The sequence below is a fragment of the Impatiens glandulifera genome, chromosome 7 (assembly GCF_907164915.1).
Source record: "Impatiens glandulifera chromosome 7, dImpGla2.1, whole genome shotgun sequence".
Classification (NCBI taxonomy): Eukaryota; Viridiplantae; Streptophyta; class Magnoliopsida; order Ericales; family Balsaminaceae; genus Impatiens; species Impatiens glandulifera.
The window spans coordinates 14495697-14567785 of NC_061868.1; the positions used below are offsets into that span (position 1 = coordinate 14495697).

The window sequence follows — 72089 nt, forward strand, 5'->3', positions numbered from 1 at the left end:
ATTAACCCCCAAAATGATTTCCTCAACTCTAAATATACAAACTGACCCTTCCTCTTCAATGACAGAGATGTCGCACAACATCAAACCTCTAACTTCTTCTTGAACCAATCTAAATATATCTGGAGTGTAGAAGATTTGGTATTGCCTTTAAAAGGCAAATCCACTGACAGTTGGTATCAAAAAATTAAACAATTAGAAATCCAATTTCTTTTCTCTCTCGATATTTTTCAACAGAGCCCTATCATATTGCTCGACGAATTGTTTGAGGGATGTTTTGGACTGCACGTAGTCATCAAAAAAGGCGTTCATACTTTCACTCCGTTGAGATATTTACATCCCGACCCAAAATTGTCCTTTGACATAAACATGTATCCATTTAAATCTTTCCAAATACAAAGATTTCAACCAAAAATTATCTTCCAACTAATAATCTTCAATTAGTCTATTCCAATCCTCTTCGCATTATTGAATATTTATGGAATTGTATACTATGTTTTTCAGCCTCTTCTTTATTAGATGGTATTCAGTATGGCTTCCAAGTTTTATTGGAAGTTTCTTCATTATATGCCACAAACAAAATCGATGATGAGTTTTAGGAAATACCTTCTCAATTGCAATCGTCATGGATCGACATTGGTCTGTGATTATGGCATTTGGAGGTCTATCATGCATACATTCCAACCAAGTTTTAAACAACCAAGTGAAAGAATTTGAATCTTCACTTGACAATAACCCACATCCAAGCAAAATGGATTGACCATGATGATTAACACCAACAAACGGAGTGAAAGGCATGTCATAGCGATTTGTCAGATAGGTTGTATCGAAAGAGATAACATCATGAAAATCTTCAAAGGCAGCCCTGCACCTACCATCAGCCCAAAACACGTTTTTAATTTGGGATTCCTCGTCCAAATCAATAAGGTAGAAGAAGTTTGAGTTCCTGGTTTGCATTCTTAAGAATTAATTAGTGAGTGCTTCAGCATCCCCATTACCTAACCTCAACCTTCGTGCTTCTGTAATGTAATTTCTACATGTCCTCTCATCGAAAGACATGTTTTCATACCCTCCAGCTTCAACTACAAGTGATTGAAATGTTTTGGCCACAATTATTCCAGCTTCATCGTTTGTATCCAATCTTCTCTTTACATTTCCGTCAATTACTTTGTAGGATCTAACATGACGTATTCTCTTAGGGCTTAATGTATGGTTGTGCTCAAGAGAAATACTTGTTATCACATGTTCCCCTTCAATTCGAACAACAACATTAATCTTTGCTTTACAATCTGTCTTCGTTATTGGTCTAGGCTGATGAAACTTATTTTTGGCCTTCGATTCTTTCATAAAACTCTTAGCACAACCAACGTTGGAGTATTTCCTCTTACCACCAACATCTTTGCTCCCTAACTTGGTAATGCCGAATCCAGTTAAGTGGGCATATGATGTGTAGAATTCAAGAAGTTGTTCTTCGGAGAAAAATGTCATTCCAACACTAGAAATGTGACTGCAAAAATTAAGTGCAACCGTAAGAAAAAAAAGTCCCTAAACCACAAATTTCGGGTCCCGAAACCACACTATCGAGTCCTGAAACCACACTTTCGGGTCTCGAAACCACAGTTTCGGGTCTCGAAACAACATATTTTGGGTCCCGAAACACCTCCTTTTGGGACCCGAAACCACATATTTCAGGTCCCGAAACACAACAATTTTTGTCCCGAAATGGTTTCGGGACAAGGAGGGACCCTTTCTTGTCCCAAAATCACCCATTTTAGGTCTCGAAACACAACAGTTTTTGTCCCGAAATGGTTTCGGGACAAGGAGGGACCCTTTCTTATCCTAAAACCACCCATTTTGGGTCCCGAAACACAACAGTTTTTGTCCCAAAACACAGCATTTTTTTCACGATACCACCCATTTTTAGACAAGAAAGGGTCCTTTCGTGTCCTGAAACCACTCATTTCGGGACAAGGAAGGACTCTTTCTTGTCCGGAAATAACCCATTTCGGGACAAGGAAGGACTCTTTCTTGTCCCGAAACCACCCATTTCGGGACATTTTGACACATTAAAATGTACATTTTTTATACCTATTGGGCAATCGGGTACCTTTCGGGTTCAACAGGGGTGGATCTGTTCAGGTTAAGTTCTTCATCTACTGGGTTGTTCAAGTTCGGTGCTTCGGTTTCCTGAAAGTTCAAACAGTTCTGAAATAAATACATCTGTAAAATGTAAACCCTAGATCTGTAAAATATAAACCCTAGATCTGTAAAATCTAAACCCTAGATCTATAAAAAAAAAATAATAAAGATCCTTAAAGATCCTTAAAAAGGATACTATGGAGAAGTAAATGCAGCTGGAGAAAAGAAATAAATGCAGCCGGAGAATGAAATAAATACAGCCAGAGAAGACAAATAAATGATGCGTTTCAAAAAGAGAAAGAAATGCAGAAATGTGAATCCCTATTGGTGAAAGAGGATATGCAGAAACGTAGAAATAATTTTTTTCTTTTTTTTGGCTTTTTATCTCTCCTAGCTGGAAAGGTCACGTAGGATTCGTGACCTTACTTTCGCTAAACTCTCGTTGAGTTTATCAACTCTCGTCCCAAAATATTGAGAAATAGAGAAATGGAAGAGGTCTCTTTCCGATACTCACACGAGAAGAAATTTTAAAATAGGTTGTTAGATTAAATGTATTTTCCTTAATAATATTAATATTAGATTAAAGATTTTCTTCGTTAACTGGTGAACGAAATAAAAACTTTATTTATGTTTGAAAAATATCAATAATATTTTTCTTTTTTATGTGAAAATTTAAATTAATTATAAAAATAAAAAATTTGAAAGTCTTAGAAATATGAAATAAAAAAAGTAAAAGTCAAACATAAAAACTACTTTTGTAATTAAAAGTAGATTATTGAGAAATAATTAATTTTAAAATAAATGTGTTAAATTTCAATTTTAAATTATCATAAAAAACATATATTATTTTTAATTTATATATATATATTTTAATTACTTTATAATTATATATATTTTTAATATATATATATATATTAAAAATATATATATATATATATATATTTTTAATATATATATATATATATATATATATATATATATATATATATTGTAAGTCTAATGTCATTTAGGGGATGTTTGTTACATGATATTAATTATATATGTATAAATTATAAGAGATATAATTTGTATAGAGTTTTAAATGTATAAATTATTAATTTTTAGTTGAAAGAATAAAAGATGTATAAATTATATAATTTTATATTTGATTGTTAGTAAAAGTAAATAGTAAAAAGAATAAAAGACTATTTTATTCTTATATTTATATAAATTATATTAATATTTATCTTATCTTATTTTATTTTTTATTATTAATTATATTTAAATTAATAAAAAAAATTATTATGATATAAATATTTTAAAATAAATAATAATGCTATATAATTATATAATAAGAAGAAAGTAAATCTGTCCACGTCCACCTACTACCCTGAGATGAAAAAATAACTTGTAATAAAAATTTTGGTTAAAAATAAGAAGAATCATCCAAATATTTGAGGAAGAGAAATTTAATAAGTTTAAAATGGAAAATAAATTTAAAAAAATTTATACCTGGTCATACAACATTATACCTCGTTTAAGGTATAAACTGTACTTTATCCTTATTGTTTATAAAAAAATAGAAAAAAACTCATTTAAATGTATGTAATTGTACAATTAAGGTATGAACTAATAAAAGTTAATTTATACTATTAAAAATTGGTTTATCTAACCTCTGTTAATTTATACTATTAATTTATGGTTAATTATTTTTAAATTTTTTTAAATTTATTAATTAAATATTCATTTTTTCTCTCTCCTTTATTTTTATTATTTTGTTTCTTTTTATATCAACATAAATTATTTTAAAATTAGTTGGTCTATTTTTTTTTTTTTTTTTTTTGACTAATACTTGAATATTATAATGTATAAAGTAGTTTAATATTTTTATACTCTAATATATATATATATATTTTTCTCAAGTATTTTTATTAAATAATTAATTGTATAATCTATTTTTAAGAAATTTTATTTACGGTACAAACAATTCTTACACAAGTTGAACATAGATTCTATACATGTCATATTTATACAAATTAGAGTAAAATTCACATAGGATGATAAATAAATATATTTTTATATAAATTAGCTAATTAAATATTATAATAAATATTAAACTATTTTATACATTACAATTACAAGATTCAAATATTAGTCTAAAGAGACTAACTAATTTTAAAATAATCTATGTTGATATAGTAAGAAATAAAATAATAGAAAAAATAAAAATAAAATAATCAAATAACAAAAGAAAATATAGTTAAAGGATATAAATGACTTAATTAATTAATAAAAAAAATAAACAAAAGAAAAAGAATGGTAAAAGGAGATAAATGGATTAATTAATTAATAAAACAAATATTAAATTATTTTTAAAAATTAACCATGATTATTAATAAAGACTATATAAGCAAATTTTAACAGTACATACGTATACGTTTAAATGAGCTTTTATGAATTAAACAACAACTAAAATTATTGTTAACACTAATATCCTACCTCTACAATATTATACTTCTAACCAAACTAAGGCAAGTATATGAGTTGGATTATTATGAGTTTCTTTTTAAATTAAAGTCTGGGTCATAATATTAAATTAACTATAAAGATAAAAAAAATATGAAAATCTTGGAAATATGGAAAATAAAAAAATATATAATAAGTAAAAGTAATGAGTTAATTATTGTTAGGATCGGTGTCGACTATAGAGAGAGGAGTCTGAATATAGTTGACAACTTAACACTTTCAATTCGATTTTAATCCTGTTAGAGATTAAGAATTTGTTTCTATTTTTCGCAAATCTTCGCAAGTCCTTTGACAATTTCGCAAGCCCTTCGATTTGAAGCGGTAGATAAACGATTGAACGATGCGGAAAGTAAATAACACAAAGAGTTTTAGGGATGTTCGAAGATTAAACTCCTACGTCACCCTTTCTTATATTTCCAGAAGGATATTCACTAGAAGATTTTGATTTGTATAGACAATACACAAACCCAGTCAGACACACAAGACTTAACAACTGGCTGTTTATGATCTTCTAGATAACACTCTACTAAACAAACAAACCCTGTTCAACTTATAATACTGAAATTTCACACATAAAAAACATTAGATGAATTACAGAATGATCTTGGAGCGAGAGTAAACACAGCGCTTCAATTCTTAATTCGCAGTTCGTAAGTCCGAGAGTTAGGTCGAGAAGAGAGAGTTCATCGTTGTCCTTGGATCACCTTTAATAATGAAGTGCACCAACGGTCGAATCTTCTTTTGGACACTTGTTAGTTATCCGTTAAATGCACGCTAGGAGTACGAGATCATATATCAGAGTATATGCGTTTGATCGTGGCCTATTGGATCGTACTACATAATATTTAGAAGAACATGGTGTACGGGACAATACAGAACATTGGTTGGAGGAATATTTGAATACGTGGCAGACAAGCAATTATAGCGTGTTAAGTTGTCTTGGTAGACGGCTGATGATGAATACTACTGATTGCCAAACTGATGAGTTGAGTAGATAATTAGATGCTTCTCCAGACTGCTACTGAAGCAAAGTATCATACGCTTCTTTAAACGACTGTTGAAGCAAGACGTCTGCTCGCACATTTCTTCAGAACAAAAATAATAACCTATTTATTGAAGCTAAACATAAACACATCCAATTGAAGCCAAACCTATAACTGTAAACCAATTGTAGCCAAACCTAGTTGATGATTTATAAGCTGTTTATATTACTGTATCTAAACCAATTCCTAGATTGCTAAATATTTATTTATGGATTAGATATTGTTGATAATATAAGTCTAATATGATGTTGCAATTCAAATAGCTTATAAATGTGATTTGAAATATGATGCTTATAACTAATATGATGAAAGTTCAAGTCTAATATGATGAATATAGCTAATATGATGATATTAGGTGGTTTGTTTGTGTTGATAGTTCAAGTTTAATATGATGCTTATAGCTAATATGATTCTTTTAGGTGATTTGTTTGTGCTGACATTTTAGTTAGTATATAATTAGGTTATAGTTTAGGGGTTGTTTGAATATCTTATTTAACTTCTAAAACTGTAGTTTTTTCAACTTTGAGATTCAATGTTTGAGTTTTAATTGGTTTTTTTATTTCATATTGGTTGAACAAAGTATCTTGCAATATGAGTAGACAATCTCAAAGAAAGCGGAATCTAAGTGAATCTGAATATACAAAATCTGAACAGATATGAGTTGGTTAATAGAGTTGTAATTTGGTTAATAATGTTATTTATGTCTTTACAAAGTTTATTACTGGTTGTATGATGTACGTGAATATAAAATTGGCGATAGAAAAACAAAAAAGGACAAAGAGGTCCCAAAGACGAAAGCTTCATCTTCTAAATGTGCCAAAATAGTAACATTCCCCAAAGAAATTTATTTAGTAAGATTTCAAATGATTTAGTTTTATGTTCAATATATGAGTTTTTTAATGTTGTCTAATTAATAGGTTAGTGTTTTATAAAATGTATTTAGTAAGTTTCAAGTAATTAAGTTTATGTTCAATATATGAGTTCTTATAATGTTGTCAAGTGGTTTAGTTTTATGATCAATATATGAGTTGTATAATGTTGTCAAATGCTATTAGAGAATGCACCATAATGGATGGGATGAGTCTTGGGCTTCAAAAGTTGTAAGAAAATTAAAATTGTGTATTGTTCAATATATAAATTACTTAGTAAATCTAATTTCTCATTATGTTGAATTGATACAGGTTTGCAAAAATAGAGATGGATGGATTGAAGCTAGCATAATTAGGAACTATTTGGAAATGCCATTTTGTGTAAAATTTGACATATTTTTGTTAATATTTTTGGTCATATTTATGGAACATTCATAAGTAGTTGATGAATTTAATTTGTAAATCTGTTTTGCAAATTTGTAATAAATTTATGTCGGTGTACTAAGAATTAATACAAGAATCCTTTCAAATTGATGAATATAAGCTTGTTTTGGTTATTATTTATATACAGGAATCATTGAATTCAATTGAATTACAATATTTATTTTTTAAATAATGCGCTGAAAGTTTCAAAAATTATGCAAATTTAATACAAAATTGAAAAATATATTATTTAGAATTATGCATAAATCATGCATTACAAATAATACAAATGAAGTTGTATAAGTTATCGTTAATATTAATGCAAAATTGTGAATAAGATAATTACAAGAATAGTTACAGTTTTATCAATAATATAATTGTAGATGTGATAATGCGAAAGAAAGTTGCATATATGTATAATGCAAATTATAATGCTATAATATACGAAAATATAATTTAGGTAATATAAATATAATTTCAAATGAAATAATGTAAAATCGAATTGCACATATATTTGTAATTGATTATGCAAATTATAAATATAAATATTGTGAAGATTATTGCTGTAAAAAATGTAGTATATTATTGCAAAGAGTACTGCGTAACATAACTTTAAAAGCTAATGCAATTTTTGTTGAAGGTACGTTTTCATATAAATAGTGTAGATATTGTAATATTTGTTAAATATACTTTTAATAGAAATATGCAAATTTTATTATTTCATTTTCATATATGGGTTATATTGGTTATTGCGAAACATATTCCAGTTCATAATTTTATATGTTATTACAGTATATATTGAATATATATTTTTATTGTTAAATAGATTAATTTTATTGGAATTTTTATTGCAAAATATTAAATTTATTATTAAATATATATTGCAAATCTTATGAAAAATATATATTAACCATGGTTAGTTACAATTTTAGAAAAAATGAATTTTTTAAAATAAATATGGATTTAGTGAAAATTATGTTGAAAAGTTAGTGTAAATACTAATGCAAATTTGTAACCAGCGATTTGCAATATTTAGCAGTACTTGAAAATGTGGTTGCGAAATTTAAAAATAATGTTATGACAAATGCAAAAAACTATTTTTAATGCAAAGATAGTTGCGGGATACCTGTTGCAAATGAGCATTTTTTTTGGTAGTGTGAGTTTAACCCGCGGGAATTAGTTGCACTATATAGGAGAATATGAACTCATTATTCTCAAAAGATAAAAATAAAAATAATTAAACGATTTTATTTGAAGAAATTGCAAAATATAATTACTTGTAAGGTGGTTATTTCATTTTAATGTTGGCTATTCTGTACTAATTGAGACAAATGTTGGTTTTGGCTTTTTATTAAACATTGAATTAAAATATTATCTTTTTTTATAAATAAATTGGTAATAGATGGATTTCCAAAAATTCATTTGAACAAAAATAGTACCAAATTTAAATTAATAAAATTAAAAAATAAAATAATTAGTAAAATATATTGAAATATCACGTTAATAATTATTGTTTACCTTATTTTAATCTTCCTATAAATAAATATAAAAAACTAATTATTGTAAAAAACAAATAAAATAAAATATTTTCAAATGAGGTTTAAATTTTATTTTTTTTAGTTAAAAAAATTAATATAACATCCACTTTAATTTAAGGCTTTACCTTAAATTTCCTTCCTATACTAATCCTCTATTAAGTTAAATTTCATAATATTTTACAATTTAGATTTTAATTTACTACTTTAATATTTTAAAAAATGATTTTTTTATATAGATTCATGCATGGCACCGCAGAACAAAATTAATAATATATAAGTCAAGAAACAAAATCAAATCACCACCAAAAAAATATATAAAACAAAATATTTATAATAATATCAATAAAATAAAAGGTGAAAACTAAACAATCTAATGATACCATTTACAATTCATTTCAATATTTCTTTCATCTCTGGTATCTTCAATCGACCGAAAATTTATATCCATTTTTTCTTCAATTGACCGGCAAACGCAACCCATACTCATTTTTTACTCTATTTCTAAAAATAAAAATGTATATTTACGTATTTAATGTTCATTTCGGAAAAAAAAATTAATTTTTAAATAAGTCCTTCAAATATATAAACTCTTTAATTTAAATATTATAAAACTTGTTTATATAAATTATTTAAAACATTTCTTTTGGTGTTTTAATTTTTAATTTTAAGATAAAATTTTATAATATTTTTTAAATATATAATTAAATCATTAAATTATATTACACTTGAAATTTTATTTAATTTATTTATTTTTATTTTTTATTTTACTATATTTTATAACTTAAAATTTAATATAATATGGTTGTTTATTTAAATATATTATTAAATTATTTTGTTGAGTATGAATTATTGATATATAATTAATTTTATCTTAATTTTTATTAAAGAAATAAGAAAAAATTTGGATTAAATATGTAAAGTTGATAAATATATAAATAATATTAATAAGGTTAAAAAGTTAAGATAAGAAAGAAATATTCTAATAATATTTTTTTAGTTTGAAAATGAGTTTTTTGGTTAGAAATGAATTAGTATTAATGTAATGTTTACTGCATTTTAAGTTTAAGAATAAGTTTATAGGTTGGAAATTGTCTAGTTCATCCAATTCAAAGCTTTTTCATTATTCCAGATTTATTTTTCTTGGTTAACATATTTGATATTGACCATTTCCTCTCCATTTATTTTGAATACAAGTTTTTCAATGGTATTATCCCTAAATATTTTTAGAATCTAAATTAGCCACAAAATTCTAAAAGACCTTATTAAATTAGAACTTCATAATAAAACAGTGGTGGCAGTGGCATCATATTATTATTATACATATATAAAAACATGAACTTTTACACACACAACCATGAATGCCTTATCTTATTCATTCATAATTATTATTACATAGTTTTTGCTAGCGGCTAGCTAGCTCGCCACTCGGCTCAACCTTCAAGGCTTGGCTCCACCAACATCAGCTTGTACCGCCTCTCCTAGGTAAGAACAACACCTGTTACAACCACGGTAACCTCTGTAGCAACACCCGTACCGACATCCTCCACTGCGACCGCCGCCATTATATCCTCCTCCTCCGTGACCGCCGCCGCCATTATACCCGCCTCCTCCGCGACCGCCGCCGCCATTATACCCTCCGCGACCACCGCCGCCATTATACCCTCCGTTACCGCCACCGCCATTATACCCTCCGTTACCGCCGCCGCCATTATATCCTCCTCCGTACTGATCCTTGGCTGCACGTAGTTTCATTCAAATTTTATTACTTCACAGTTCACATATATACTAAAGCTTGTTTGATATTTGGTTATTTTTGTTTCTATTGATTTTTTATTATCTAAAACCTAATCATCACTTCATTTATATAATCACTCATTTTATGAGTTAAAATATTAAAATTATCTTTTATTAGTTAAAAAAAAAGGTATAAAAAATATTATAAGGTATTTTAGTATATTAATCCCCAAACAAACAAACAAACAAACAAAAATGCTTTTTTTTCAATTTTCAATAAATTCTCTTTTTGTTTCTTTTGGATAAAAACTAGTAAATAAAAACTACTTAAATCTTCAAAGAGTTTTAAGAGAGTTTTAGATTCTCTTTTTTATTATATATCCAACCATAATTAAACAACTTTTAATCACATTTTTCATCAATAAAATCATTAATTAATCAAACTACTCAAATATCATATATTTAAAAATAAATAAATTTATCATTATTTATTAGTAATCTTGAAGGTTTTTTATAAAAAAAAAAATATATCTCTTTAAAATTACCTTTTAAATATTTTTTAAATAAACAAGATGTATTTAAAGAAATGGAATATGAACAAGTTACAAATATTGAATGGTTTTGTTTTAGGTCAAAATTAAGAAGCTTACTTTCAGCCAAATCCTTGGCGGCCGAATGAGAAACAAAGGCGAGGAGGAAGATGGCCAAAAGTCCGATCAAAACAACTGCTTTGGAATTCATTTTCTAGTGTTATTATTGAACTCACTCACTTAATATTTGAAGGTGTGAGATAAGGTGGTTCATGGTAGTGTCTATTTATAGTCTGGATTATTGAAAATTTACTATTTTTTTTTATATATAAAAAATTATATATGGGCTCAATGAATTATTTATTTGTCACGTTGTACAGTTGGGAAGACATTTAATTTCGGAAAGACATTAGTACATGTTAGTATCAGTCCATTATTGTATTGTATTTATTGGTTTCTTACAAGGACTGATATTTCATAGATTAATGATATTTTACATAAAAAAAACTATATAGTATTTATTATATTGTATTGGGGAAAATCATTATTTAAACTCTAGGCAGGTGAGATGCAGGCTGCAGCTCTTCGTGAAACATCCTTTCCACTATACCAATTAAAATTATTTTAATTTTTTATATTATATATGTAATATTTTAATTTAATTATTAAATTAAATGAGATAAAATAATAATTTTTAATGAGATTAATCATTTATATTTGTATATATATTATTATAAATACTCAAAATCTACTCCCAATTTATAATATTAAAATAATTATTTTTAAAATTAAAATAATTAACTTTATAGTAAAAAACTTAATTAAAACAATTAATTATGATTAATTATTTTAGTAATTAATTAAGGGTTAAGGCCAAAACAAAAAATGAAATTATTTGGGATAAATGTTTTACCCATTTTATCTCAAAATAATTTTAAAAATAAAGGGACAAAAATAAATAATTTAGAATGAATTGTTATATCCATTTCATTTAAAACAATTATTTATTTAATCATAAAAATATTAAAAAATAAAATAAATTGGTAAAATATTTGACATATTTATTTTATTATTTTATGTATTTAAAAAGATTAAAATTAAAGTCCAAAGAGTGAAAGAAAAATCATCTTCAAACAAACCCTTAAGATTTTAAAATAAAAATAAATTAGTGATCTAGTGTGACCGAAAATTGGAGAATTTGCTGCAGTATGGACCACATCCATTGGATGGTTGCTAGAATCGCATCCAACGCATTAGAGCGCTCCACGTAGCAGGTTGTAACCGAAGGAGCACGCGCCTCTCTCGCAGCGGAACAACTAACTTGACGTTAGTCTCGTTAGCCAAAACGCTAACGGAACTCCCATACGCTAACAGATCGCTAACAGAACGACAAACGCGCACAAAATGGCATCGTTTTGGCCTCCTATCGTCTTCCTCATCGCGACACCACGAGGATAAGGATTAAGATTTGTGATGATCTTGTCTTTTTGGAACTCCCTCATTAGTCCATCATTTCGGCTTATTTAAAGCCTGAAATGATCACCCTATGATGGTGATCATTTCTCCTTGTCAAAATAGGGATAATTCATCCCTATTCCGGCGACTTAAGCCAAAAAAGTCAAAAGCCATTAATGGTGTTTGGCCGTTTCAAGCCTCTAAAAGCCTCCACCGATTCAGGGCAGCTATAAATAGACCCTTTGAGTCGTTCCCAAAGCAGAGAATCTAATCTCCATCTCAAATCATGATGTACAGATATTTCGCCATTGAAGCTCAAAGCTTCTTGATTTTTCGAAAATCTGTCTAAAGCTTCAAAGCTTGGATCTGAACATCCATAAGGCTTCCATAAGGAGCAAAGAGTCTTCTTCAATCCTTGGTAAGGTTCCAATCACCATCTAATTCATATTTACAGTTCATATTTAAAATTTTATATTTCAAATCGCATAAGCTTGTATGCTTGCAGTTTATGATATTTTATGGTTGAAAATTCATCTCTAAATGATTTAGAAACTATCTGAATTTGATAGAACCGATCAATCGATCTAAACAACAAAAACCCAAATATGAATTTTCAAAAAAAGAAAAAACAGGTTTGATGTTCTTTGGTTAATTCTATTGAATCACAGCCCATAAAGCTTTCCAACATGATTATTTGATATTGGCCAACTGTTTGAATAATGTTTAATGAAAATCAAAAATTTTAAAATAATTAAAAAATTTAAGTTCTTGAATTGGTTTAAACAAGCAACCAGTGTTCTTATTTGGTACCAGTAAAGTATATGTACTTTAAGGAAGCTATTAAATAGCTCCTTACACTTCAAAGCAACTTTAAATTCAAAAACATTATTTTTTATCACAAACTGTTTTGAACAAATTGATTATCATCCAGGTCAATCAATGCCTTAAGATAATTATCGACATGTTTCTAGGAGCTTTATGAAGATACCCAAGCTCTTGGATAAAAAAAATTGGAGCTAAAAAATGAATTTAAAAACCTGCACATTTGTGTTCTTGAGGACCGAGATTTGTTAGCCTAGGACCGAGAATTTCAATAGGAGCGAAAGGTCTGAATGATGTTCTTGATCTAGGATCAAGACTTCTGACCAATGTTCTTGAGCATTACAAAGAAATTCGACCGAGGATTCTCACCTAGGACCGAGATGTCAAACCTTAGGACCATGAATCCCAAACCCTAAGACAAAGAGATACGACCTTGGGACCGAGAATCCCAACTCTAGGACCAGAATCCCAAACCCTAAGACTTAGAGATTCCGAACATAGGACTGATGGACTTAGACTAGAGTTAGCTTATGACCGAGAGGTTCATACACCTCGATCGATGGACTTAGCCCTAGGCTAGCCCAAAACCGATAGGTTTGTACACCTAAACTGGTAAGATCAGCCAATGACCGAGAGTCCTTAGCACCCAGAACAAGGGATTTCGGCACTCAAACCGAAGATCCCAAGCCTCACCGAGAGGCTCCTCTACTCGGACTGAGGGTCTTTTGACCTCGACCAATAAAACGAACCCTAGGCTTAGGATTCCGGTCCTAAAGCCTTTTTGATTACACTTTTCAAAATCCAGTTTTTTTTTTAAATTTTGGAACTCCAAATCATTTTCTAAAAATCCCGAAAAAATAAAAAATGTTTTTAAAATAATTTTGGAATATTTCCACAAAAATATTTCAACAAAGGCTTATTTGATGTTTATTTCTAAACCTTAATGCCTTTAAAAATGACTGATTTCTTCAGGTATTTCCTCCTTAAGCGATCATCAGAAACATGTACCATCATTTATGTTAGGATCGTTGACAACAATAAAAGGGGGGCTGAATATTGTTGTTCAATTTTTCACTTTAAATGCGAATTCAATCCTTTTAGAGATTGAAAATTTGTTTCTATTCTTTGACAAATCTTTGCGAGCTCTTGAACGGTTTCAAGTGCGGAAAGTGCTTGCTAGATTTGAAGTGGCAGATGTACGAAGTCAATGATGCAAAGAAATGACAACACAAAATTTTATGGATGTTCAGAGATAAAACTCCTATGTCGCCCCTTCTTCTGTTTGTAGAAAGAATCCACTGAAGACTTTGATTTGTATAACCTCTACAAAAATCCACTTAGATCACAGGTCTTAACACTTGCATGTTCTGAACTTCTAGTTATCACACTCTCTGTTGAACAGACAACGTTGTGTCCAACTTACAGTACTAAAATTACTATTATGTAATACAAAAGATTATCTATCGACGTATATCGTAACGTGTATGCATAAGATCTAAAGAGAGAGCAATCAAAAGATCAAGAAATCAAAGCATCAACAGATCAAGAGATTCGTCGTTGTACTCTAATGCCTTTTATATTTGATGCATGACAAAGGTCGAATCTATTCCATAGATACGTGGAAGCTTTTCGTTTGTCGTACACCCAACGTACGAGGTAGTGCGCATAAGAATAATATTCGTTGGAACGTGGCGTACGGGATGGTAGTGGACTAATCGAATATTCGGTAGAACGTGGTGTACGAGATAGTAGTGTGCGGGTCAGTGGAATAATCATGTACGTGGCAGTTTAACATTTTGGCGTATTAAGCTGCTGTAGAAGTCATCTGATAGCGAACACAGTTGTTGGTGCAACACTGTTGTTGGCTACTCGGCTGTTGGCGCTACTCAGTTATTGCCGCAACACTACTGCGCTGAAAGAGCAAGATTGTTGTCAGTGCTTCTTCATATTACTGTTAGCACTTCTTCAGACTACTATTAGCGCTTCTTCAGACTGCTATCGGAGCAAGGCTACTGTCAGCGCTTCTTTAACTCTATTAATGGAGTAAGGATGTTGTCAGCGCTTCTTCAACTCTACAATTGACAAGGTTGTTGACAGTGCCTCTTCAACTCTACACTTGGTAAGGCTACTACCAGTGCCTCTTCAACTCTACTATTGGAGCAAGGCTATTTCCAGCGCTTCTTCAACTCTGTTGTTGGCAAGGCTGCTGACAACGCCTCTTTAACTCTACTCTTGGAAATGCTGCTACCAGCGCCTCTTCAACTCTGATGTTGGCAAGGCTGATGCCAGCACCTCTTCAACTCTATTGTTGGCAAGGTTGCTTCCAGCGCCTCTTCAACTCTAATGTTGTAGCAAAGCTTCTATCAATGCCTCTTCAACTTTGTTTTTGGCAAGGCTGCTGCCAGCGCCTCTTCAGCTCTACTGACGTCAACTCTAATGCCAACGCCTCTTCAGCTCTATCTGCGCATTAAAAAATTTGCAGAAATTAGTTTTATTTATTTATCAATGCATCATCAAAACTATGTCGTATTGATTTTAATTATCTTAATTTCATTTTAATCAATTGAACTTAATTAATAATTTCCCCTTTAATCTTAATTTAATAATTTTCCCTCTTTTTCTTTCTTTAACTTAATCTAACAATTCCCCCTTTTTTGATAATATTAAAACTAAGTTATAAGAGCAGAGAACTAATGATAAATTATATATATATATGAACATAAGAAGGCAACATATTAAAAAAATTCCCCCATTTTAGATTTTCCTCCTTTGTAGCTCGAGCCTTTAGCCGACTTCCTCTGCTACCTTCCTTTTCCAGGCTTTCCCCTACCTGCTCTACCTCCTATGCGGCTTTCCCCTACCTGCTCTACCTCCTATGCGGCTTTCCCCCTTTTTAACATCAACATCCTCTTTATGATTATTTGTTGCATGCTTAAGGAAGTATGTTACTTTGGCAATTTGCATACCGATAATATTAATATTCGCAGAGAGATCCCTATTATAACCGCCAATAGAGTTGTGTATAATTGTTTTCAGCCTGGTCATTGATTCCTTGATTATTGTGACCTTAATAGAACTCCTTGAGAGACGGCTAAGGATTTTGTCCTATACCGATGTTGTTGAGGCCGATGTTTTCGAGGTAGATGCTATCTGCTCCTTGATGAATTCCATTTCATCAGCGATAGGTACAATACTCTATTGTAGGGGAACAATGGTGTCCTAGATGAGGCTACGAAAATCCACCGTTCCTAATGATGATTCTTCTGGAGAATGACAACTGTTCAAGTTTGGAAATGATTGGTAGAATCTGAAAAGGAGTAACCTGCTGAGAGCTTTCCTGAATGGCAGCTAGTTTTGGATCATTAGAAGAAGGGGAAGATTGAAGAGAAGGCAACTTAATCAGCGCTTGAGATAAGTAGTCGACCTCCTGAATCTCTACACATATGTCTTTGATAATCCCAGTTACTTCAACTGAGTGACAAGATGCAGCCGGAAGGAGTTGTTGTTCTGTTGGAAGGGATTGCTGCTCGGTTGGAGAAGAGTGTTTCTCGGCAGCTAGACTGATTTGTTGCTCAGAGTTTGAGGAGATCCACTATACATCAACCTGAGAGAGCTATGGATGACAAAATGGTTGTGTTGGAGAAAGCTCCTTGGAATATTGAAGGTGGTCTTTTAGTCCTTAATGAGTGGCAAGACTTAGAGACCCTTTTATAAATTACCTTTGATTCCTCTCCTTTCTGAGTGTAGAGGAGGAATGATGTTCATCGGCTTAGGAGAACTGATTCTCAGCATCTGAAGAGGGCTGCTGCAGCAGCTTGAGAGAACTAATGATCATCAACTTCGCTAATATGCTGATGATGATCATCAACTTGGCTAATATGCTGCTCATCATCAAGGAAGATCTGCTGCTCTGCAACAAAGGAGATCTACTGTTCAACATAAGGGAATATCATCTTTTCAACATAGAAAAGTTGTTGTTCAACATTAAGATAGTTAGACACTTCCATAGAACCGGAGGCCATAAAACTTCTGTTAGGTGCAAAGACTGGAGCCCTTTGATGCTCAGCATCCCTAGAAGATTCAGTACCATGTATGAAACTAAATGAGTTTAGGATCTGTTGAAGATTGTCATTGACTCTAGCATCCATCCATGCAGTTTTCTCAAGAGGATCGTAATTTGTCTGTCTTTGACGAAGAATTGGGTTCAGGGCACCTCCTCTAGCGTTGGCAATAACTAATTCTCTCCTCTTAAGAGCTTCTTGAATGTTTTTAGTGCAGCACAAATTCAGGACTGATTTCTCTAGACATATTAGCGCTTTGAACTTCAGATTAATATCTGCACTTGGAAGGAATTTAGAGAACCTCCGGTGGAGTCTTTTATTGCTCTAGTTGTCAAAAAGTCTTATCTTCTCCTTTGATGTCTCCTCAACCTCCTCTATAATCAGATCTATGGTTTGTTTCATTAGGGAGGGAGCTTCGGGTTCAAAGACCGCATGATCTTTTCCTTTTCCTACAACTTCGGAAGGTTGTGCAACAATAGGGACATGTTCCCTAAATATAATACATCTAGCAGTAGGAACCCTTTTTGCGATGGCCACTGGAGAGACGACTGATAAAGGCTAACAACTGTCTTGACAGCTGGTGTTTTAGCAACATTTCTAGCAGACACAACAATTGGTTCTTCAATAAAGCCTTCAGTAGGTGCTTCGGCCAGAACAATTTTAGAGGTTACCTTAGGAGTTTCCTCCGGTCTAGCTTTCTTAGCCTTTGAGAAAGTCTCAGCTGTCTCTTTGATTGAATCAAAGTTTTGACTGTTTGAGCTTGCAGCCGACTCCTCAACTATCAACTTTCTTCTCTTCCATGAAGTTGGATGTCGAGAGAGGGTTGTACGCTTGGAAAGGGTAATCGACCATCTGCATTTAAATATTGTTGTGTCAATATTTTAAATAACGCACAAACCTTACGCATGCTTAGGACCGGAAGAATAATCGGTTAAAACTCAAACGTTATATAACCGAATTTCAAAAGTTAACTTTATAAGTAGAGACCGATTTTAAAACGGATACGGAGGATAAAACGTTTTTAAATAATTATACTCAAACATATATAACTTAGTTTTTTTTATAATAATTATTTAAATATTTACTAAATAAATGCTAATTAAATCATATAAATAATAATAATTTAGAATCAAATATTATAAGAATAATTATATTTATATTTTTTATTTTTCATATTTTATTAAAATATATAATAATTTTTAAATTATTAAGAATTTATTTCGATAATTTTATATAATTTTGGTTTATTTGTGATAATATTTTTCTGATTTATTGTAATAAAACATCACTAAAATAGTTCAAAATGATAAAATAATTTCTAAAATAACAAATGTGACTTCCTATTTAGAACTAATATTTCAAAATGCACAAAGGTTGGTAATTAGGCAAATGTTAAGTTTTGATGTACAAAAACTGATAACCTCAAATTTTTATTCAAATAACTTAACTAATCTCATTTTAAATATATTAATTAATATTATAATTAACAATAAATTTTATAGAATTATCAAATAAATTTTTAATTTTTTTATATTGTTGTTGAATTTAACTATTGTATAATTAATTTAAAAAATGTTATAGATGAATTATTTAATATATAAAGTTGAATATCAAAACAATTATACTATATATTTGAAATATTAATTGAGTATAAACTATGGTTAAACTTAATAGTGTCAATTTAAATTTATTAAAAAAATTGAATCAAACAAATTTATTTAATTATTATTTATTGGAATATATTATATTTTAATTGGACAGTCATTACACCTTTCCAAGATGTAAGTAGACTTGCTGCGTTGCAATCCAGGTTGCAATCCAGGGTTCGAACATGCTGTATAAGATTATGTCTTATAATTAATCGATATAACCTAATTTTTTATAATTATTAATGCTATAATAATATATTTATAATCGTAAGGATGAATAAACTAATTTTTTTTATAATTATTAATGCTATAATAATATATATTTATAATCGAAAAGAGAAATGATAGGGATCTATATCTATATATATAAATAAATAGTGATGCTTCATTTTAAAGTGTTCAAATTCTAGGGTCGAAAACTATGGTTAATTTGGATATATATGAGAGTAAATGGATACTTGATTCGAATTTTGGGTTGACTCACCCATAAATTTTAAACAGTTAAAAATAAATTTAAAAAAATTATATGAATGTTTTGAATTTGCAACATAACAAAACAAGTACAACTCTTTGATTAATTTATATTTTAAATTCAACACTAAATTTGATGAATGTGAGACATTTTAACAATATAAGTTTAACTTTTTAAGTTGATTTGTTGAAGTGAGAGTAAAAGAGAGATCAACTAAGATTGGTAAGTGATTTGTCGAGAATTAAATAAACATATGAAAAAGTGTGAATCACATAATTAAGGTCAGCGAGTGGTTTGCCGAGAGGATAAAGAGACATATAAAAAAGTGTGAGTCACAAGATAAAGATTAATTGGAGGTTAGTGAATGAGTTTGACGAGAGATAAGAGACATGTCATCAATTGAGGTCGACTAAGATTAATGTCAGATAGAGTGAAGTTCTTTAACCTTCCTCAAGAGATGAGTTAAAGTTTGTCCATGAGATAAAAAATGCATATGAAAAAGTGTGAGTCACAAGATGAGGATTGAGGGTGTTATGTGAGTGCCGAGGTGATAAATATATGTTAACATTAAATTTAAGATTAAATTTAATTTTTATAAATAAAAACCAATTTTAAATTAATTAGATTTGCCTCATATTAATTTTATCTAAAATATTTATAAATAAATAATATTTTGTATATATTTATCCGTACGAATGTATATAATTCATTCTTGTTATTAATAATATGAAAGAAAGTTTTAAAAACTGATATGTTAGTGCTTTGTGGATTAAAATTTAAAATTTTTATTAAAGCAATCACATAACATTTATTTCAACTTTTTTTTCATATTATTATATTCTTTATTATTTTTAAACTAATACTTAATTATATAAATTATATTTTATATTAAATTAACTAAATATTTATATTAAAATTTGTAATTATTCAAAATATTATTGTGTAATTAAGTTAATATTAAATTAAATTTTATTAATAACATGAAAACATGTTTATTAATAAAAATAATATTATTTTTTTTTGCTCAAGTTTATTTTCCAAGTAATGTGTCAAAATATTAAGACTGTTCTTTAAAAAACTATAAATTCTTGAGCAAGTGTGTGAATTTTGTTTTTATATTTACGCACTCAATCAACACTCAAAAGTTCTTGCTCCGATTAGGTTAGAGTTGTCCATTAACTCAACAATCTTATTCCGCTTATAAAACTTAAAAGGTGAATAACAATTCAATTCATCATTAACTATACCAAGATAAGATAAGATAAGTGATTTAATTCGTGTATATATAACTAAACGATATTGTTTTTATTATTTAGTTTAATATTTGTTAACAACATGCTCCAGCTGATTTTTATAAGTTACATTTTTTTTTATTAAATTTATTTTTTCAGTGTCACCATCAAATTATTACCTCCAAATGTTAAGAATTTGATAAAATAATATTAACAAGACAATAATATTCTCAATTATATTTAAAAAATAAAAAAAAACGATTTACAATTTATTTTAATATATATATATATATATATATATATATATATATATATATATATATATATATATATATATATATATATATATATATATATATATATATATATTTTGTTAGATAAAATTAGACCGGTTCACATAACCTAACTTAAACCTTTCATGCAGGAACAAGGAACCGGACCGGTCAAACAAATTAAACCGCCTAAGAAGATTAGCCGGTCAAGCTACTATACCGACCAGAACAGTTGGAACATGACCGCATAAAGAAAGGATCGGCCAAAGCTTAAAACCGGAAACATCAGACAGCCGATCAGCCACAAGGCAGAGAAATAACCGGAAGATGTCCGGTTATACCACTTAACACCGGAAGCCATCCGGTTAAGTCGAATGACCGACCAGTACAAGAAGACAATTCGGGTATCTGTTGAGAATGATACCAAAGGAACAGACTGAATACTTCCATATCCATACAAGTCTGAGGAAAGTCTGCAGGCTGCAGAAGACAGTCTTACAGGATCTTTCCACTTAAGGATAACTCAGAAAGGAAATCTTCCAAGTACAGACAACTGTCTAACAGACAGTGTCCACATTGAGTAAAAGACAAACCCAGCAGGTTTGTCTTACATACCGGAAGAACAGACTGCCAAGTCTGTGAGTTTGACCGACAGGTCTGAGACCGCCAGGTCTGAAGAGATGACCGTAGGGTCTGAATCACTGAATCACTGAATCACTGAACCTCTGCTCAGCCAATCAGATTCAAGGAAGTGAAATATGACCGTTGGCATATTTCACCTATAAAAGGGGCAGTTGAAGAAGAGTAAATGTGGGACAAGAGAGACAACAAGAAATTCTAAGAGCATTTATTTTACAAGTGATAAGACTGCGTTGTTCTAGAAAGCCTAAGTGCTAAAGCTAAAGTGTGTGTTTTACAATTTCGGTGTAAATTGTAAGAGTGTTATCGAGCCGAAAATAAGTCTCGATCGGATTGTACTTGTATTCCTTAGTGAATATCCTTCTCGCGATTTCGAGAGGAAGGGGTGACGTAGGAGCTTTATCTCCGAACATCCATAAAATCTGTCTTGTTATTTAATGTCTGCCGGTTTCATTATCTAACCGATCCGTACCGATCCAACCTACCTAATCCTATCTAAGCCGAATCTCCAGATTACCGAAACCGACCCATCAAACTTCAAACGCTCATCATCTGAAACCGATTCTGCCTATCATACAAGTGTGCTGCTTCAACCTGAAAGCAAACCTCTTCCGCGCTTGAACCTAGTTCAAGGGTTTGTGACAGGTTGTGTAGTATTGAAACCCCGGTGTTAATCTCTAACCGGATTAACCACCACCCTTCGAGTGAGAACCGCTAACCGGTCCAACCCTAGTCCTCTAGCGGCTACCTAGATCCTAACAATTGGTATCAGAGCAGTTAGTTTCAATACTCAAGCAAGCATGTCTTTCGATAGGCCTCCAATGCTAGAAGGTGATGACTTTGCCAACTGGAAGGCACGAATGCATTTACACTTAATCACCTTGGACGATGAGATGGAGTCCATTCTGGCCGAAGGACCGATAATTATTAATAAGGATAGAAAGGAATGGACGGCCGAAGATAGAAGGAGAAACAACCTGGATAACCATGCAAGAAACCGGATCTCCAACAGTGTGGACAGAAACACATATTGCAAGATCAGAGATTGCAAAACCGGAAAGGAGACATGGGACACGGTTATCCAAATCTTTGAGGGAAATCAGAGAACAAAGGAGAACAAGATAATGGTAGTCACCCAGAAGTTTGAAAGCATGAAGATGAAACTAGGAGAGACAATGAAGGAATACAGTGACCGGTTCACTGGTGTGCTAGATGAGCTAGCAACTCTTGGTAAGAGATATGACAACAAAGAGGTTATCATGAAAGCATTGAGATCTCTTCCAAGTGCGTGGGACATAAAGACAATGGTAATGAGGGAGTCAAACTGCCTAAACAAGATGAACCTGCATGATGTATTCGAAGATCTAAAGGCATATGAGTTTGAAATGAGGTCTAGAACTGAAGAAGAAGTCTCGGCCTCAACCTCAACCAGAGCATTGATCATACCCATAGAACCGGTCGCTCCTGCACCAGCACCGATCAGAACAGCCGAACAGTTTACTGAGGATGCCATGGCTATGCTTGCACAGAAGTTTGGAATGTTCATGAAAAGGAGCCAACCAACAAACTACAACTATGGCGATAAATCCAATGTAAGATGTTATAATTGTAATTGTTTAGGTCATTTTAAGTGGGAATGCAGGAAACCAAGGAGGGATACCTGGAAACCGGATAATCAAGATAACCGAAATAGTTATCAAGAAACCGGTGAAGGAAGTGAGGTACCGAAAGCACTGATAGCCGATGATGGAGGAAGTCTATGGGCTCACAGTGACAGTGATGATGAACTCACATGCCTCATGGCAAATGAGGAACATGTATTTGACTCTCCTTGTGATGAATTCACTAAAGATGAACTATACAATGCATTGAATGGCATGGTATAAGAATATAGGAACCTACTAGCCATGTTGCCTAAGCACCTAAACATTAGAACCGATCCTATAATACCCATTCCGACAGAACCAGAGGTACCCATTATAACCGAACCTCCGGTCGTAAAACCTGATGATACCCCTATTTTAGAAACCGAGTTAGATACTAAGACCGAACAATCTAGTGAACCGGCTAGAGAACTGACCGAAGAAGAAAATGCCCGACTCCAATATAAGATGGCTGCATATAAGAGATCTAGTGATATAGTAAAGAACATGTGTAGTCATTACAGACATCCCCGTTGCAAGTTTGGCCTAGGATACACAGAGGATAGCTCCAAAGACCAAAAACCTGTAGAGAAAGTAATGTTACAAGGAGTCACCTTCCTCTTATAAGATTCATTAAATGTTCCATGACCGCTGAAGAGGAACTGACCGCATACTATAGGGAAGAAAAGCTAAAATACGACTATGTTGGTCCAACCGATTCTGAGAAGTGGCTTGACCCTGTGAAAAGAAAAGCTGAAATTCTCAAATATATGAAAGCCAATCCTGAACCGCATAGGTCAAACCGAAGATCACCAAACCGAAGATCACCCCCATTTAAGACCTTTATAGAAAAACCGAGATACACAAGACCGAGTGACAAAAGGACGGTTAAATCCCTAGCAAAGAAGACTGTCCGGTTTGTCAAGGTTTGGATACCCAAGGGACTAATCGCATGTGGATAGCGGCTGCTCCAGGAACATGACCGGAAACAACAACTTGCTAACCGATATCAGAATAGAAACCGATGCCTTAATCACTTTCGGTGATAATTCAAAAGGTAGAACTGTGGGCAAGGGTAAGATTGTCCATGGTAACTTAACTATTGATAACGTACTTTTAGTTGAAAACCTACGTTTTAACCTGCTTAGCATTATCCAAATGTGTGATGCTGGATATACGGTAGAATTCCTTAAACATGCATGCTTAGTTAAGAATTCTCAAGGTATTGTACTTTTAACCGGAAATAGGTTAGGTAATATCTACAAGGTAGATTGGAAAACTAAGGTAGAATATCCTATATGCATGATAGCTAAGACTGACCAAACCTGGCTGTGGCATAAGAGACTAAATCATCTGAACATGAAAACCTTGAACTATATTCGCGGTAAAAAGCTAGTAGAAGGTATTCCTGACATAGTGTTTAATAAGGATAAGGTTTGCTCAGCATGTCAAATGGGTAAACAAACTAGGTCATCTTTTAAAAGTAATGGAAATATCCAATCTAGCCGATGCTTAGACCTTCTTCATATGGACTTATTTGGACCGATTCAGGTCGTTAGCCTAGGAGGTATGCTCTATACCATGGTAGTTATTGATGATTATTCTAGATTTACATGGGTAATATTTCTACCATCTAAACGTGAAACCACATCAAACCTGATTACACTTCTTAAACGCTTGCAAAATGAAAAATCAACTCGCATCAATATCATTCGAAGTGATCGAGGTACCGAATTTACTAATAGTACATTAACCGCATATCTTGATGAATCCGGCATTAGACACGAGTTGTCTAGTGCTAGGAGTCCTCAACAAAATGGCCTGGCCGAGAGAAGAAACCGGACTCTCAAGGAAGCCGCAAGGTCCATGATAGCCGATTCCGGCATTGCTCAAACATTTTGGGCTGAGGCTATCAACACTGCATGTTATACACAAAACCGGTCTTTAATCAACAAGTTTCATAAAAAAACACCGTATGAGGTTTACTTTAACAGAGTTCCCAAACTTAAGTACCTCAGGATTTTCGGTTGTAAATGCTATATACATATAAATGGCAAAAACCAACTCTCTGTTTTTGATGCAAAAACCGATACCGGGATCATGCTAGGTTACTCAGTAGTAAGTAAAGCATATAGAGTGTATAACAATAGAACTTCAACCATGGAGGAAACACTTCACGTTGTTTTCGATGAATCGGTTGACAATAATACTGCATCAAGCTTTGATATACACAACAGATTGGAAAACAACAATATCCATTCTGACAGTGAAGATGAGACTCCGGTCTTCAGGCGGTTTGTCCATGACCAAATGGGTATCATTGAAACCCTGCCGGATCAAGCTGTCACACGACAGGAAGCTAACACTTCCGTTCAATTCGAGGAAGTCGGTCGGTCTGACAATTTTGTTCAGCCTACCGACATGTCTAGCCTTGAACAAATAAACGGTAACTTGGTAGACATCCCTGAACTGAACCTCAGAAGAAACAGTAAGCATCCTCCTGAGTAAATTATAGGTGACCCTTCAGAACCCGTTCGAACTAGGCGTCAACTTCTGGAGGAATATTTTAATTCCGCTTTCATATCCCAGATTGAGCCGAAAAGAATAGATGAAGCATTATCAGATCCGGACTGGATCTTGGGAATGCAAGAAGAGCTAAACCAGTTCGAGAGTAGTAAAGTCTGGTACCTAGTTCCTAGACCGAAAGAACAACCGGTCATAGGAACAAGATGGGTATTCAGAAACAAACTCAATGAGGACGGTTTGGTCACGAGGAACAAATCCAGATTAGTGGCTGAAGGCTACAAACAGGAAGAAGGCATTGATTTTGAAGAATCATTTACTCCTATAGCTAGGATTGAAGCCATTAGGATTTTTCTAGCCTTTGCTGCTTTTAAAAATTTTAAGGTCTACCAAATGGATGTTAAAAGTGCATTTTTAAATGGTGAATTACGTGAAGAAGTGTATGTTGAACAGCCACCCGGCTTCAAAAGTGCTGAGTTTCCAAACCATGTATACCGGTTAAACAAGGCTTTATACGGTCTAAAGCAGGCTCCTAGAGCATGGTATGATACTCTAACCGCGTTTTTATTAGCACATGACTTCACCATAGATTCGATTGATAAAACGCTGTTTAAATTTGAAAAGAAGGAACATATCCTACTTGTTCAAATCTATGTAGATGACATCATTTTCGGTTCAACCGATCCTAAACTATGTGATAAATTCTCAAAAATGATGACTAATAAGTTTGAAATGAGTATGATGGGAGAATTGAGTTTCTTCCTAGGTCTCCAGGTCAAACAACTCAAAGAAGGAACCTTTATAAGCCAACCCAAGTACACCAAGGAGCTTCTAAAGAAGTTCGGGATGGACACTTGCTCCTCGGCGGCTACTCCAATGAGCTCATCGATCAAATTAGACAAGGATGATGAGGGCCAATCGGTAGACCAGATCGCTTACCGGGGCATCATCAGCTCTCTCCAATACTTGACAGCGAGTAGACCGGACATTCTGTTTGCGGTCGGTGTGTGTGGAAGATTCCAAGCAAATCCAAAGCAATCCCATTACACAGCCGCAAAGAGAATATTGAAGTACCTAAAAGGCACACCTGATGTCGGTCTGTGGTATCCAAAGGATTCGTCCTTTAACCTAACGAGTTATTCGGATGCAGACTATGTAGGGTGTAAGTTTGACAGGAAAAGCACAAGCGGTACGTGTCAATTCCTAGGTGACCGACTGGTGTCATGGCACAGCAAGAAACAGACATCGGTGGCCACATCAACCGCGGAGGCTGAATACTTGGCGGCCGGAAGTTGTTGTTCACAACTCCTCTGGATCCAACAACAGCTGAAGGACTTCGGTGTCATAGCCGAAGAGTCCCCGATCTTCTGTGATAATACAAGTGCCATTGCAATCACTTACAACCCGGTTCTTCACTCCAGAACCAAGCATATTGATATAAGGCACCACTTCATCCAGGAACATGTCACGCTGAAGCATATCCGGCTGGAATACGTACCGACTGATCAACAAGTAGCCGATATCTTCACCAAGCCTCTACAGGAAGCTAAGTTCTCTCAATTTAGACTCACTCTCGGCTTAACCGACATTAGCCAGATCCTTCCTAAGGATGCTTAAAGGGAAACCGGTTCAGACAGATAAAACCGGTAGTTTCTCCTAAACTGTTGAACTTCAAATTTTCAGGGTGTCTGTGGAAGAACCGCCCAGTTTATCAGATAGAGTAAACCGACCGGTTACTTGGTGCATGTACCAAATAACCGCATCGGGATGAACAACTGATAACTGACCGGTTCAGAAGCAGGTTATCTTAGATTATTTGGATTTCAAACAGAAGTGGAATAATTATCAGTGTTTAAAGATACCTGTTCTGAAGCATTGCCCTTTCAGAGTAAACTGGTCGCGCCTAAAAAGACGTGAAGATCTGATGATATCTTTCACAGTCCAGGCCTATGACCAACACCCTAGATTGAAAACCTGCCTATTTCATGCAAAACCTCTTATCCTACAGTTAATAGATATCACCTCTTGTTATACCTGGACAATAGGATAGCCCCCCAACTAATATTTAAGTGAGGCAATCACTAACCAAAATACTCACAAAACAAAAGCTCACTCTCTCACTAAGGAAAAAATGTCTCAGTTTCCCAACATACTTCAGGTTGATTTTCAATCGTGCTCAAGCACCGAGCACTACGATATATATAGAATGATAAAATCTTTGGAAGATACTGGTCTCCAGTACTTCCTTGACGACAAACACACCGTTTACCCTGAGTCAATCCTAGAGTTTTTCTACAACGCCAGGGTGTTCAGGGGTACCCCCCATTTCGATACTCATATCCAATCCAAGGTGGGGGGTATCATCTTCGACTTCACCGAGAAGGACTTTGCTCGGTGCTTTAGTCTGCCAAAGCAAGGGCTGACAGACATCGCGGCACCGGCCAACATAAAGGCCGAGGTGTCTCTCACTCTTGCCCGGTCTGATGAGCCGGTTGACGATCACGGTACTAAGTCACACCTGAGGGCTGAATATCAGCTCCTCAACGATGTGATAGGTAGGAGCATCTTCGGAAGGGATGTCACCAATACCTACTGTGCCGCGACCTTCAATATGATGGCGGCTATTGTTACCGGTACACCGGTGAACTGGTCTAGGGTGCTATTTGACGTCCTCATCTGGATGGTCGGCATCCGGTTAGTCGGCCTCATCCCCCAATTAAGCTGCCTTCTTGTGGAGCTTGGTGTTCCGACCTGTCCAGGCGAAGGTCTGAACCAGGCACAAGTGCTCACAAAAGAGATAACCGACTCATTTTATGATCGGTTTGAGAGGGCCTGGAGGAGGAGGAACCGCCGGTACAATCCTAACGGTGAGGTCACTTCCCGCGCACCCTGAGTCACTCCTTCTTGCACCCGTTTTGCTGTATGCACCTGGTGTATTTTTATCCAACCAACTAATGATCAATTCGGCTTGTCTTATGTTTACTTCGGTTTCACTTAAGTCCCCTTCCGTCTTACTCTTGTAATTTTTCAACTTTATCTAATGCTACTTTCAGTTTTATTCGGTCACTTGGTGCATTACTTCTCGATAAAACAAGAACCTCTTATCTAACATTATAACTCATAAACTAACAAAACATTCAATGTCCAACTAACCTAGTTACTTTTCAACAAACATTTACCTCGAGACAAACATTTACCTCGAGATCCACAAATAGTCAAAAAGCACACTCTGCCCAATGACCTTGGAAATATAAAGATTCTCTTCTCTAAAGAAGACAAACCTGCCATTCAATGCAAACATTTTCCCTCCAAAACCGGCTCTATAAAAAGAGAGTTTCCCTAATCAACTCAACACACTTCAAATCTTAAACTCTCTCTCTATCTACTATCAACATTTAGAATCATGCCTAGCAGAACTCTAGGAAATTTTATAAGTATCGATTTCGATTCATGTATGGGAGAGTGGGACGGAAATCATGCGAAGCGGATCATGTTTGAATCCCTTCTTGATACCGGCCTTCGAACCTTCCTCGAAGAATCCGGTCCAATACTGATTGAGGATGTCAAGGCATTCTTCCGAAGCGCCTGCATCAGGGGCGATTACATTGTCTCAATGGTAAGAGACCACACCTTCTGGCTTGATGAAGCCGAATTTGCCTCCCTTCTCAACCTGCCCACAGAAGGGTTTTCTGACTTCCCAACTCTGGAGGGAACTGATGCATTCTATTATGCACTACTCTTCTCTGGAACCCTTGATCTAGTGGAAAATTATGGGTTAAAAACCCGCCTCGGTCGTAACGCTCAACTCCTTCTTGAGATTGTGACTCGGTCAATTCTCTATCAGTCCCCAAATCAGCGGTACTCAAAGAATACCTACAACATGATGACCCATATCTTCAGCAAAACGACCATCAATTGGTCAGCGGTCATCTTTCAAAACCTGAAGAACATGGTGCTGACCAAGAAAGGTCTCGGCTATGCACCTCACATAAGTAAGCTGATTCTCAAGTACCGGCCAGAATTTGGACCGGGTACACCGGCATCCACTTCAAACATCCTTGACGCGGATGCGGTGGAAGAGAAGTTCTCCAAAATGGTTTTTACATAAGTTGTACCTTTTTCATCTTATGTATGTTTGTTTTCGCACCAATCTATCTTTCACTTTCCTTTCTGCAATGTTTCCTGAATGCAATTTCATTTCAGTTTAAATGACCGAGTCATCTTGAATACTCATCTAAGTGACCGATCAACACTGTCAAAATAACCGCGCTCTTATCCGGTCTCAAAAGAGCACCGCTTAAACTCAAAAGAGTGCAAATTTCGGCTTACTCAAAATAACCGGTTATCTTTAGAAAACCGCAGCATCATTCGGTCTCAAAAGAAGATTGCGTCATCAATGGCGAAAGCAAAAGTTTTGGAGGGAAATTTCCCGCCCGAAACTCCCGCCTCATGGTTTCCCGCCCACGGATTGGCGCCCATAGGTTTCCCGCCTTTGGTTTCCCGCCCATGGTTTGCCGCCATTTCAGCTTGGAGGGAAAACTCCCGCCCAATGTTGATGGGACGGCTAGGTTTCCAAACCGCAGCTATAAAAGGGGCTCTCGGCCACTTTATTTCATTCTCACGCGAAATTTCTTTCTCTCTCTAAATTCTCAAACTCTCTCAAGCGGTTATCTGCACTTATTCTCCTCAAACTCTCTTAACTTTCTAAGATGGGGCGCGACTCGGTCTTGTTCAAACACTTATCTCAAGTGGATTTCGAGGAAATCTGACAGAGAGGCTCACCTGCGGCAGTAGACGTCATTAACCGGGTAGCCAACGCCGGTCTGGAGTATTTTCTCGGCGGTCCTCATGTCGTATATAAAGATGCGGTTGAAGAATTTTTCAATACCGCAACTATCTCTGACGATAAGATCACCGCAACTGTATGCGGTACTGAATTAGAGCTAACTGAGGAGTCGGTGGCGGAGAGCCTGCGCCTTCCAACAGCCGGCCAAGATGCAACGGCGGACATAGAGATCAAAACGTTCGAAGCAGCATGTCAAATACTCTCGGCGACTAAGGAGCCGATAAAAGTTTCCGGTAGCAAATCAACGTTGAAACCGGAGTATATACCGATTTGTGATATTTTCACAAAGGCGGTTCAAGCAAGAGGGGGGAACTACAACAGTCTAACCAAGGACAAAATCAGGATGTTAGTCGGCCTGATAGAAGGGACAAAGGTTAACTGGGAAAAGGAAGTGTTCCACAATTTGATGGATATGGTGAAACCGGACTCAAACCGGTCATGGGGATACGCTGTTTCCCTCGGTAAAATATTCCTTCACCATAACCTCAAAATCGGTCCAGGAGTCACCATCCCATCAAGGAGCCTCATCAGAGCCAAACAATTCCTAGAAAGGAAGAAACCGGCCCCCGGCTCCACAGGTAGCCGAAAGAAGACATCCGGAAAGAAATCGGCCCCAGCAAAGGAAAAGGCCGAGAGCAAAGGGAAAGAGAAAATAGTCTTCTCGGAACCGCCACAGCCAACGGAGGAGGCAGAGTCGGTCTCCACTTCTGAAAGAACCGAATCAGAAAGGACCAATGACGAAAGATCGGACAATGAAGAAGAGCATTCAGGCCATAGTCCCGATAACAACAGTACGGGTGCAAATCCTGAGACCACCGAGGGTGGTGAAGAAGGTGGTGAAGAGGGTGATGAAGAAGGTGGTGAAAAAGGCGGTGAACAAAGCGGTGAAGAAGAGGAGGAGGAGGACGAACTGGCAAAGGCCGACAAGATAGCGCTCAAAACTCTAAGAGTCATTGAACAACGTGCTGGTAAGATTGACGAGATATACCGGGAATGACACGAGCACCGGTTCGGCAAACGATATAGGCACATCCTACCGGGCTACACCGACGAGGAATGCTTCCAAAGACTGAAGGAAGTGGAGGACGTGGTCATGGATCTCACAAACTCTGATACCATTGAAGAGGCCCTACACCGAACCTACCTCTTAAGACCGCGAGCACAACTAAGGAAGCTAACCATACGGATCCGAAAGATTACGGCAAGGTTCGAAGAGGTAGCATCGGAGGACACCTTAACACCGTTGGTGTTGGAAAGGCTTGAAAAAGAAAGAGGAGAACTCATCCAAGAAATCGACCGGCTGGAGGCGAAGTACGGACAAAGGGAAATACCGCACTATACAGCTCCACGGATCGATAGGAGTCCAGCTCACAGTCCAACACCTCCAAGAGCGAATTCGGCAACAGATGAATCTGATGAAAGGACGGACCCTCCTCTAACCGGGCAATCTCCACTTAAACAACCGGAAGTATCCGAACCGGGTGTCACAAAAGAATGGGTTGAGAGCCGTATTCAAGAATTTGAAGACTCGGCGGTTACCTCATTGGAGGAGAAATTCAACAGAACTGTCAGCTCGGCACTCCGGTTCGCCAACACTACAAGGCAACTTCTAATAAGAACAAGGGAACGGTTCTCAGAAATCGATGATGATCAACAGGAAGAAGCGGTTCTGCGCAGCAAACACCTTAAGCGAACCGTAATTTTAGAGGATACAACCTCCGAGTTAAAAGAGAACTTTGCCCGGCTTAAAAGAGAGACCGATGAACGACTGACAGAGGTTGCCAAGGATCTGGTCGGCACGACACTTGATAGGGTCTCCGATCTTGAGAAGAAGAATGAGGGTCTCGAGGCCGAGCTCAAGGCGCTTAACGCACAAGTTGCCGAACTACTCAATGCTAAGATAAATGCGGATGTCGCGGCTGTAGAGGCTGATGCCCGAGCGGCTAAGAAGATCCAGGATGCGCTGGACAATGAAGCAAGAAAAGAGAAGGGGCCACCGCAACATCCCGAAGAGGAGGAAGCCGAGCGAATTCGAAGGGCAGAAGCCAAGTTTCCAGGATTTGCAAAGAAGGCAGCCGCACAAGCTGCGAAGGATGCTGCACGGTTAGAAAGGGAAAGTCAGAGGCTAGAAAGCTTTGCGGCCGATAACAAAAAGAAAAAGGCGGCCTCTTCCGTTTCGGTTCCGGCAAAACGGAAAAGAGAATCCTCGAAGAAAGCTCAGGTGGCCGACCTGCTGAATGTGGTAACTGACACGGCTATTGAGAGTATACCGGACCCGGCTACCCACAGCGAAGATGAAATTGAAGAGCACCTGCAGCCCCGGTCTACAAGACCGCGAGTCTCCGGATCGGCCAGTCGACCGCAACCAGCGAAGAAAAAGTGGAACATATATGACTTCTCGGACTCGGAATAGGGGCTCCCTTTTCTCTTGCCTATGCTTATCTATATGTTATTATCTAATTTCGGTTATCCTTCGTATATATATATAAAGTTATTTTTGAAACCGACCATCTTTTGCATCTCTACTTGGTTTTGATAATTTTAAATAAAATAATCAAAAAGGGAGAAATTGATAAGATAAAAGATAAAACTTTTCCAAAATTTTTCTCAAAATTTTTCCAAATTTTTCGAAAAATTCTCCCAAGTCAGTTTCAAAAATCCGGTCAAAATAAAGAACCGGCCTACATTTGCAAACTTACATGGTTTTGATAATTTTAAATAAAATAATCAAAAAGGGAGAAATTGTTAGATAAAATTAGACCGGTTCACATAACCTAACTTAAACCTTTCATGCAGGAACAAGGAACCGGACCGGTCAAACAAATTAAACCGCCTAAGAAGACTAGCCGGTCAAGCTACTATACCGACCAGAACAGTTGGAACATGACCGCATAAAGAAAGGATCGGCCAAAGCTTAAAATCGGAAACATTAGACAGCCGATCAGCCACAAGGCAGAGAAATAACCGGAAGATGCCCGGTTATACCACTTAACACTAGAAGCCATCCGGTTAAGTCGAATGACCGACCAGTACAAGAAGACAATTCAGGTATCTGTTGAGAATGATACCAAAGGAACAGACTGAATACTTCCATATCCATACAAGTCTGAGGAAAGTCTGCAGGCTGCAGAAGACAGTCTTACATGATCTTTCCACTTAAGGATAACTCAGAAAGGAAATCTTCCAAGTACAGACAACTGTCTAACAGACAGTGTCCACATTGAGTAAAAGACAAACCCAACAGGTTTGTCTTACATACCGGAAGAACAGACTGCCAAGTCTGTGAGTTTGACCGACAGGTCTGAGACCGGCAGGTCTGAAGAGATGACCGCAGGGTCTGAATCACTGAATCACTGAATCACTGAACCTCTGCTTAGCCAATCAGATTCAAGGAAGTGAAATATGACCGTTGGCATATTTCACCTATAAAAGGGGCAGTTGAAGAAGAGTAAATGTGGGACAAGAGAGACAACAAGAAATTCTAAGAGCATTTATTTTACAAGTGATAAGACTGCGTTGTTCTAGAAAGCCTAAGTGCTAAAGCTAAAGTGTGTGTTTTACAATTTCGGTGTAAATTGTAAGAGTGTTATCGAGCCGAAAATAAGTCTCGATCGGATTGTACTTGTATTCCTTAGTGAATATCCTTCTCGCGGTTTCGAGAGGAAGGGGTGACGTAGGAGCTTTATCTCCGAACATCCATAAAATTTGTCTTGTTATTTACTGTCTGTCGGTTTCATTATCTAACCGATCCGTACCGATCCAACCTACCTAATCCTATCTAAGCCGAATCTCCAGATTACCGAAACCGACCCATCAAACTTCAAACGCTCATCATCTGAAACCGATTTTGCCTATCATACAAGTGTGCTGCTTCAACCTGAAAGCAAACATCTTCCGCGCTTGAACCTAGTTCAAGGGTTTGTGACAGGTTGTGTAGTATTGAAACCCCGGTGTTAATCTCTAACCGGATTAACCACCACCCTTCGAGTGAGAACCGCTAACCATTCATAATCATAAATGTTAATACATTTTTTTAGATTGAAATCATGGTTGATTGAAAGTTTAGTGAAATATTATAATATATATATATTTTATTTAAATATATTATTTGTTTATATTTTTTTTATTTAAATTCAATTATGGGTTATAATATATAATAAATATTTACTTGGTATCGACCTGTTAAAATATTTGTTTTTCCTCTTGATTATAATTGGCGGACCTAATTAATTAATTTGATATATTTTTAATTTGGTTTAACTGTAATAATGTACGTAAATGTTATATATATTATAATTATCTAGGTTAATCATATATTTCAAACAAATTTTGGTTAGGATCTATATTCGTTAAACTAAACTTTTGAGATCATGATATAAATTAATATTAGTGAATATATTTTAAAAAAAAAAACACTGACCGACATTAAATTAAAGAAAAAGACACGTACGTCCGAACTACTTTGATTAAGAAGACGATATTTTTGAGTGAGATGGAAGAATCTAAGCCACGGATTAAAAAGACAAACTTAATTAAATGAAATGGGGTCCAAACTCCAAATAGTATGAAATGCTTTAAATAGCTTTACCGTCCACTTATTTTGGATAAGTGGTATTGGTCAAAATATCAGTACGCAATTTATCAACCTTTCTGGAATTTGTAGGAATCATCTCAATTAATGTCATATTTCTAATCAATTGAAACGTGGGCGGTTTTTCTTCTTTAAATCTGACAGATATAATGGATCATTACAAACTAAATTAAAAAAATAAAAATAAATAAACCAATTAAAACTACATGAAGTAGATAGAAAATAATGAAGTATCAGATTAATTGGTTAAAATTAGGAATAATACAATATACATGTATTTGTCCTGTTTTATTTTGACAATTTTGTGAATTTTGTACAAGGTTATCCTTACAATATATATGCTCAAAAATAATATATTTTTTTTTGCATACAAAATTATTTTAAATAAACTAATTTATTATATAATATTTAATAAAGTAATCATTTATTTATCGGTAAAATATTTATTTTAATAATATAAATATACAACGTGATGTCTATCAAACACACTCGATCAATAAGAACCTACACATAGGGTAACTTAAATTTATCTTGAACTCGTAAAAAGTGTGAGATGAGGAATAAAAATGACGGTTTCAATCAAATGTTTTTTTTTTTTTGAGAAACTTTGAATTTTTAAAGTTGTAACTTGATTACTACATTAAAAATCGAGAAACATAAAGTGTAGTGTTTTCTAAAAAATAAAAGTGAAATAGCTGATTTCTTTTACTAGATAACACGAAAAGGCATCGACTTTATGTACATAATAAAAAAATAATAATGTATTTATATTTTATATTTTGCTTAATTATTTTATATATTAAGATACATATATTATAAATAATAAATAATAATATATTTAAATGTATGTTATTTTTTATAATAATTTTATATAAATATATAAAAATATTATAAATATATGGAATAGATGAGAGAGAATGAATAAAATGATTAGAGAGAGATTAAATTGATGAGAAAGAATGAATAAAATGATTAGAAATGAATAAAATAGATGAGAGAGAATGAATAAAAAAATATTTAAAATTGATGAGAGAGAAAAATGCTGAGATTATAATCTTAAACGCGAGAGGTAGAGAAAAATTTAAGTTTAAACGCAAAAGTGTGTTTGATTCTAATTTTTTGCGTGAATTTATTACGCAAAGTTACTGTAGCAGATTATTACGCAGATGCCAATAATCTGCTTATTAACGCCGAATCAAATGTGCCCGTAATAGAACAAACTCAAAGTACCTATAAATTCAAAAACATAATGTTAGAAATAAAAAAAAAAAAAAGATTTCAAGTTACTTTCTCTATTTACTTCAGGTTTTAGACAATTTTTAATAACATTCAAATAAAATTTTGAGCGTCTTAAATTTTGATTTGGAAAAATGACCAAATTAAAGAATTTATAGATAAACAAGTTAACTAAATTCATGTTAAAAAATCAAAGGGGCAATATTCAAATTGGTATGAATTTTACAAGAACTAATCACCAAATACATAACTTTACCGTGTGAGTCATATATATATCATACTTCAAGGCCTAATCAATTAAAGAAATATGAAGCAAACACATGTATATAAATGTGTTATACATGTATAAAAAATGTTTATAATGAAACATCTGCTAAACTATGATAGAATGAATCAAGAAAATTATGATTTAAAAAACTTATTTGTGTTTCCTCCATATGATTTGCTTAGAGTCACCGTTGAAAAAAAAAATGTATCAACACAATGTTATAAATATCTGAGTCATCTAGCTAGGTCATGTGAAATGTTTAGAGTAATTAGTGTTAAAAGGAATTCTAAGTTGGCTTCCCAAGAAGGTTTACAAAATTCCTAAATCAGGTTTTATCAAAGACACGTTTGCTTGTGGTCTTCGATAGACACCACTAAGTTTTGAATTTGGAAAATGTTGATGGAAACAAATTTGTATATAAGAACGTGATATAACTCATATACAAAATCTAGACCAACCGATAAAAACATTCTTGACAATGCGAGGCATGAACGACCCAAATGTTTCATCACAACAAAGTCTATAGAAAACTGCAAGATTTACAAGAAGATGTAGATTAAAATTTCATTTGACTTTGAGTATCATCTTTGATTTTATCCAAAATTGTTATACCAAATTTGAATAATATAAAATTATATTTGTATTTCATAATTCAATTTTAACTTTTTCAAATGTAGTTGGGATAATATAGATACAATGCTTCATTTACATTCAACTATGTTTTAAATATCTGCATATATATATATATATATATATATATATATATATATATATATATATATATATATATATATATATATATATATATATATATATATATTATTTTGTTTAAAATTGCTTCTTTTAAATTTATTTTTATTTGAATGGTTCATTGTTCATTTATTTTTGTTTGAAATACTTAAATTTATCCAAATAATAAAAAATGAATAACCTAGTTTTAAATATGAACATTTTTTATTCTAGAGTCAAAATTTTAACCTCTTAAAATTGATTTAAAATTATAGATCGCCTAAAGTTTCAATTAGAGTGTGTTTCTTAGATTTGGATTTTAGTTTATTTTGATAAATAATTTTTTTTGTCTTTAAATTAAATTACATTCATTTTCACTTCAAGTTCATTCTTCAAAGGGATATCCACCATTATGGTGTAAGTCCTATCTCGCCAGCTGATTCATAAATATTACGGGTTTTATATTACGATATCATATTTTATATTTCGTAATGTTTATCATAATATTTTAACTATATGACTATCTTACATCATTTTCTCTTTCAACATTAATATTTTTATTGCTTAGAAATAATTTTGGGTGCAAAACACAAACACACAATATTTAAATATAGAAAAGACAAATGAGTAACAATCACGACGTCGTCGTCTTAATATATAACATTATTGTCTAGAAATAGAACATAACCGTTGTTTTATCATTTGAAAATAGAGTGAAAAATTCATCTCAAAACGAATGTAAAAGTATGACCCGTAGTAGGATTTAGAAAATTAAAAAAAATGAATATATCACGTATAAAAGGAATTTGTGCAAATTTTCAATACATATTAACGATTTTATAATATTTTAAATAGTTTTATATATTTATGATATAAATTCAAACAAAATTAATATATAAGAAGTAATTTTAGAAAAATATAAAAGAGTAATTTCAAAAAAAATAAATATATAATGAGTAATTTAAAACAATATTATCTATAAGAAGATATTTCAAATTTAATTAAATATAAAGGGAGCATTATATCTATTATCCCTAAAATATTTTTACTTATGATATTCTATTGGATCAAATTGAATATATATATTTTTAATTTATTATCTAAAACACTAAATTAATTAATAAATAAAATTTTAATTTATATGTCCTAAAGTGAAGAAAATTTAAATAAAAAAATTAATATGACTAGGATTGCTCAAAGGTTATTTCGACAAGGTCCACTCGAGGTTCATTAGAAAAGACATTAGCATCTGAACATGCAAGATCATAATGGATATGGCGTGGTCCCTTAAAAAAATAGCGAAGCTCAAAGACAACGCGGGCAAGATGATCAACATTCAAATTAGAAACGGTAATGACACTTTGTTCTGGCATGACCCCTGGTTCGAAAACAGACTTATCCTTCATAACAGTGTCTTCTCCATCACTCAAATCAGGCGAGAATGTCAATTGGCCACAGTTCAACAAGTCAAAAGCGGCGATTGGAACAACCTTCTGAGGACTATTCTAGAAGGTGCGAGAATCTTTGACACACTTTCATCCTATCATCTGAATAACCATGCAGATTTTCGTGTTTGGAGTGTCGAGAACAATGGTAGGTTCGACTCGGGGTCTACTTGGAATTGTGTTCTTGATCATGGGGACGTTGTCCTATGATCCCACTTAGTGTGGTCTACCAAAGTGATCCTTAGACACCAATTCATTTTATGGCTCGCCTTCCGTGAGAGACTCAACACCCGTGATCAGATTAAAAAGTACATGAGCATCCGGGATCCTTATTACCTCCTTTGCTTGGAAAATGAGGAGTCCATTGAACACCTTCTTGGGAATTGTCATTTTGCCTCCTTTCTTTGGCGCAAATTCTCCGCATCAATGAGCCTCCTCAGCTTCCCAAACGAATGGACCGACATTAAGGACCTCGTCATCATAAAGACGAAGGGAAATAACTTCAGCTCCAATACCTTTAAGTGTTTTTTCGCCAACATTGTTTATCACATTTGGATGGAGAGGAACGCTAGAGCTTTCTCAGAAGTCCGCAACAATGCGGATACAGTCTGGAAGATGGTAACTCCCTCATCCAAATATGGAGGTGTATTCCCACAGGAGAAAAGAATTGGTTAATTAGTAAAAACTGGAACATCGCTTATAAGAAAGTCACCCTAACTATTGATTTCATTGTACTTTAATTCTCAATTCTCATTTGTCATTTTTTATCTCCTTTTTTTATACGACATTCAGTTTGTTTTTACATTGATTTCCATTGAACTCATGTAACTCCTTTGTCATTTTGTGGCTTTTATTAAAAAAATAAAATTAGATCAACCAAATATGCATTTTGATTTTTTTATCAATAATGTATAAGTCTGTACACGTTATTCATCAAATACTTTAGAATTATAAAATACTTAATTTTTTAAAATTTTAACTATTAGTTTAGATAAATAAACATTTTTCTTTAATTATTTAATCGACTCTAATGAAAAATGATTAGTCTGTTTAATTGTAATTGAATCCTGAGAAGCATCAAAGATGGATTAATTTCCAAAATATATATTTGTTATATCAACAAACAATAGATTAAATTATTTATATAGTACTTAAATTTAGTTAAATTAGTTTTTATTTTCAGTATCTTAAACTATTTTAACGAGAATCTTGATAAGTTCAAATTTTAGGATTTAATTTTTTTTTGTTAGGTTAGAAAGTAACTTAAAAATAGAGTAGAATACGTTTTAATTAAACCAATATATATATAATGATGCTTAATTTTTAAAGTGTCAGAATTGTTGGATAATTTGGATATATATATGTGAGAGTAAATAAATATTTGAGTTGGATTGTGGGTTGACTCGTCCATAAACTTAAAACTGTTAAAAATAAAATTAAAAATAATATATGTATGTTTCAAACTTGCAACTTAACAAAAACAAGTATAACCTTTTAACCAATTAGGCTAATAACACTTTATATTTTAAATTCAACACCAAATTAGATGAACGCGAGACATTTTAACAATATAAGCTCAACTTTTTAACTAACTAATATATATATATATATATTAACTAATATATATATATATATATATATATATATATATATATATATATATATATATATATAATGATGCTTAATTTTTAAAGTCAATAGCTATGATTAATTTGAATATATATGTGAGAGTAAATGAATACTTAGGTCGGATTGTGGGTTGACCCGCTCATAATTTTAAAACGGTTAAAAATAAAATTAAAAATACTATACGTATGTTTTGAACTTAAAACTTAAAAAAAACAAGTACAACATTTAACCAAGTGTGATTGAGATTTGGTTTGTCGAGGGATAATAGGTCGGTATCAATTGAAAGATGTTAAAAAATATGAATCAAATATTTGATTGATCAAAGTGTGAGATCACGATGTTAAATATTAAAAAATCTGAATCAAATATTTGATTGACCAAATTGAAAGTGGAAGGTCACGAAATTAGATATTCATTCAAAAAAATATGTGATGAGATTTATGAGAAAAAATAAGTTGTTTTACCGAATTGAATAAAATGTGGAATGAAAGCGTTTTATTTTTTATTTTAATATATTATTCGTGATTTTTTAAAAATTTTAAACATTAAATATATATTATTATTATTTTTTTATAAAATTTATTTTATTTATATTTTTATCCGTGTGTATTGCAAAGGGATTTTCCTAGTTTCATTAATGAAATAAAAAACGTGAGTAAATAAAATTAAATGAAATTCACACTCAATTCAAAAGTGAATTAACCGTGAATTTTAATCTAAATTATAATTAAATGTTAATTATTTAATTAATATTTAATGACTTATTAAAAAATTTAAAAAATTATTATTATAAATATTACCTAACATTTAATAATGTCTAAACATTGCATTTAAAAAAAAAAAGCATTTCAAACAAATAATATCATATTAATGTTAATAGTTATTCACTAAATGATAAATGAATGGACAATATTTATTGCTAATATGAATGGACAATATTTATTGCTAATGTAAATAGATATTTTGATGATTTTATTTGATGTTTTTATCTTAGCAATATATACTTATTTTCTTTATTATTATTATTTTTTTTTTTTTAATAAATCATATATCTTTATCATATCATTTCACATTATTTATTTCTCTAAAATATTAAAAGATATTTTTCTCCACATTTATTTTGAATCCAATGATTAATTTATGTATTTTTTTGTTAAGTTCTTTGTATAGCGATTGTAGCAATTTCAGTACAAAATTATTACTAAATTTGTTATATTTTATGAGACAACCATGTGTGATAAACTATGGAAAAAAAGGAAGAAGGTAAAATTGTTTTAAGAAAAAATGTGTGTAACACTTGCTTTAGATCAACTCATTATTTAGTGATTTCATTTTTCTTTGTACATTTATTTTATTTTATTTCTTTATAACATTGTATTTTTATATATTTTATGAAAATAAAGACAAAATACTTAATAAAATTTAAAAAATGTTTTAATGTGTTAAGTTATTTAGTAGCTTGTGCTATAAAAATACATTTGTATATGATTTTCAGAAATGAGTTGCGACGTTGGAAGATAGATAATGACTTATTTCAACAAATTGAAATTATCTATTTGAAGAAAATTAACTAATAAAGATAAGTATTGATTATTATACATATAGAGGTTAATTATTAAAAATATTTTTCTTAAGTTGTCCAAAGTTTAATTTTAGAAGTTAATATGTTCATATATAAATTTTTTCAAGAAAAAATATGTGGTGTTTGGTACGTGGTATTACAATGTATAACCATAATTTTTAAAATACGTGGTTCGACCGAGAAATAGTTGAGTGGACGGTCCGATTTTTAACTTTAATATGGTAATCTTTTGAACCAGTCAAAATTCGGTCAAATAGAATGGTTCTATCGGAAAACCGTACCAGAAATTTCCTATTCGAATGGTCATTGTTCTAGTAAGCTAATTTCCCTCAGCTAGGACTAGATCTGTTCTCTCTAATTCGCGTTCTCTCTAGTTCGACGACCTACTAAACACTTGATATATGTATTTGTTAGGTTCTTTGTTTTTCATTTCTTCTTCAAATATTGGATCAAACAATTGCTTATTGAACGAGTGAAATTTGGAAAGGTTTAATGCAGCTTTCCGTAGTCTAAATATTTTAAGATCTAGAAATTATGTTGTTGTTGTTCTTCTCGCCAGTTTCCTTAATTTCTATATCGATATCAGTCATTTCATGATTCTTTTTTCCGGTTGAAAATGAATCTCATTTATCAATTTATCAGTTCATCTCCCACCAAAAAATACCAGATTGAACTGAACTTGCTTCACAAAAATCTCTTAATGATTCTCCACCCAAAAATAAAAAAAAATTTCATATAGAGTTTAGTTAACAATGTATGATGCACATTTTATGCCCGAGAACTTTACACAACTGTAAATAAACCTTGAGAATACTTCAGAAATATTTGATAAAGTATGATGTGACAAGATGTTTGCCAATTTTTTCTTCAGAAGAGTTGAGCATTAATGAAGCTGCAAAGACTTAATTAATTGAGCTTGTCTGTTTCCTACTGATTTATGGAAACCATGGCCATAATTTTTTTACTTTGATTTGATGTACAATTTATTTTCAAATTTTATTTCAGAAATAAACAAATTATTCTTACAGTGAATATATAAATGTGAAATTTCATCAATATTGTTATCATTAATGTTTTATATATATAAATATATACATATATATATATATATATATATATATATATATATATATATATATATATATATATATATATATATATATTTGATTTCTGAATATTGGCTTTTGGAAAGTGTTTATGTACGTGTTATGAACAAATTTAACTCTTTATTTTATATGATGAGTGTTTAATTTGTTATCTATGCAAAGTTTTAACATCATCATCAAAAAAGGAGAAATTGTTAGGTCAAATTATTTTGACTAATTGTCAAAATAGATTGACTAATGGAATTTTAATGATTTTTGATGGGTTAAAACATAATCTAAGTCGTCTAATTGTTTTTGGTGCAGGTGTATCGAAAACAGGTTATATTAAACTAAGTCTGAATGAGGTTCATTAGAATGAATGATTATTAGATTCATTGAGTTAGACGTGCAGTCTAACATATACGTATTTATACGTGCAGTCTAACATATACGTAGTTAGACGTGTAGTTTAACAGACGTAGTTAGACGTGCAATCTAACACAGACTTAGTAAGACGTGCAGTCTAACAGACGTAGTTAGACGTGCAGTCTAACGGATACGTAGTTAGACGTGCAGTCTAACATACGTAGTTAGACGTGTAGTCTAACGGATACGTAGTTAGACGTGTAGTCTAACGGATACGTAGTTAGACGTGTAGTCTAACGGATACGTAGTTAGACTTGTAGTCTAACAGATACGTAGTTAGACGTGTAGTCTAACAGTCATATTTAGACGTGCAGTCTAACAAATATGTAGTTAAACATGCAGTCTAACAAACGTAGTTAGACGTGCAGTCTAACACAAACGTTGTTAAACGTGCAGTCTAACAGACGTAGTTAGACGTGCAGTCTAACAGACGTAGTTAGACGTGTAGTCTAACACAGACGTTGTTAGACGTGCAGTCTAACATAGACGTTGTTAGACGTGCAGTCTACCGGATACGTAGTTAGACGTGCAGTCTAACAGACGTAGTTAGACGTGCAGTCTAACACATACGTAGTTAGACGTGCAGTCTAACACAGACGTAGTTAGACGTGCAGTCTAACGGATACGTAGTTAGACGTGCAGTCTAACAGATGAGAGTTAAACGTGTAGTCTAACTCCTTCAGATTAGTGTGAAGGGATGTATAGTTAGACGTGCAGTCTAACTAATGAAAGTTAGACATGTAGTCTAACTCCTTCAGATTAGTCTGAAAGGATGTGTTATTAGACGTGTCGTCTAATCCCATTAGACCAGGTGGTCTAATGGATCCTGCTATTAGACGGGGGCGTCTAATTTCATTAGACGATGTCGTCTAAGTGAAATACGTATAATGCCATGTTTGAAGCTAACACACGTCTACCCACGATCAACTAGTTGTACGCTACTCCTGCTCCACTTTCCAGTGAAGATCAGTACGACAGCTAGTCGCAACCGATTGATTAATGTCACGTAAGCAAATATTCTTCCCACTACTTGTTTTTGCAAGAATATCTTTGAAGAATATTTGGCGCACTACCAGATTGATACGGCCACGATCCTGGTGCTCAGAGTTTGCTGTGTACTATGGAGGCGTTCCAATGGAAGCTCGCCACTTGTCATTATAGAAGATTCGACTGTTGGTACCTGCTCCTTATTTTAAGATCTTCAAGGACAACGGAAGAAAAACACACAACGATAGCCGGAAGATAATTTGCTGAATATTGAGAATCATACGCGAATATTCAAACTGTTATTTTGAGAGAACTGTTTTCTTGTTTTACTGTGTGTTTATCAAGAGAGAGTTAGAATCAAAGCATTGTTTTAGCTGAGTGATATTTTTCATCATATTGTAAGTTGAACAGAGTCTGTTCTGTTCAACAGTGAACTAATCGTGCAACTGTATTTGATTCAAAGTAACTTATAGTGAATCCTTCCGGTGGTTGGAAGAATAGATGATGTAGGAGAGTTTGTTCCAAACATCCATAAACAAACTGCTATGCCTTTTTCATTCTGTCATCTTCTCATTCTTGATTCTTAGCTTCAAACATAAGCAAACGTTTCCGCACTTGAATCGTTCAAGAGTTTGCAAGGGTTTATGTAGAATAGAAAGTGATTTAAATCCCTAACAGGATTTCTATCAAATCGTTTGTCCGAAGTCGTCATAAATAGCCAGACCCCGTCTCTATTGGTATTGTCGATCCTATCACCTTCCTTATCACTCCTCGTTAAATATGTTTTAAAGATTAAATTTAAACCCACTGGTCATTTTTGTTAGAAAATGTCTAAGTTTTACTAGTTAATCCTAGTCTTTTAGCAATAAATCGAATGTGAGACATTTATCAAGCTCTTGTCATTGAGCTATCCAGATTGGTAGAATAAATAATTAACTATATACACATTAATCCAGCAATTCAGTAGTAGCTAGTAATGAGGATTTGTATTCTTCTTAGAGAAGTATTAAAGATCAAAGCTGTGGCTATGGAAATGGAGAATTGGGTGGTTTTGTTTTCTACTAAAGCTGTGTGATCTGCATTCTTTGGCAACACTTGATGAAAGAGATGGAGGCCCACACACTAACACACCAATATCCACACATCCCCAACTATCTGAAACTGATTTAAATATTCCTGCACATCTCAACAACAAGCAAATGTAAGAAAAGAGACCCATTAAATTTAAGCTTTGTTTATTGTCAAATCCATTGTATTATTTTTTAATTTTCATTCCATGTTTTTATATAAATAATACTGACATGATGGATTAGGGATTATTTTAAGTATAAATTAGTTTGGTGTGAGGGATGAGTTATTTGATCAAATAACTAAAATATTTTTATGATTAATACTAAAATATAATAAAAGTAAATAAACTAAGAGTAATTTAAACATATGAACAATCTGAAAGGGTTAGATTATATGATTAATGTAATAAAAAGATTGTTGGTGACCTTACAACCTTGTTTTGAAAGAAAGTAATTTTTTTTATTATTCACTTTATTTGAATTTGAGATATTTGAATTCGAGATATTTGATATCTTAAGCAACATTTACTTATAGTAATTAAATTATCTTAGTGAGTTATAAAAATATTACTCATATTATAAACATTACAAACAAATTTTTAATTCATATTAAACTTATATTAAATAAAATTACATACAAATAAATAGTATAGTAAATTAATTATTAACATTACTATTAAAAGTACATTTAAATTTGTTATATTTATTTATTTAACAAAAATAGTATGCCAATATACTTAACACAAAGTTGCAAAAACACGAATCCAGCCTTAGTTATGAGTAGACGAAACTTTCTTTTTTGGTTATTTTCCACTTTCTTTCGCCTATGATTTTTTCAACTTATATTTCGATATAGAAAAATTTGTTCATTTTTTTCAGCTTTCTTCTAAGAGGACAGGTTAATAACATCTTAGTCTTAAGGAAAAACTTTTTTAGATGAAAATTAAGATTCATAATTTATTTTATGGATTAAGGAGAACTAACCTAACACCCCGCAACCATGACATTCTAATCTCTATAAATAAATAAAAAAGACTTTTTCGGAAAACGACATAAAAGAGAAGGTTTTGAAGGCCACAAGGACGTACCTTTGAAGTCTGGTCTACGACCGTAATGGATGTTATTTAAACTACTCATACTATCCCCAACTGTTTCCTCCTCGAGTACCCTTGAATCGATAATCATGGAATTTGCATGTTTTTGCACATCATGTTTTTTTGCCTCTCTCTCAGAGTTTTTCACATCCCAAACATGCCATAAACCAACCACACCACCACCAAAGACAATAACACTTGCAACCATGCAAGCAACAAAGAGAAGCCCTTTGTACCACCAACATTGAATACCAAATGGGTTTATATAGTATTCATCTAACAAAGCAACAGTTGCGATCAACCCCACTATCGAGACTACAACATAAGCTCCGGACCAAACCATATTCCCTGTTCCAACCAAAGAGGAAATGCCTTGTTTGCTTGGAGTGAAGAAGATAGGGGAATAAACACACTTGTTCATCTTCCCATTCTCCTACATTTGCATTTTTTTTGAAAAGTGACATTAGCTATAGTGAGATAATCAACCTGAAGAACACTAGCAAAAACGATAAGCCACAAAATAAATAATAAAAATCTGGAAGAGGCTAACATACCAGGTTAGGCTCAGATTGCTGTGTTACATATGTTTGAATATTGAGATTTAGCATGTCGGAATGATTCGGGCATATTGTTTGAATGTTGAGAGTCTGAAGAATAGGAAACTCATCTGAACTTTTCACGGCCCAAACTACCAATATGTTTCTTGACATGCAAGGTTTCCCATCCCTAATGCGGTGGAGAATATCGCTTAATATGGCCAAGAATGGGGAAATTCCAATTCCACCCGCGATCAAAATAAGGTTCTCATAACTAAGCCACGAAAGAATAATCAAGTCAGATGCAAATGATAAATGTAGATGAGTTATCTAGAGTGGATTCATTTTGAATCAAATAATTCAAATCATCAACTTAAATAATAAAATACCCCTATTCATTTAATTTTTAATATTTTACAATATTAAATACAAATAACATATAATCCTTTAAACCCAAATAATTCATTCTTCGACCATCAAGATTTTTCAAATAACCCTACAACAAACAATAGCTAAGTGTCGTTTGGTTGTTTACCTATCAAAATTAAAGAAGTTAGTTGCAAATGATAGATGACATTTCCATTTGTTTCGAGTAAAACTATTAAACTTACCTCAAGTGATACTGCGATTGATGACCATAAGGACCCTCAACCGAAGCAGTCAAGCTAAGTCGAGGCTGCGGCTGTTTCTCATCATGCTTACAATCGAGAATATTCGATACATTTCCCTTTAGCTTATCTGTCCATTCTCCAAGAACCTTAAGGAGGATCGTCATATGATGCTTCCCCTCGAGTGGACTGGATGATACACTGAAAGGATGCCATTGTAACCATGACAATTCCCGTATTTGAAGAAATATAAAGCTGAGTGCATTGTATTGCAGATCTGCATTTCCTCCAACAAAACACGAAGTTATAAAAATAACAATAACCAAAAACTCAATTAAAAAATTATGTGTCTGATAAACTATTACTCACGAGAAGGTTTCGAGAGGACTAGTTCTATGGTTCCACATGGAAGGGAAGAGGCTGAAAGTATCTTCACAGTCTTACGGGATTGCCAGAATCTCAAGAATCGGTCGAGCATGAAAAGAAATATTCCTCCAGCCGATATAGAGAAGACGAAATCACCAACATGTAAAGCGAAGAAAACCACAAAGATTACGTACAACTGATGAGTGTAGAAGAACAATTCAAAATATTGCCTCCTAACTGGATGAAGTGAAGTCACCCACATTAGTAAACCGGATAAAAGGCTAATAACTCCAGCAAGATTTGCAATACCAATGTTCTTCCACTGTAATATCTGTTTAAAAAAAAGAGATAATATTATAGCAAATAACTAAGAGTAAAGAAGCTTAGAGTGCTATGTATTGAGAATGTATATTCTGTAAATCATTTCAATTACAAGTGTATCCATTTATACAAAGGAGGTAACTAAGGAGTTAGAAAATTTACAAATTTCTTATTAAATTAAAAGTTAGAAGATGAAAACCAAGAGACTCAAATGGGTTGATCATTTCTCGATCTTAATGGTAGAGTCTTTAATAAACGCAACTTCAAGTCTCATCCTACTCCTAATACAGTATGCTATCTCTCTATGAAATCTAACATATATATCCAAAATAACAATTTAATACATAATCTAAAAAGAATCAATTCTTGTTTTTCCTTGACATTTCACAAATCATCATATCTTATATTTTTTCTAACTGTCTTTCCTTTTTTTTAATCAAGGTGTTAGAGCTAGTTTGTAGCGCACATCGATTAATCACACTTCATTCCAGTACTTTAAATGAGAATTGAACCTATGTCAACACCAAGTTTAATTTTTACATTTTAATACTCTCTAGTAAAATAACAACCCCTATGTTTGTTCAAGTATACAAACCTTGTTTATTAAACAACAAACTCAACTTTAAATCCATATACATTCCTAATGATCTTGAATTAGCCTCTTGCCAAGAAGAAGAGATATTGTTCTATTTTTCTCTTCATCCACTTAAGCTCATAGTGTATGACCACATGATGTTCATTTGAAAAAAATGTCAAATTCATTGTTTTCATATATACATGTAAGAAAATATAAGTAGGAAAACTCACCTCTTCTATGAGGCAACCATCCAATGCCCATCCGACGATATACAATAGACCATGAATAGTAAATATCAACATTGTAAGGTGTCCAAGCCACACATGGTATCTTGTTGCGTGCTCAAATGGGATATCTATAAGCCGAAGAAGAACCGAACCCCTTGAAATTGGTATAAACAGAAATGACATACAAAACATTCCTATTGAACCAATGCGTAATCCCATCAATTTCAACATTTTGATACTGCATAAACAAAATAAAAAAAAAACAGTTTAACACAAATAAAGCTCAACATATAGTGAACATCAAACCGGTTGGATACACACCTTGCCTCTTTGAAAGCCAATTCATAACTGAGCACAATATGAAAATTCTTCAAAAGGTAAACAGAAGAAGCCCAAACAACATATGCCAAAAAGAGGAAAATTCCAATCAATTCAGAAGCTGTAATAACACTTATCGGCCCATCAACTATAATCGGGAAAGTCCAAAGGCGAAAACGAGGTGATTTTGATATTTTCTTCCTGCAATCATGAGATGAAAAATGTACAGTGTCCTGAATTTTAGTTTTTGAATCACACTCTCAAAGTTACTTACTCTGGCAATTCCTCATCGCCACTAATGATTAGATACAGTATGGCAAGAATTGCAATGACAATTATTGGGCCACTGTACAGCAAAAACACAGCACCTGTATATTTTCAATAGATAATCAGCAAAAATCAGAAAGACATGAAAAGAGAAAAAACAAAAAGGGGAGAAATCGAAAAACCCACCTGTGATTCCAAACAAAGTTCCTTCTATAGCCAGTAGAAACTTGGTATTAAACTTTGTATAGAAATCACATGGGTAAATGAAGATAATGGTAACCCACATAACAAAAATTCCCCACAATAAAGACCTGAGAAAGGACTTAACAAGTGATGTCCAAGCTGGAGTCTTTTTGGCATAATCATAAACATCATCAGTGCGTAAGAGAAGAGAGTCGTGGATTGAATATTCATCCATTTGGAGAAGGATGTAAAAAGGCAAATTGGCTAAAAATGTAACAATGAAAAACCTCAGTAGTTATTCTTGATCAACTTTCAGGTGCTCAGAAGCATTTTGTAGACGATGACGCCTGTTCACAATTTCAATCGTGAACTTGAGGCCTCTGACGCTCACATTATCCGCAGGGTTGCTTTCGATTCATCCAAATTCCTCAATTTTGATTTGGATGGTGTTAAATGAGTTATCAGTCAATTTTCTTTTTTCTTTTTAGAACCCTTTTCTCCCTTCTCCTTTATATTACAACTAATTCAGCCGGATTAAGCATAACCCGCACACCTGCAAACTTATTCAACTAATTTAACAAAATAAAAAGACTTTTGCCGTAAAACAAACTCATACCCAGTACCTTAAAATACTGAAGTATCCATCGCTTGAACAGGGATACAAATCACACACTCTAATCAACGGAACTGAAGGGCAGTGGTAACTAGTTATCCTCGGTAATTTTTTATTTTATTTTGGAGACAACTTGTTTATTTATTCTTTTATCTTTTTTTTTTTTTTTTTTTTTTTTTGTTTAGCTGAACAATTTCATTTTTAAATTACAAATGTAATATTTAAGTTCACTTTGATTATAAATTAGAAATTAAATATACTAAGCTTAGAGAATCAAATGGAGGAACCTTTTTAAGTAGATATTGATATTAATGTAGAAGAAACTATGGAGCCTGGTTTGGAAGGGAAGGATGATATTCCCAACATCTTTGATCCGAAAAATTGGGATAATCTTGCTCTTAAATTGAGGGTTTATTGGTGGTGAAAAAAGGTCCTCTAAGAGATGTGTTGACAGAAAAATGTCCGAAAAATGGATCAAATAACAGGCGTTTCACATCTGAATTCTATACTAGACTAAAGCATTTTATACACCTTGTTCTGCACATTCTCTCAATTTGACATTATCTGATGTTGCAAACTCTTGTCAAAAAGCAGAAGATTTTTTTGGAGTTGTTCAACGTATTTACATCTTATTTGCAGACTCTACTAAAAGGTGAGATATTTTGAGAGAAAATGTATCAGAAAAAGGTTACACTTTGAAATCATTATCGACAACACGGTGGGAAAGCATAGTTGTTAGTGTGAAGACAATAATTATTCAAGCTCCTGAAATAAGAGAAGATTTATATCAGCTTGCCGAGAAAACAACCAATTCTGGTATTAGAAATGAAGCCAAGTGTCTAGCAGATTATGAATTTGGAAAATTTGAGTTTATTGTAGGGATGGTTATCTGGTATAATATCTTGGCTAAAGTGAATATTGTCAGTAAAAAATTGCAGTCTGAAAATATGCGGATTGATGTAGCAATGGGTAGTGTGAAGGCACTTATTGCATTCTTTAGAGAGTACAAAGAAGTAGGGTTTGAGAATGCGTTGAATTGTGCCAAAGAAATTGTTGTTAAGTTGTATATTGATCCAGTATTTCCAAAGAAGAAAAGGAAAAGAAAAGTTCTTAAGAAAAAACATTTTGATGAGATTGACTCTGAAAATCAGCCATCTGAACCATCTATCGAAGAATCAAATCAAGAATCCTTCAGAATTCATTACTTTTTATACATAATTGATGAAGCAATCGGTTTATTGGAGAAAAGGTTTGAGCAATATGAGCAATATGATGAGATATTTGGGTTCTTATTTACGGCAGAGAAGCTAAAGTCCTTGGATTCTGTTAACCTAAAAAGAAGCTACAACAACCTTGAGAAGAAGCTGGAGAATGACCACACTTCTAACATTAATGGTGATAATTTATTAAATGAATTGTGACTATTACAAAAACATTTACAAAATGAGCTTGATTCCACTAGTGAAATCCTAAATTTTCTTGAAAAGAGCTAATTGTTATACTACTAGGTGTCTTGCATATAGAATTATGTTAACAGTTCCAGTGATAGTAGCATCAGCTGAAAGAAGCTTTTCATAGCTAAAAATATTGAAATCTTACTTGCGTTCGACCATGTCACAAGAAAGACTAAATGCTTTGACTTTGATTTCTATTGAACATGAGTTTTGGAAAAGCTTGACTATGATAGGTTAATTGATGATTTCGCATCTAAGAGTGCAAGAAGATCAATTTTCAGAAAATAGTATTGCATTGACCGATTCAAATTGGTAAAATTCCATTAGAATTGTAATGCATGTCGTGTCTTTGTAATAGATTTCAGACTTTTGGTCATTCCTTTTGAAGACAATGTAACAAGAGCATTTGTTATTAAAGTAAATTCAATAAGCTTTACCATAAAATTTGCCTTGATTTTTTTTATCTTTTTGTTGTTATGATCTTAATTGTTGGTATGCGTAGATATTTATTTATGATATTATGTTTTTGGTTTTGGTGTTTTTCTTTTTTTGGAGTACTTAGGGCCGCATTTGATATCTCGCACAAGACTTTCAAACATATTGGGCCGACATATTGGGTGGACACATAAATAACTTTGCATTTTTTCACAAGACCGAGAATATTCACATCATCTTCGCATCATTCTTTATTTTCTTGGGAAATCACGAGATTGAAATCTTTAATTACTTCTAGTATTTGGGGACCCATTTTGTATGCCAATTTGTTTCGAGCTAGTCATGCTTCATACCCGACCTCGTTTGTGACGGCGTAGTCAAGCTTAATAAAGGTCGGGTTGTAAGTGTTGAGTTTTGCAACAATAAAACTACGGACCTTCTTAAAAATGAAACCTATAACAATTCAGTTTCCAAATCGTTTATGATGAATAACAAATTTACCAAGACTAAAATAACATAAAATAATAACAACACAATATACGTGGTTCGGTTAAAATTGACCTACGTCCACGGGAGGGACACTAAATCAAAGAAATGTCAATAGTAGAAACTTAAATACCTTGTTCTTAAATGAAAGAAGTGATTACACTAGGAATGATTCAAATAATCTACAATCAAAATCTCCCCAACCTCTCTCTTTGGATCAACCAAAGAACATAAAGGAACCATAAAAAATCCTAGATCTGTTCACTCTCTCTCAACCTTACTATATAACAGAAAAATCTGACCCATTTACTTACCCGAAAGTTAAAACCCGCACGCAATGACAAGGAACACCTCAATGATTCTCCCCCTTCCAAGCCATGTGAGAATGTTTCTATAAATATTCATCATCGTTACGCTCCTTCCATAACCATTCCGACTTTGGCATAAACATTTCAGTTTGACCACTTTCATATACTGCTTCACAATTTGATTTCTTGATTGAAAAATGATTCTAAGATCATTTGTAAACTTTCTATCGAAACAAAACAGAACCAATCTTCCTAAATCAGAATTACCCAAATTTTAATCATGTTTGATCAAACTTTGTTTTTGAAAATTTTGGATTTTGATTTCAACTTAAAAACTGTTATAAAGTTTTAAATGATGTTCTTGTTTTGATTGTGTTCAACTATATTCATAATTTCAAATCTAATGGAACAAAAATCAGACCAAAAAATAACCTAATTTAAAATATCTCAAATTTTGACCTAAAAATGGTTTTTAGTAATTATTCTTTTTAAAGATCAATTAATCGTGATTTAGGTTACGTATTTTGTTCTCCATAACCATATGAATAGTCTGCAACTTACAGATCATGATTCCATGATCTGAATCAAAAGTTATAAGACCTGCAATGTCTTCATACCAAATGAAAAACACTCGGTCTTAGGACCTAGTTCTATAGGATCGAGAATCTTTGGTCCGGACCGAGACCACAGACTAGTGTTCTTGGGTCAGGACAGAGACTGATGACCGGTGTTCTAGAGTTAGAACCGTGAAATAAGAACGGTGTTCTTGAGCAAGGACCGATGAATCCGATCGAGGTTTCTAACCTTGGACCGAGAAGGCTGACTTGGGACCGAGCCTCCCAGGTCCATGACCGAAATAACCTAAACCCAAGATATAGCCTCCAAGACCTAGGACCGAGTAGCCTGAGTTCAGGACCGAGCCTCCAGAACCCTAGGAGTGTGTCCTCCGGTCCCTCGAATGAGCATTCCGAGTTTGAGATCGTGCCTATCGAACATGACCGAGCCCTTTGGTCCTTTGACATATGCTCCCGAGCCCTGGTCTTGACTAAGGCCCCATCTTTTAGACTATTTAGAATTATTTGAAATTTAAATATTTTTGGGAAATTTCTTACACAAATATCTTGACTAAGGCCCCGTTTGGAGTTTATTTTTAAATTTTAACACTTTTCTATTTTTTTTCAGGGTTTTTACTCAGTATTATATCAACCCAATTGAAAGTAAGTGTTAGGATCGGTGTTACAAATAGAGACTAGGGTCTAACTATTATGAATAACTTACGATAAACAATTCGATAATAATCCTGTGAGGGATTAGTATCTATTTCTATTCTTCGCAAATCTTCACAAACTCTTGAAACAGGTTCAAGTGCGAAACTGTTTGTTGGATTTGAAGCTTTAGAAAAATGAATGCAAATGGCAGAAAGTAAAGAATACAATGAACTTTATGGATGTTCGGAGATAAAACTCCTACGTCACCCCTTCTTTCAAAACCGGAAGGATATCCATTAAGACTTTGAATAGATATAACTCACTGAGAAAGCTAACTCTTTATTGAACAGAACAACCTCTGTTCAACTTACAATGTTTAAGTTTCTCAAAGAAAATACAGTATTACAATATAATCACATGTAGACAGTAAGAGATTTTGCTTGAAAGATTTGTGTGAAGCAGAAAGTCAGTAAGTTTTCAAGTTGGTTCATCAGTTGCTTGGTACCGCCACTCGACCGTTGTCCTTAGGCTTCTATTTATAGTTGAAGTACACCAACAATCGAATATTCTTTGTGGACACATGGCATGTGTCCGTTGGACGACCTCCTATAGTACGTGAGTACATCAGACTTTGAGTATTTGGATTGTGTTCGTACCAAACAGGTAGTGCGCCGAATATCTTCTGATATTGTCTTGCACTGTAAATGCAATTGAGAAATATCTGCATATGTGGAACTCATTTATTTGATAGAATTAGCTGGCTTATTAGACTATTGAAAGCAAAAGGAGTAGACAGATGAGTGAACGTGGTTAGATATAGGGGTGTTTAATATTTGGTATGAACCGAATATCCGACCGAATTCGAATTTCATTTTCGGTTTTCAGATCGAATTTCAAACCAATTCGAATTTAAATACGGTTTTCGAATTGGTTTTCGAGTTTGGGTTTCAACTCGAAAACCAAACCGAAAACCGAATTCGTGTTTTTATTATTTATTTTTACAAACTTAGCTTAAGAAAAAGTTCAAAATAATCAAATTAGAATATTTTGAACTCAAAATTCAATAATAAAAAATAGATAACAAAAACACCAGTGGTCTAGTGGTAGAATAGTACCCTACCACAGTATAGACTCGTGTTCAATTCCTGGTTAGTATAATTTATTATGAGTTACGCTAGTTTCAAAAAATAAAAAAAACGAATTCGGTTTGAATTCGAATTATTCGAAATCCGAACCGAATATCAAATTCGAATTCGGTTCGGTTTAATTATAATTTATTCGAATTCGGTTCGGTTTTCGAATTGGCTAAAAAAATAAAAATTCGAATAAACCGAATTAAGGAACTCAAATAACCCGAAAAACGAACCGATGAACACCCGAAAAGCAAGGCATCACACATTCTTCTTTAGACTGTTTCTAAAGGAGTTAAACGTCCTCGTCTAACTAAGCTTCCCTTTAGACCGCATTTAAAGGAGTTAGACGTCCTCGTCTAACTATGCTTCCCTTTAGACCGCGTCTAAAGGAGTTAGATGTCCTTGTGTAACTAAGCTTCTCTTTAGACCGCGTCTAAAAGAGTTAGACGTCTTCGTGTAACTACGCTTCCCTTTACAACACGTCTAAAGGAGTTAGACGTCATCGTCTAACTACGTTTCCCTTTAGATAACATCTAAAGGAGTTAGACGTCCTCGTCTAATTACGCATCCCTTTAGACAGCATCTAAAGAAGTTAGAAGTCCTCGTCTAACTATGCAACCCTTTAGACAATGTCTAAAGGAGTTTGACGTCTTTGTCTAACTACGCATCCCTTTAGACATTGTCTAAAGGAGTTAGACGTCCCCGTCTAACTACATTTCCCTTTAAACAACGTCTAAAGGAGTTAGACGTCCTCGTCTATCTACGCATCCCTATAGACAATGTCTAAAGGAGTTAGACGTCCTCGTCTAACTATGCATCCCTTTAGACAACATCTAAAGGAGTTAGACGACCTCATCTAACTACGTTTCCTTTTAGACTGCGTCTAAAGGAGTTAGACGACCTCGTTTAACTATGTAAGACGTCTAAGACAATCTGCTTCAGACCGAGTCTGAAGTAGAAATATCTTTTAGATTTGTGCCTACACAAAAAAATAGACGGCTTAGTCTTATTCAAACTACATTATCAAAATTATGTTCCAAACCATGAAATTCGTTTGAATTCTTTTAAAGTTAATTAAACTATTTCTTTCTAAATTAAATTTCTCTTTTCATTATTTTAATTTTCCCAACAATTTCCCCAACAATTTCCCCCTTTTGATGATGTTAAAACTAAGTAGCAGTAATAAATATTGAGAACACAAGTTAAAAGGATAACGATCACAAACAATTAACGAAAGTATTTAAACATAGTTAAGGATACATAACACAAGATAATATATTTAAGTTCCTTCCCTTTTAATTCTTGAATCTGGATTTTGAAGAATCGATTCCCTAGTTAAAAGGTTATGAAGTCGACAAACTACTCGACCACCACTACCACCGCCTCTGTCTCCTCTATCTCCTCCACGATCGTGGCCACCTCTATCAGATTGACAACTGCCTCGGCCACCCTGATGTGGTTTTCTTTTGTAACGTGTGCCACGAGTAGAGCTTGACCCCCTCTATTGCTTCCTTTCCCCCTTTTAACATCATCAGGGTTGGCAACAATAAGAGCTCTTTCTTTTGCGGCAACAACTTCGACATCTTCGTTAGCCTGAAAACGCCTTGCAATAGTCTTTGCTTGCTCTAGACGTTCAGCTTCAGCACTTTTTAGTGAATTGATAACCTTCTATACTTGAGATCGAACATATTCAATCAAGGATCTTGTCTTGTTGTGAAGTTCTAGATTGAAGTTCTTCGATTCAGCATGATAGTCAGAATGTTGTTTGTGCAAATTCTTTTCCAGCTTCTTGTACTAAGTTTGAAGAAGATTTACTTCATATGTATTTCTCATCAGGTTTTTGTTTGTGGATTTTTGAGCAGCAACTATGGAGGATAAGACTTCTTTGTTCTTTGCGGATCCCCTTTCCAAATTTTGCAGTCTGGATGACATATCTGTTATGTTCTGCTGCATTTTTCTCAACGCATCCATAATGGTTGTGCGAAAGCATGCATCTACGAGAGAAGCTTCCTCGGACGAAGGAGGGGCAGAAGACTCAATGTGCGAGCGTGCTGGAACAGAGAGAATATGGTTAATATGAAAGCTTAACTGAATGGACTGCTTTGGTTCTTTGTCTTGGGTGGGTACTGGATGAGCATTTATCATAACCCTAGAGTCATTTCTGTTTTTGTTGATCTCAGCACACATCTCTTTGACATATCCTAAGATGTCTTCAAATTGAAGAGGAATTTCAGGGAGATATTCATGAAGAGTACCGGCTATCCTTACAGGAGATTAATGACGAGTGATTGGAGGAGTGGACGGTGTTTCTTCAGAAGTCTTTTCTCTGGACAAAGAAGAGGACTGGGCTTTTTCTGATTATGTATACTTTTGGGAACGAGAGCGTTCCCCTTAAGTAAATGGAGTCTACTCTCGATTAGATAGTTTCAAGGGTTCCCCCTCAACATATGGCGACTTTCTTTGTTCAAACGTCGGGGGAACTTCGGACGTCTCTTTCTAAATGATAGGCGTCTGCTCAGCTTCATGGGAAGCTACCTCCTCTTCCTCTAGGATCGGAGAATCTAATTTAACTTTAGACGACGACAGTTACTGCTCAACTTTGGATAAAGGACGACATTCACCTTAGGGATACATAATGTCATCAAAGCAAATGACCGTCTCCTCAGAGATGATTCGGGTCAAATGATATCAAATCTAGACGACCCTGACCATGAATGTATTGGAGGACAGTAGAGCAATAGGCCTTCATGAGCAAGTCGATGAGTTTAAGAGCTTTTTCTCTAAATTAGCATCCCCGTCAAGGGGGTTGGAGTTTTATTTCCTTGCCTCGAGCATAGGAAAATGAGCTTGCCCCATCGCATTTGCCACAATGAATTCTCTTCTTTTAAGCGCCTCGTGGACACTTGTTGTTTTTGCCCATTTGAGAATGCACTTCTCCATTCTGACCAGTTCTTTCCATTCTATTACACTCTTCTTTCTGGAAATGATTTCATCGTATTGTAAATGGAGTCTGCGACTCATCCATGTGTCGAAGGCTTCGATCCTTCCAACAACTTTTACTTCAACATTCTCCATGATGAGGTCGGAGATTAGATTGGCTTCATATGTATTTTCCAGAACATCCTCAGCAAAACCTTTTCCTTTTCCTACTACTTCAATAGGTTTAGGAGCAGAATCAAGCTCTCTGAAGTAGATTCCTTCAGTCACGTGGGCTGCCCTCAACATTTTAAATGGTGAGGGAGCTTTTTGGAAAGCATCTTTTGGAAGCTCAGTGACGACGCCGATTGCTTTCTGAGCTGGTGTTTCTGTATTTATGTTGATGAAAAATGTCGCATTAATCATTCTAAACAGGTGTTTGTTCGGTAGTAACACTAGAAGTAGGAAAAGGCACTGCCACTTGCTCTATTTCGGTTGAGATGTTAATATTACCAGCAGCATCTGCAACTACTAGTTCATCAAGGAAATCAGACGTTTTTTCCCTGTTAATACATTCATCATTTTGACCAATTGGCTCAACAATTTGTCTTTCAGCTTGTTCTACTATTGGAACTTCGACATTGGGCACTACGGCCATAGGAGTAGAAGAGGTTACCTAAGATGATATTTTGACGGCTTTAGACGCCTTTGTCTGATCAGCAACATGAGTAGACGACTCAGCCTGCCTCTTCATTAGGCTGGTTGATGGTGATGGTGATGGCGAGAAAGATGATAGAGGGACCACGACAATGGATGTTTTCTCTTATCTTTCCCTTTTAGGGATGTAGTCAACTTCTCCTGAGTCCCTAATAGGAGCCCTCATTTGTCTATTAGAGCTCGTAGTGCACTCCATGACTGAAGATTTAGCCCTCTTTACAGTTGTCTTGCGGTTAGAAGTCGTTGGGCGCTTGGACCGAGTGATCGATTGACCACTCGGCTATTGACCGGAGGATTCAGGATTCAACTCCTTAGTGAGTTTCATCCTTGCCAAGGAGCCCCTAACTGATATGTCAGTAAATATTCGACATGGGTTAAAACCGCACCCCTACCTATAGGAACTCCCAGATGCTCCAAGAGCCAGCCGAGTTGGAAAGAGAAGCCCACACTCTACTTGCTTGATGGAGAAACCATCTAACAGATAATTAAGAACATAGTGGATGCCCAGTTGATTGGAATACCTTTGGTTATAGCCACCATATATTCAAACATGTCTTGAGTGTAAAGATGGAAGGACCGTGCCCTTGCCAGAAACAAATTCGCGACAATGTCCTTTAGAAGGAAGAAATGGGACTTCAAGGATTTCTTCTTCCCATTGATGATCTCAACCGGAATCGCAATGTCAAAGGTATGACTCTTAGAAGGAAGTTCAAAGAACTCTGCGAAAATAGATTCAGAGAAGGAAATATTTGCACCGTTCAACGTTGCCTCGATAGAATCTCCAACCACTTTCACTGTTTTGAAGAACTCACGGACTTCTTCTTCATATAGAATACAAGGACCGCTGAGAAAATTTCTGAGGCCAGACGCCTCCAAAGATTTGAACATCTCCACAATATCTTGTTGTTCAAGAGCATAGACCGAATTAAAATCTACCTGCAAGATATTGTGAGAGAGAGATATAATTTTCTTAGCCGACATTCTTGAGAATGGGAGTAGACAAACAAGATCAGGATTTCTTTTAGAGAGAAAGTAGAGATCAAATTAGGGTTTTACGATTACAAATAGCGTAAAAACCCTTTAGGCATGCAAGTTGTCCTTAAAGAAAGAAGGAACAGTCACATGTTCAAGAGACATCATTTGAAATAACACTGTCATTAATTTAAAACCTTTTCCCAAAAGAAGTCATCATTAAACGTCTTTTACTAAATCCCTAATAAATGCAAAGTCATAAAATAATTAACTATCATGTATTTTAGTTATATTTTTAACGTTGAAAGACACATGTCTTCAAGTTATTCGAAATTTGGAATATCACCATTTTTACTGTTTGAGCGGGAAAAATAAATGACATCACATATTAGTGTGACAGATGTCTTTGATTGGTCTGGAGATAAAACGTCCAAAAGCACACATAGTTAGACGTCTAATATTCCATCTGTATTCATTGTGTCTAAGTTGGGTAGACGTATAATTTAGACGACATCAAACTACGTGTGTCTATAGACGTCTAATATGCCCTATTCAGACATCGTCTAACTACGCTCGTCTACAAGCGCTTTAGACGTCTGTCTCACAAATAGATGCCTAGCCAAGCTCAATTTGCAAGTTTCCTAAGCAAATATTCGTCTATGTACATAGCTCCTTTAGACGACTGTTCTAAACAGACCAATTAGGACCTCCGTCTATATACGTCAGTCTAATCATTTTAAACATCAAATTCCCCCCCTCAAATTATGCATGTTTTAAAATTAAATAAGTTGAGGTCTACAAGACCAAAATCATTTTAAGGAAAGAAAACTTAGTCTCAAAGAGTGGCTTTGTGAACACGTCTTCCAGTTGCTGATTTGTTGGAGCATATTTTTATAAGAGTATGCTTTCGGATTCCTCCATGCAGCTGAATTGTTGAACCTATAGAAGTACATATTTACAACTTGGTACCCACATTCACTTAGGTCCTCGGTCAATTAGTCCCTTAGGAATCCATATTTTGAGTTATCCTGATGAATTTCCCATGTTGTGTTGTGATTAGTGCATATGATTTAGGATTAGCAGAAGTCTTCTTACTAGCAGCTAATCTGTTAACCTTAGAGGACGTTTTTTGTGTAAAACTCCTTGACTTCCTATTAGATTAAGGTTTTAATTGATATAATATACATGATTTCGATGATTGATGAAATGGTTTTGATAATAAAGGGATAAAATTAAGTTTAATTATTATTAGTCATATCAATTATAAAATATATATTTATTTAATTGAGATCTTAAGTGGTGTAGTGGTAAGTACTCCCGCCTGTCACGCGGGAGACCTGGGTTTGAATAGAGTTTTATTATTTAAGGCATAACTCAAAGTCAACGTGCATAGTTAGACGTCTTAAAGTCAATATGCGTAGTTAGACGAGGACGTCTAACTCCTTTAGACGAGGACGTCTAACTCCTTTAGACGCGGGTCTAAAGGGAAACGTAGTTAGACGAGGACGTCTAACTTCTTTAGACGCGGACGTCTAACTTCTTTAGATGCGGTCTAAAGGGAAATGTGGTTAGACGAAGTCGTCTAACTCCTTTAGACGCGATCTAAAGGGAACTTCTTTGGATGTTGTCTAAACGGAAACGAAGTTAGACGAGGACATCTAACTCTTTTAGACACGGTCTAAAGGGAATCATAGTTAGACGATGAACGTCTAAGATGAGGCGTCTAAGAAGATGGACATCTAAGATTAGGCATCTAATCATATCAGGCGTTTAAGCAGATCGACGTCCAAGATGAGGCGTCTAAGATGAGAAGACGTTTGAGCATATGGACTTCTAAGATGAGTAGAGATCTCCAGACAGCTAGCAGTAGAGCTCAACAAATGAATGAATGCCACGTACGCGGATATCTCTTAATTGAATTCTCAGTACAACATATGATCAAAGTATATTCGGCACACTACTTGTTCGGTATGACCACGATCCAAATACTCAGAGTCTGTTGTACTCTCGTACTATATGTGACCGTCCAACGGACACATGCCATGTGTCCAAAAGGAGGATTCGACCGTTGGTGCTTTTTAAGAATAAATAGCTTCCTAAGGACAATAGACGAATAGACAAATCATAAGCCACATCTCTCTCACTCTCTTGGAATCACCATATTTCTACAAGCTTGATTTCTTGAATCAACTTACTCTCTCTCTCTAGCTATTTTATTCTCTAGTGTATTTTGTAATTCAATAAGTGAAGCTGAGAGATAATAACAAGTGTGTTATAAGTTGAACAGAGGATGTTCTGTTCAGCAGTGTGTGTGCTTGGAGTTCAGAACAAGCGGTCAATTAAGTTATGGGTTTCTGACCGGGTTTATGTAGGCGCTATACAAATCAAAGTCTTCTAGTGGATATCCTTCTAGTTGTGGAAGAAGGGGTGACGTAGGAGTGTTATCTCCAAACATCCATAAAACTCCTTGTGTTCTTTACTTTCTTCCATTTGCATTCATTTTTCTAAAGCTTCAATTGCAACAAACAGTTTCGCACTTGAATTCGTTTCAAAAGTTTGTGAATATTTACGAAGAAGAGAAACATATACTAATCCCTCACATGATTATAATCGAATCGTTTATCGTAAGCTGTTCACAATAGTCAGACTCTAGTATCTATTGGTAACACTGATCTCAACAAGTGGTATTAGAGCCTCGTTTTCTATTCTCAAGCACAAACATCATCTGAATCATGTCTATGACTGTCACCAACAAGGTTCCCATGTTTTCAAAGGAAAACTATGTCGTGTGGAAGGCGAGAGTCCACGCTCATCTTGCTGTTATAGATGATGACATGTGGCTTGTCATCAGCGAAGGCCCAATAAAGATTAAAAAGGACAGATCTGAGTAGACTAGTGAAGATAAGAGGAAGAATAACCTCGACAACGTGGCCAAAGATATTTTGTACAAAACTCTGGATGACAACATGTTCAACTACATCATATCATGCAAATCTGCTAGAGAAATATGGGAGAGGTTAACTCAACTCTATGAAGGCAACGAGCAAACCAAAGAGAATAAACTCATAGTTGCCACACAACAGTTTGATAACATTAAGATACATCCTGGATAGATGATGACTGAATTCGATGGGAGATTCAGCAAGATTATCACCACTCTTTCCACCTTGGGCAAGACTTACAACAATAGAGAAGTTGCAATCAAAGTCATTTGTGCTCTTCCTAGAGAGTGGAATATTAAGACGATGACGATAAGAGAGTCTAAAGACCTCAACAAGATGGAGCTCTATGATTTTCTAGCCGATCTAAAGACCCACGAGTTTGAAATAAACTCTAGGAACAAAGAGGAGACTTCTACATCTGCCATTTCTACTAAGGCGCTAATGACTACTAAGGAGCCACCTATTGCCACTACTGTGAAGACTGCTACTGAGCAGATTAGCAGCGATGTCATGGCTCTTTTCGTGAAGAAAATCGGAAAATTCATGAAGAAGAACAAGAAGAAGTATAAGGCTCTCATGAATGCTAAAAGTAAAGCCAAGTGGGCCGATAGCGACTTAGATGATTCATCATCCCACGACAGCGATGATGAAAACGTTACATGCTTCATGGTAGAGGAAGAATCTGAGGTATTTGACTTCTCCTCTAAAGAGTTTACATGAGATGAATTAACTATTGCACTTAATGACATGGTCATTGAGTACAAGAAGTTGTCAAACTCATTTATTGAAATAAGAGTGAAATATGAAACTGATAACTCTTCTCCATCTCAAACTTCTAAACCAAAATATTTTGAAAACAAAGTGGTTGAGTTCTCATCTGAGTATGAGAAGCTCAAGGAAAAGGTTCAAACACTATTTTCTAAAAACCAACGTTTCACATATGTGGTAAGTTCCTAGACGAGGTCTGGAGATGTAGTCAGACAACAAATAAGTGTGTTGAGGCCTGCCGAATACAAATCCGGTTTGGGATTGACAATGTCAGCCCAGACCAGTCGTCAAAGAAGTTAAATCCGGTGAAATACAAGCTTAAGCCAATAAGTTTTGTCAGGGGTAGTTTAACTAATAAAGGAACTCATCCAAGCTATGAAGATTTAACCTTAAAAGATGAGATTATTTATGTTAAGCTAATTGTAAGCTAACTGAAACTTAGGAAGGAAGCAACCAACAAGTTTGATAAAGAAAAACTTGACAGAAAGTCAAGAAGTTTTTACCAAACTTCATCTTTTAAAGTTAAGGAATCATCAGCAGATAGAGAGAGATTTGCCAAATACTTTATACACACACAACGGGAAATCCATAAAAATAATCAAAGTATGGATTCCCAAGGGACAAATAAGCCACAGACCCAAAGAAAAATGGGTACCAAATTTGTTATTGTCTTTGAATGCAGGTAAAACAGGAAAGCAACTTTGAATAGTCAAATGACATTTGGACAATCGGCTACTCGGACATAGCATATGAGAAGCAACATCCTGAAGTGGCTGACATCTTCACGAAGCCACTTTCCGAGTCTAAGTTTTCTAACCTTAGAAAAATTTTAGGATTGTGTTAGAGTCTACACATCAAGGCCTCGGTCCTAGAATATTTTCGGCACCCTTTTCTCGGTCTTAGTATGCACATGGGCTAATTTATATTTTTTGTTTAATAATTCTATTTTGTTTCCCTTCTATTATATTTCACTCAAACTGAATTCTGTTATCTCTAAAGTTGTTGTAACAAGTTTGTAACCGACTACTCTTGGGTAATTCGGCCGTTTTAAATGCTGATGCCCACCCCACTTTTTGGGCTATGAATTGAAGCTTGTGAAAGTTGTTACTCTAAGTTATTCTCTCGGTCTTGGACCCCTATCTTGGAATACTAGGTGTATTCTAGTAGTATTTCTCTTCTCACCTTTGGTTCTTCTCTCCTTAACCTCGAATTCTCTTTTCACATTATATCTGCTACGCTTGAGTATAGAATTCCACCCTCGGTCCCAACTATCATGAACCCGATTCTTGGTATCAAAAACTCGGAAAGCTAAGTTATTGTTTCAACTTAACATATTGGTATTAGAGCTGGACGATTCTCGGAATGGTAGAAACTCGCCAGTAGTCAGAAATGGATGCGCTCAAGATCCTTATTGAAAATTTGTCCCAACAAACAGCTGCGATGCAAACTGCTATAGACCGAAGATTGGATGTGGATGAAGAACGAATGGTAGCCTTTGAGAGCGGGGCATCTGGAAATATGCAAGAGCCCTGCCACAGACCCTACGATGCTAATTCTTGCCACGGTCCTTCCCCGTTTAGGCCCAACACTCTGGCCAGAATCGTGACACACACTATGTTCCTCCAACTCGGCTAACCAAGGTCGATTTTTCCCGATTTGATGGGTCGGATGTGGAGAGCTGGCTAATATCCGCCGAGCAATTCTTCAGGGTGGACAAAACTAAGGATTCCACGAAACTAGAAATTGCACCCATTCACTTTTCTGGCGAAGCAAGAATGTGGTATGGATCTTATCTCCAGAATCGAGACCATATGGAGGCCTTATCTTGGGACGTGTTCAAGAGAGATCTTATGACGCAATTCGGGCCCTCTATACACGACACTCCAATGAGACAGCTGATGAATTTGAAATAGGTTGGGTCGGTTCAAGAATATAATCTGCGATACATATCGATCTCTAAAAAACTCTACAACATGCCAAGGGAATACGTCATAGATTGCTACTTGTCCGGTCTAAGGGAGGAGATTGCAAACTGCATCAGGTTACGATTTCCCGACTTTCTAAACGAAGCCATGGCCATGGATAAGGTCCAAGAAGCAACGTATCGGTCCTTAATTTGCAGCGGGCACTTGTACAGCGTCAAAGCACTATTTCTGCCCAAGCCATCCAATATCAACAAAGCATGACCGAGAACCAATACCAACATCAAGAATTCATCATATGGGTCCTCTTCAAGTGAAAACTAGTGTCATGTTAAGCAATTAGACCCGGTCTCAATGGATGAAAAGCGAAAGAAGGGTATATGCTACACTTGTAATGAAAAATGGCAACCAAACCATAGGTGTAAATCAAAGTTATTCATGGTCTCGGTCAATCATCAAGAAGACCAAGAACCCATTCAAGAACCTGTTTTTGATGATCTACCTTTGTTGCTCGGGGCAGGGAAAGAACCAGCCATATCCTTACATGCATTGACCGGTTCCAAAGCTTTTCAAACTCTCCAGATTCTTGGAAAAGTCGAGAACCTACCAGTAGTGATCCTGATCGATACAGACAGCACCCACAATTTTATCAATAGTAGGATTTTGGAGAAAATAGACCACAAAAGCATAGCAACTCGGGTGTAATCGGTTAGAGTGGTCGATGGATCCACTATTTTATGCTCTAGCATTTGCAAAGACTTGAAATGGTCGATGGAAGGCAATGACTATCAAACAGAAATGCAGGTAATTTTCATGGACGGATATGATATTATACTAGGCATTGAATTGCTGATTACTTTAGTTCATTCATCTTGGAACTTCGAAAAGCTGACCCTTTCATATGATAAGCAAGTCATAACCACGGTCCTAAAGGGGATTCCTCGGTCGTAGGTCACCTTGATGCATGGAAACCAGCTGGAAAAGAATTTGGAAGAACGTAGTGTTGCTGCCAAATTGCAAATAAAAAGTAAACCTGAAGGACAAACTGTTTCCCTCGTGGCAATGACCTTGGAAGATATTCCTGAAGATCTCCAACAACTATTTGAAGTGTTCAATGCTCTATTCCAGCAACCCGAAGACCAACCACAAGTTAGGAGAATAATTAGAAGTTATGGCTCTTTTGTTGCCCCTGTGATGCTTGTTCGGGAAAAAGACTTGACCTGGATTTTTGATAACACTATAGAGTATAATCGAAGCTGGAAGAAAGTTTTATATATTTGCTCCAAGTCTTGGCAACATTGCAGCAACAAAGGTCAGCTCTAAACAACGAAAAACTCAACCTTGGGTGCACAGAAATTTCTCACATGGGCGGAATGGCGAGTGACTCGACAGTGCAAAAGACTATAAGGACCCGACCAGTTCCACTATTAAAACAATTATGCCGAAAGTTTTGTAAGAAGTCCGGTGCTATGCTACGACCCTTGCTGAACTTGCTGAAGCCCGACCGAAGTAATAGTCTTTTTTGAAGTTTTGAGGATGTGCATTAGAGGCTGACCAGTCCATATTCTTTTCGTCGAGGGCGACGAAATTTGAAGGGGGAGATAATGTTAGGGTCTACGCATCAAGGCCTCGGTCCTAGATTATTTCCGGCACCATTTTCTCGGTCCTAGTGTGCACATGGGCCAGTTTATGTTTTTTGTTTAATAATTATGTTTTGTTTCCCTTCTCTTATATTTCTCTCAAACCGAATTCTGTTATTTCTAAAATTTTTGTAACAAGTTTGTAACCGACTACTCTTGGGTAATTCAACCGCTTTAAATGCTGATGCCCACCCCACTTTTTGGGCTATGAATTTAAGCTTGTGAAAGTTGTTAATCTAAGTTATTTTCTCGGTCTTGGATCTCTATCTTGGACTACTATGTGTATTCTAGTAGTATTTCTCTTCTCACCTTTGGTTCTTCTCTCCTTAACCTCGAATTCTCTTCTCACATTATATCCGCTACGCTTGAGTATATAATTCCACCCTCGGTCCCAACTATCAAGAACCTGATTCTTGGTATCAAGAACTCGGAAAGCTATGTTATTGTTTCAAGCTTAACAGATTGTTAGATTACGATAATGCCTAAATTGTGATTAAGTTATGAACTCACATGGTTTTGATAATTTAGTTTAAATAATCAAAAAGGAGAAATTGTTGAAGTATATTTAAATCATGAACTCACCTGATTTTAATAATTTAGTTTAAATAATAAAAAAGGAGAAATTGTTAAAGTATATTTAAATCATGAACTCACCTAGTTTTGATAATTTAGCTTAAATATCAAAAAAGGAGAAATTATTAGATTAATGTTTTAATTGATTTAACATACTTGATTTCAATGATTGATGAAATGATTTTGATAATACATAGATAAAACTAAGTTCAATAATTGTTAGTCATATCAATTATAAAATATATATTTATATAAATGAGATCTTATGTGGTATAGTATAAGTATTCTCGTCCGTCACGCGATAGACCTAGGTTCGAATCTCACCATTTACAAAATTAATAATTAGAGTTTATTATTTTAGGAACAACTCAAAGTCAACGCGTGCGATCAGACGTCTCAAAGTCAACGTGCGTAGTTAGACGAGAACATCTAACTCCTTTCAACGCGGTCTAAAGGGAAACGTAGTTCGACGAGGTAGTCTAACTTCTTTAGACGCGGTCTAAATAGAAACGTTGTTAGACGAGGACGTCTTACTCCTTTAGACGCGGTCTAAAGGGAAACGTAGTTATACGAGGACGTCTAACTCCTTTAAACATAGTCTAAAGGGAATCATTGTTAGACGAGGTCATCTAACTCTTGTAGACACGATCTAAAGAGAATCGTAGTTAGACGAGGTCGTCTAACTCCTTTAAATGGACGTCTAGGATGAGGCGTCTAAGTAGATGAACGACTAAGGTGAGGCGTCTAAGTAGATGGATGTCCAGAATGAGGCGTCTAAGATGAGAAGATGAAATTCTAAGATGAGCAGAGATCTTTAGATAGCTGGTAGAAGAGATCAACAAATGAATGAATGCCACGTATGCGGATATCTTTTATTGCATTCCCACCACAAGACAAGATCAAAGGATATTCAACGCACTACCTGTTTGGAACGACAACGATCCAAATATTGTACTCTCATACTATAGGCGGTCGTTCAACGGACACATGCCACGTGTCCAAAAGGAGGATTTGACCATTGGGGATTTTCAAGAATAAATAGCTGCCTAAGGAAAAGGACGAATGGTCGGAATCACAAGCTGAAGCTCTCTCTCTCTCTTGGAATCACCAGATTTTTACAAGCTTGATTTCTTGAATCAACTTACTCTCTCTCTCTAGCTATTTTATTCTCAAGTGTATTTTTTAATTCACTAAATGAAGCTGAGAGATAATAACAGTGTGTTGTAAGTTGAACATAAGGTGTTCTGTTCAACAATGTGTGTACTAGGAGTATAGAACAGGCGATCAATTAAGTCATGAGTTTCTAACTGGGTTTGTGTAAGTTCTATACAAATAAAAATCTTCTAGTGGATATCCTTCCGGTTGTGGAAGAAGGGGTGACGTAGGAGCTTTATCTCCCAACATCCATAAAACTCCTTTTATCTTTACTTTCTGCCATTTATATTCATTTGTCTGAAGCTTCAAATCAACCAAACAGTTTTGCACTTGAATTCGTTTCAAGAGTTTGTGAAAATTTGCGAAGAATAAAAATATATACTAATCCCTCACAAGATTATTATTGAATCGTTTATCGTAAACTGTTCATAATAGTCAAACTCTAGTCTTTATTAGTAACACCGATCCCAACACCTCCTATTAGGTTTTGTTTTGCCAGACTCGCTGATTGCTTCTAACCTATGTTTTCAGCCAGCTTACAGTTGGCTTGACATAAATAATTTCATCCTTTAAGGTTAAGTTTTCACTACTTGTATCAGTACCTTTATCAGTTAAACTACCCCTGATAATGCTTATAGTCTTAAGCTTGTCTACCACTAGGTTTAACTTCTTTGACGACTAGTCTGGGCTGGCATTGTCAAATCCTAAACCGGATTTTCATCCGTTAGGTCTCAGCAAACTTATTTTCTATTTGACTGCATCTCTAGATCTTGTCCAGGAACTGACCATATATGTCAAACGTTAGTTTTCAGAAAACAGTGTTCGAACCTTCTCCTTGAGCTTCTCATTCTCAGATGAGAGTTCAACCACTTTGTTTTCCAAAACTTTTTATTCAGAACTTTGAGATAAAGAAGAGTTATTAGTTTCATATTACATTCTCATTTCATTACAAGAGTCTGACAACTTCTTGTACACAATGACCATGTCATTGAGTGCAACAGTTAATTCATCTCTTGTAAATTCTTCAGAGGAGAAGTCAAATACCTCAAAATCTTTTTTTTTTCTACTTCCATGAAGCAGTTGACCTCTTCATCATCACTATCACTGGATGATATATAGTCTGAGTCGCTTTGGGCCCACTTGGCTTTGCTTTCAGCCTCCATGAGAGCCTTCAACTCATTCTTGTTGTCCTTCTTCTTTTCATCTCGCTTTGACTTCCTGCACTCAGACTTGAAGTGTCGTAGTTTATCATAGATAAAACACTTTAAGTTAGCCTTATAGTTATTCTTATCATCATTGTTATTATTTGAAGAGCTTAAGATATGATTGCTTTTCTTCATGATTTTTCCGAATTTCTTTACGAAGAGAGCCATGGAGTCACTATTGATCTGCTCTGTAGCAGTCTTCACATCAGTGGCAGTGGTTGGCTCCTCAGTAGTCACCAATGTCTTGGTTGCAATAATAGATGTGGAATTCTCCTCTTCATTCATAGAGTTTATCTCAAACTCATAGGCCTTTATATTGGCTATCAAGGTAAAGAGCTCCATCTTGTTGAGATCTTTAGACTCCCTCATTGCTATCGTCTTGATATCCCACTCCCTAGACAGAGCACGCATGACTTTGATTGCAACATATCTATTGCTGTAAGTCTTGCTGAATCTCCCATCGAATTCAGTCATCATCTCTCCAAGACGCATCTTGATGTTGTCAAACTGCTACATGACAACCATGAGTTTGTTCTCTTTGGTTTTCTCATTTCCCTCATAGAGTTGAGTCAACCTCTCCCAAATTTCTTTAGCAGAGTTACATGATATGATGTAGTTGAATATGTTGTCATCTAGAGTTTTGTACAAGATATCTTTGGCCATGTTGTCGAGGTTGTTCTTCCTCTTGTCTTCATTAGTCCACTCAGATTTGTCCTTCTCAATCTTTATTGGCCCTTCGGTGATGAAAAGCCACATGTCATCATCTATGGTTGCTATAGGAGTGTGGACTCTCGCCTTCCACACGACATAGTTTTTCTTTGAGAACATGGGAACCTTGTTGGTGATAGCCATAGACATGATTCAAATGATGGTGGTGTTTGAGAATAGAAAATGAGGCTCTGATTCCACTTGTTAGAGACTAGGGTCTGACTATTTTGAATAACTTACGATAAACGATTCGATAATAATCCTGTGAGGGATTAATATCTATTTCGGTTTTTGCAAATCTTCACAAACTCTTGAAACGAGTTAAATTGCGGAACTGTTTGTTTGATTTGAAGCTTTAGACAAATGAATACAAATGGAAGAAAGTAAAGAACACAAGGAGTTTTATGGATGTTCGGAGATAAAACTCCCACGTCACCCTTCTTTCACAACCGAAAGGATATCCACTAAGACTTTAAATCAGATACAACTCACTGAGCTAGCTAACTCTCTGTTGAATAGAACAACTTCTGTTCAACTTACAATGCAAAAGTTTCTCATAGAAAAGACATTATTACAATATAATCACAACTAGACAGTAAGAGATTTTTCTGGAAAGATTTGTGTGAAGAAGAAAGTCAGTAAGTTTTCAAGTTGGTTCATCAGTTGCTCGGTATCGCTACTCGACCGTTGTCCTTGGACTTCTATTTATAGTAAAATTACACCAACGGTCAAATATTCTTTGTGGAAACGTGGAATTTTTCCGTTGGACGGCCTCCTATGGTACAAGAGTACAAAAGACTCTGAGTATTTGGATTGTAGCCCTACCAAACAAGTAGTGCCCCAAATATCTTGTGATCTTGTCTTATACTGGGAATGCAATTTAGAAATATCCGCGTACGTGGCATTCATTCATTTGATAGAATTAGTTGGCTCATCAGACTACTGAAGGTAGAAGGAGCAGACAGCTGAGTGAACATGGTTAGACATATGCTTTTTC

The 72089-nt window shown here is 34.4% G+C and overlaps 3 protein-coding genes across 4 annotated transcripts; 1 reads left to right on the forward strand and 2 right to left on the reverse strand.

Annotated features, from left to right (window-relative positions):
- Positions 1 to 9792: 9792 nt before the first annotated feature.
- Positions 9793 to 11050, reverse strand: LOC124944409 (cold and drought-regulated protein CORA-like). 2 transcript variants are annotated; one of them, XM_047484658.1, is made up of 3 exons: positions 10899 to 11049; positions 10223 to 10250; positions 9793 to 10162 (listed from the first exon to the last, which is right to left on the reverse strand). In XM_047484658.1, exons 1-3 carry the CDS (start codon positions 10987 to 10989, stop codon positions 9952 to 9954), a joined length of 330 nt encoding a protein of 109 aa, XP_047340614.1. In that variant the 5' UTR covers positions 10990 to 11049; the 3' UTR covers positions 9793 to 9951. The 2 variants fall into 2 exon arrangements, with proteins under 2 accessions (XP_047340614.1, XP_047340613.1); XM_047484657.1 differs by having other exon boundaries at positions 9793 to 10250; positions 10899 to 11050.
- Positions 11051 to 31485: 20435 nt separating this feature from the next.
- On the forward strand, positions 31486 to 32805 carry LOC124909552 (myosin heavy chain, clone 203-like). Its single transcript, XM_047450223.1, has one exon. It carries the CDS (start codon positions 31486 to 31488, stop codon positions 32803 to 32805), a length of 1320 nt encoding a protein of 439 aa, XP_047306179.1.
- A 12481-nt stretch (positions 32806 to 45286) lies between these two features.
- LOC124945099 (ferric reduction oxidase 7, chloroplastic-like) lies at positions 45287 to 50290 on the reverse strand. The gene is made up of 9 exons (XM_047485471.1): positions 49941 to 50290; positions 49762 to 49855; positions 49491 to 49688; positions 49173 to 49407; positions 48048 to 48375; positions 47682 to 47955; positions 47089 to 47344; positions 46529 to 46967; positions 45287 to 45546 (listed from the first exon to the last, which is right to left on the reverse strand). Exons 1-9 carry the CDS (start codon positions 50170 to 50172, stop codon positions 45377 to 45379), a joined length of 2226 nt encoding a protein of 741 aa, XP_047341427.1. The 5' UTR covers positions 50173 to 50290; the 3' UTR covers positions 45287 to 45376.
- Positions 50291 to 72089: the final 21799 nt, after the last annotated feature.

Excerpts from the sequence above, each read along its gene's own strand:
- LOC124909552 (XM_047450223.1), top strand. The coding sequence starts at position 31,486 with ATGGATCTCACAAACTCTGATACCATTGAAGAGGCCCTACACCGAACC.
- LOC124944409 (XM_047484657.1), bottom strand. The coding sequence starts at position 10,989 with ATGAATTCCAAAGCAGTTGTTTTGATCGGACTTTTGGCCATCTTCCTC. Across the intron at positions 10,251-10,898 it reads CGCCAAGGATTTGGCTGAAA|CCAAGGATCAGTACGGAGGA; the intron begins GTAAGCTTCTTA and ends AACTACGTGCAG.
- LOC124945099 (XM_047485471.1), bottom strand. The coding sequence starts at position 50,172 with ATGGATGAATATTCAATCCACGACTCTCTTCTCTTACGCACTGATGAT. Across the intron at positions 49,408-49,490 it reads TTGGCTTTCAAAGAGGCAAG|TATCAAAATGTTGAAATTGA; the intron begins GTGTGTATCCAA and ends TTGTTTATGCAG. Across the intron at positions 47,956-48,047 it reads AGTCCTCTCGAAACCTTCTC|ATCTGCAATACAATGCACTC; the intron begins GTGAGTAATAGT and ends GAGGAAATGCAG.